Raw genomic sequence first — 69,932 nt, forward strand, 5'->3', positions numbered from 1 at the left:
TTGGCTGCAGACGGACCGGGTTTCCTCTGCTCTCAGTCCCGGGTGAGTGCGCTGATCCGCGGTCGGATTTGTCTGCGGACACCGGGGACGGAGGGGGACGTGTGGAGGAGAGGTGGGCTGGTCTGAGATCTGCGTTTCCAAACGTCTCCTTCTTTTTCCTCTTAATTCCCACCACCACCACCAGAGCTCCCTCCTCCTCCTCCTCCTCCTCCTCCTTTTTCCTCACGTATTTCGATATTTAGAATGAATATGTTAATATATGAATATTTCCTGTAAGACAGACAAATAAATATAAAGCAGGTTGTATACAATAAGGGTGCATTACTCATATGGGTACAGTATGAGTAATGCATGTTAAATGAGTTACATTTATTTTTTAACATCCAAGGCCTGCAATGCAGTTTCATAACATAACATAATAAAATATCCCATGTGTCTTTACATTCAAAATCTCTAAAACTATTTCTAAATTCAATCAAATTTGTAGGCTGTTTGTAAACTTTGGTTATTTTTTGGTAGTTTAAATAAATAACCAACATTTGTACAGGCAGGGAATAAAGAAACAATGTAAAAAAATGTATTAAAAAAAAGCAGCAAGCTGGCTCCTGCAGTCTCTAGATTGCTTATTTTGAGTGAATGAAAAGTCATGTTTGTTAATGTGTTTGCGCCACCTGGTGGGGTTTGTATGACACAGCGTCTGAAGGGAGGGGCATTTTGAAAATATGTTTTAAAAAATCCCTCCTCTCTAGTTAAATTGTTGTCATATAATTCATACAAAAGCAACACTAATCAAATACGTCTGCTGCTGTGTAGATGGTTTATAGTGGAAAGCTGCAATAACTGAGATGGGAGGGGGGGTACATCATGAAGAGAAATACTGTGTTGTTGCTGTCACACACACACACACACACACACACACACACACACACACACACACACACACACACACACACACACACACACACACACACACACTTATGTGATAAAAACCTGCACTGAATCCTCACTTCACCTGCCTGCCTCCGAAAAGATGATTGCTGTCACTTTAGGCCGACCGCCAGTGTGAAAATGTGTGTTTTTGTGTATTTAGTGTAAATGTGTGTTTTGTGTGTGTGTGTGTGTGTGTGTGTGTGTGTGTGTGTGTGTGTGTGTGTGTGTGTGTGTGTGTGTGTGTGTGTGTGCTTTTTTCTCTCCCTCTGAATCACTCACTCTATCAACCTCTGTCTCTCTCCAGCTACCTGTCCCTCCGCCACCCACTGAACCCGCAATGATGGACGGGAGTGAGGTCACATCACTCCACACAGCCGCCTGTTTCACTGACGGAGAAGCCATTACTCTCTTTTACACAGCCACAGACCTCACGGGTCACGAGAAGATATCGGTTGTGAAAAATACACCTCAGTATCTGTAGAAACATCTGTGTTTTAGTGCATCTTTTCCTCAATTCCTGTAGTCTTCACAGAGCACACTTTAACAGTATACTGGTAGCATATGTCCTTTTGTCTCTTTTTGCACAATGAATCAGTGTTTGTTTGTCCACAGCAGTACTCTGTGCAGCAGAGAATAACAGGTTCATTTGTCACACAGGTCAGTTCAACAACTCCACTTTCATAAATGTTTAGATTAGAGCTGAAGGACTTAGTTGTTCGACAGAAAATGCTAAGCTATTTGATGATCTGTTCATAATTTTCAGTCATTTTTTATGTAGAAAAGTCAGGCATCTGATTTCAGCCTCTAAAATTGAATAAACGTATGATCTTTGGGTTTAGACCGATAAAACAAGGAACTTAAAGATGCTACCTGGGCTATGGGAAACTTTGTTGAGCATATTGTTATATAATGTAGAGACACATTCAATTGAGGAAGTAATCATCAGATTAATCTTAAGAGTTGCAGCACTGTTTTGCTGATTTTAGAGACAAATTGGTGTTTTTTAGGCATGTCATTTAACCTCTCACACTTCTTGATTATACAGATTTGTGGAGATCACTGGGTTAGTTTATTTGCTCATTTAATGAAATTGTCTGGTTGACCCCATGACAGTGAAATAGAGGAGTATGTGTCTGAAGACAAAGACCATTTTATGGTCAATTCAGATTATGATGATACTGATTATGAACCATCAGATGAGGAAATTACTTTCAATATAAAATTCTTATGACTCATTTAGCTTGATTTTAAGTGAGCGGGTCAATATGACCCTGAACAGAAGAGGTGTCTCATCTCCATTTATCTACATCACCCAATAAAAAAAAAGAAAGTTTCAAAATGTAAAATTTTTTTTTTATTATGTAAGACTATTGCAATTTATATCTAGGTTTTTCCATGTACCTAAAAAATGGTTGGACATGTATTTTTCATGAAAACGAGTGAATTATCCTCATGGAACTACGATCTGTGAGGGCTGAATAACACCATTCCACTAAATACTGATTGAATTGTTAGTAATGGTGTTAGTAATGAGGTACAAACTATGTTTATTAGGATTTTCTTTGTTTCTGACAACTTTTGGATGATTAAACATGCACCGGGTCACATTGACCCACGAACATCATTGCTGTTCCTGACAAGTTAACATAACAGGAGGCTTAAGACCTACAGAAGATATGTATAGAAGTGATTTTAAACTAAATATATTTCCCCCTGTCTTGGTTGTCAATTCAAAGACGCTTAATTGGCACGAAAATTTCAACAACAAGTTGCTAAACCATGAAAAGTACAATTTATCCAATTATTTGGACAGTACAAATTAACAAATTAATAGTAATGTGAACATTAACAATATTACCATTTCTATGAATACATTTTGTATACAGTATATCCAATGCATGTATTTGTGTGTGTGCCTAGGTCCTTCCCTGTTATTTTAAATTTATTTTGGGATTTTTAATTTTGAAAAGTCTCCTTGTAATCTAATATTGTAGAGTTTGGTTTGGAGTTGTGAGCAGTGAAATTGCCCAACAAGGTGTGTGGATTATCTTGAGCAAACGGGTTATCCATCTTCCGTAACTGCTTAATCGCGGGGGTGACATTGACAGCCGATCTCAGCTGTCAATGGGCGAAGACAGGGTACACCCAGGACAGGTCGCCAGTCTGTCACAGGGCAGACATACAGTGGGTACGGAAAGTATTCAGACCCCTTTAAATTTTTCACTCTTTGTTTCATTGCAGCCAGTTGCATTAGAAATGGACAGCATGTGAGTTAAATATGAGTGTCACAGCAAAGGGTCTGAATACTTATGACCATGTGATATTTCAGTTTTTCTTTTTTAATAAATTTGCAAAAATTTCTACATTTCTGTTTTTTTCTGTCAAGATGGGTTGCTGAGTGTACATTAATGCGAAAAAAATGAACTTTTTCGATTTTAGCAATGAAACAAAGGGTGAAAAATTTAAAGGGGTCTGAATACTTTCCGTACCCACTGTATATAGAGACAGACAACCACTCACGCTCACATCCACACCTACAGGCAATTTAGAGTCTTCAATGAACCTTAGTTGCATGTCTTTGGACTGTGGGAGGAAGCCGGAGAACCCGGAGAGAACCCACGCTGACACGGGGAGAACATGCAAACACCACACAGAAGGTTGTCTAGCCCAGGAATTGAACCCAGGACCCTCTTGCTGTGAGGCGACAGTGCTAACCACTACACCACCGTGCAGCCCTGCAAATGGGTTATGATAACTGGAAAGAACACACTACACAATACACACACACACACACACACACACACACACACACACACACACACACACACACACACACACACACACACACACACAATATACATTCATATATATATATATATATGAATGTATATTAAATGCTTTGGCGCTTTGAGCAACACAAACTGAGTACCATATAGTCCCTTTATTTTGGAAATAAGGCCACTCACACCAGAACAATCTTTGATTTTGTGGTTAACTATCCTTTTGCCTTCTCAAAGGAAACACTCTTTTTCATTGAATGTTTTACTTTCTCTTTCCCTGTCTCTTTAAAAAAAAAAAAAAAAAAAAGAGAAAAGATATGTGTCCTGCATGTATTTTTAGTGTGTCTATGTTCTGTGATCACAAGTATTTTCCCTCTCTCTCTTTCTGTACTGCAGAAACATATGTGTTTATCTGTATATACTATTCATATTTTATTTTACACACAGGATAAATGAGAGGTAATGTTGGTGAGATGACAGCGTGTCTCTGCTTGTCTCTGAGATAAAAGTTGCAGTGCAATGCATCCTGATACATCCTGTTGAATGGTGTACATAGTTTATAATGCGTGTGCGTGTGTGTGTGTGTGTGTGTGTGTGTGTGTGTGTGTGTGTGTGTGTGTGTGAGTCAGTGAGCGAGGTAAATAGACAGAGGGAGGGAGAGACACATTTGTTTCCTTTCTTTCTTCATAGCTGGGTTTAAGTTTCACATTTACGATTATCAAAAATGTACACTACTCTTTTTATATTTTTTTCTTTGCAACGGGCTACAATGTTCTCATTGATATAATATGTGTCTATGTGATAGATTGATTTTATTAGAAAATGTTAAAAAGGTTAACAGGGTAAATTTAGTAGTTACATCTATGCATTCTTGTGATATTTGTACCAGATCATATCAGTTTAAACAGATATTTCGCATAGTTGGGTGACATTATGAAATGAAAGATTCCCTGCTAAAAATATTACTGAAATAAGCGATAAAAAAAACGTTTCATAATAATTAGGGTTTTTGAAATATTTTCTTTAATGATTGCACTATTTGCACTGTAGTGTATTTTATCATATTCTGCTATACCTTACTATAACGAGCCCATGAAGTTATTACATACTGTATGATGTACAATGAACAATGAACTCATGAACAACATACGACATGACAACCTTGTTTATAGTGATGTTTACACAGACGGAAGGTTCTAGGTTTTAAAAAGTGTATGTTTCAAGGTGTCTGCATGATGTTTGTACTGCTCAACCTGTGTTTTGCCTTTGTGCACATTGAAGGGGTGCACAACCCGGATATAAGTCCAGCCTGAAGGTTCTCTGTGTGGGCTCCATTCTGCAGGATGACTTCTGATGCATTGATTCAATAAAGACATTGTTGAAACTGCATCAACGGACCTGGACATCTTCCTTCATCCTTTCATATCAAATTATATACTACACTATTTTTCACCTTTATTTCATAACTACTCCTTTTATTTAATGTTCAACCCTTTAAGTGTGCATGTGCACAGATTGTAAAGCCCTCTGAGGCAAATTTGTAATTTGTGATTCTGGGCTATACAAAATAAACTGAATTGAATTGAATTTAAGTCTCCATATTAATGACGTTAAGTCATTTTGCCCTTAACCTGCCTTCACCCCCTCCTCTGGGTGACCTCGCCGGTAGAGGTCGTCCAACACACCGATTCTTCAACAACAACAACAACAGAAGAACTTTAACAATCTGTAGCTCTCGTTTCCTTAAGTTTCATTCTACCTTCAGCGGTCATCCGGCCCCTCCCCCTTTGGACGTCACCGCCTGCTGATTGGTGCTGGCTCGTTTCCTTCTTCCGCCGCAGCCAATGAAACGCCCGAGCGAGGTCAGAGGGGCGGGGCCTAACTGTAACAGCAGCAGGCAGCAGAGAGGACCTGCAGGTGTGTTCTTCAGACTGCTGGAGGACAGGAACGCATCCAACCGACCAAGGTGAGTATTACACTGAGCTGCTAACGTCGTGTGCAAAACTTAACCACTTATTTAAAAGTTTAAACGTGTTAACTATTGCTTAACACGACGTCTGCATGTGGAATGTTACCTGAAGTGGTTGTAGTATGTAACTCTGTGTACTACACCTTTACAGACTTAACAGGTAAGCAGAACAAGCTGCTCATCATGGCACTGGATGCATGTGGCCTGGTGTGCAAGTATACTCTCTTCATCTTCAACCTCATCTTTGCGGTAAGTTTGTTAAATCATAACATTGTGTTTAAAAAAATCAAATATGTCATATGACTTGGGCTGTGTGTTTAGTTTTTTGTAGGAAAAGGCCGAATCGGTTTGTGTTTTCGTTTCTGTGGAACACCAGCTCGGGTTACCAGTTACTTTCGTTTTCTGATGTTCGTGGTAGACTGCGTCACACCCACCTGATGAAACAAAACCACAGAGATGAAACTTTTCCACACATAACCGGATCAATCCTGCTATTCATCGAGGTTTATTATTCCATCTGAAAGAGGGCTTATTAAACTAAAAAGAAAACTATATTGGTCAAAATCAAGATATTATGATTATGATAATTTGTTTTAGGGTTAGTTCCCTATTTTAACACACTTGTTCTGCTTTTCACATGCTGTCTTGTCAGCATCGGTTCCAGTGTATGTCTGTTGTTTGACGGGTGTTTAATGTAATGTAATGTAATGTGTTTACCTAGCTGTCCCACAGTTGCTCTCATTCTGCACCCAAAGAGTATTGTTTGTCTATTCACCTTCACGCCACCTGTTATTCTACACAACGTGAATAAACACTCATCTTCCTCAGCTGTCCCCGTCAATACCACATCTGACTCAACCGTGTGCAGAACATTACAGATTTGAAGATGTGAAACTACGTAACCAGTCATTTCACTGTATATTGGGGCTGTGGTTTTATTTGATTGTTTTTATTTCTGTGTTTTGGCAGTTGGTGGGGTTTGCCTTTTTGGGTATCGGCCTGTGGCTGAGGTTCAGCGAAAGCACCAGAGGCATCTTCCAAATAGAGGCCCTCAACTCAAGTGTATTTGTGATAGGTCAGTGCCTTTTGTTACCCACATTTGTGTAGTTTCTCCAAGATAACTGCATGAGGATATTTTCCCTCTGTTACATATTCAATCACATATCTGTGTTTCTCTCTTTGTATTGTTATCAGCTGTGACTGTACTGATCGCTCTGGGCTCAGTGATGCTGATCGTGGTGGCGTTCGGAGACTACGGTGCCTGCAATGAGAAAAGATGCGCTCTGCAAGTGGTAAGACATAACCACTTCCTTGTAAGGTGGGGCAACTGCCGTTTTTTTCCCCCCGTTGTGTGACCGCAATTGCCTGCCTTATGCAATGGACATGCTGTAACTAGTGCGGAACTATTGTTGCGTCTATCTGATAAATCTTGAAGATAAAACCTATGATTTTTAAGAAACTGCAGATGTTCATTTTGGTCCATTTCACCTTCAAAAATGAAAGAAACTCCAAATGTTACAAATTACCTCAGGTAAAGTTTTACAGAATCAGAAAAAGAGGACTAGTGCTCTCTCTCAGTTCTATGGTCACTTAATTACTGTAAAGGCAACAAGGCTCAGGCTTTCATTTAAATTTCACACATTTTATATTTGTCATAAGTGCAATGTTGAAAGAGCTATTCAAAGGTTTCTCTGCACAAGAGGGAAATAATTGAAATTCCTCCCACTTAATAGTTGCTGCTATGCTCCTTCTGCCGCCTCATCAACAGAGTGGTTAAATGTCAGACAGCTAAAGATTTATTAGTAGGGGAGACTGGGAGAAATTGTAACATTTTTGACACTTTCCTTTATAACTTACAGACTACTTGAAACACACTTGTCATCTCTACATATAAGAAAGATATATATGTCCACTAATTAAAAATAAAATTGATATATTTTAACGAATTAAGACAACAATATAATATTATATTGATGAATCTAATTGCAATTAATTTAGTTGTGGTAACAGTGGTTAGGGGCAATTGTAACATGGATGTAGAAGCCATGTCAAAAACTATATTACCAGTGGTTGTTCATGTTCATATTTTTAACCATTAAACATAGAGATTATGATTATGTAAATGTATGGGTGCACTTATCTAGATTTAAGACAGCAGAAGAAAAATACTGTATATCAGAAAAATATCTTTCATACCTCAAAACATTTTTTTGGCTGAAATTTTTTGCAGAGGTGAAACTATCTTGCTGCTTTTCCACAGGCAGAGAGAGAATCCTACTGAGTATGTGCAAAGTAAGGGGTCTCCCTCTAGCTTGTTTCTGATTGGAGGTATTGAGTGTGTTACAATTGCCCCAGGTCTCCCCTACACCTGTAAGGCTAATATATATGGGCGGCTGTGGCACATGAGGTAGAGCGCTTGTCCCGTAACCACAAGGTTGGTGGTTCAAACCCCTCTACCGGCAACATGCCGAGGTGTCCTTGAGCAAGACACCCAATCCCAAGTTGCTCCCCAGGCGCTTCATTGCAGCCCACTGCTCCTCCGGGATGGGCCAAATGAAGACAAAGAGAAATAATTTCCCCATTGTGGGACTAATAAAGACTTAATTATATATATATATATATATAGCAGTGATTAATAAACATGAAAGCAGACAGAGCAATGTGAAAAAGATGTCAAGGCTTGTCTTTTAAGTAAACAAGAGGAAAAAAAGCTTGGTTAGTGATGGGCCACTAACTGAGGTGGGGCTCTTTAAAAAAAACTGGAAAACTGCTTTATTTCAGAAACAGGGACCTATTTTTCATTCAGGGAAAAATGTTAAAGAGTTAGCTAGTACATAAGACCAGCTGCACATCTGTTCACACATTTCTGTGTGAACAGTGTATGTGTTGCCCAATGGAGTCACTCCACAAGGTTCAGTGTCTATGCTTTTTGAAATGGCAAAGGGTTAAAGTAATATGGAGGAGTTTTTATTCTTAGTGCCTGATGTCTCTTGGTACCAATTCCTGCTTAAAACAATCTAACTATTTTGCTTCTATATCACCGGTTAAACTTCAATGACTGAAACCTGGTTACTCATATTTTAGCCCCCGGCAGGAAACTAAATTGATGCGTGGGAGAAACGAGGAATGTTCAAAAAGATCCTTTAGTTCCTCATATATCTACCTCTGGTGAGCTCTCAGAATCTGTGGGTTTCTGCACTTTTGACCTTTGTCTTGATTTGGCACTATTAGTTTCATTCATCCTCCTTTCTGGAAGTGACACAACTTTATGCTCATCTATGCGCAAAGATCGATCTTGGTTTGCAACATTATATGCAAGTAAAATAAACTATTCATTTAACTGTAAACAGTGGGGTTAAAATATGTTGCAATAGACATAAATATGTTAAAATATATTGATTACTGCCTTGGTTTTTTCCCTCTGGATTCCAGTTTAATGATATGTGAATGATATGCAGATTTCAGGCTTTAGGCAACTAATAAACAGGAAATTCACTTTTATATGTCTCATATTTATGAAACCGCCTGCTTCTCCGCACAGGTTTTTTGAAGCATATTTTCCTCTCAGAAAAGCTCTAAATCATTACTTACTGCAATTAAAGAGTTTATGAGTTAAATGGCTTAGTTATGAAGAGATTGCTTCAACATTTTTTAAGAGCGCCACCAAACTTTATAGATGCTTTACGGGAAAGTTTATGTTTTCATGAAGTGTAATGTTAAGAGTTCTTCTTACTGGTTTAAACAAAAACATACATACATACATTTTCTTATCCTTGTTTTGCATAGTAGTGAGATAAAATGGTGTGTAAGTTAGTTTTGTTCCTCATCAGTTTATTAACATGAGATTTTCTAATCAGGTTCATTTTACCTCTCCTTCTCCTTTCAGTTCTCCGTCCTTCTGACCATTCTGGCGGTTGCTGTGGTTGCTGTGGGAGTGGTTGGTTATTCCAATAAGACTGAGGTAAGAGGGAAATGGAAAAGAAGGAAAAATAGTAAAAAGATTGTAACCACAAATACTCTAGATTTACTTTCATGATAATGTGTTTTAATTTGTATGATTAGGTTGGACTGAAGATTGCGGAGTTCTACACTAGCATGTATACTCTTTATGTGACCAGTGGAGACCCGGTCATTGGTGCCACACTCACATTCATCCACAAGATTGTGAGCACAAACTCTTATTTCCTTCCTTCCTTCCTTTTTGTTAAAAAAACAAAACACATTTTAACTCAAAACCGTTTTGCTTTAATGTGTTTTGAACTTGATGCTTTTGAAACTTGTGGACTGAACTCTTCATTTCAATTTTTTATTGACATGGCAACATAATGTGTCTAGTTATCAAATAACTAAAAGCGACATAAGGGAATTGATAATTCTATGATTTAAATTGTGTAAAATATATAAATGAACCAACAATTTCTCAAACATTTGATGAAACTATTCATATTCAGCTTATAACTATGACATGCTACTTCGTTGTTCATTTACAAAGCCTAATAACTGAATTAATTGAAAACATTTTTATTACAAAATGCTCTTTTTTGAAAGTTTCTTTTTCATATTGATGTTTTCTCAGACACTCCATATTAATGACGTTAAGTGAAATATCAAAAAATGCTTATTCATTTTGCGTGCCCTTAACCTGCCTTCATCTCCCTCCTCTGTAGCTTCACTGCTGTGGAGTGACCGGGATCCCGCTGGTAGAGGTCGTCCAACACACCTGTCCTGCAGCAAAAGGGTTGTTGGAGCGATTCAAGATGGACGTAAGTTGGTGCCAATGAAAGCTGTTCTGATGAACATGGTGTATGTGTTTAGGATTTGTTTGGTTTTGAGTTCACCTTTGCGTTATCTGCGTTCATATAGCACACTAGTTCAATGTAGTGTGACCGAGGATAAATAAACCCGCCCCTGGAAACCGAACTGCTTTATTGCGTAGACTCTTTGGTGCCAACAGTTTCTCCTGTCTTATTCTTGCTACAGAGTTGTCCTGGGACCATCATAAGTGTCTTTGACAGTAGAGCAACACTGGTGATGGGCATCTTCGTTGGAACTGGAGCTCTTTTGGTAAGCAAATGAGTTGCATGCTGCATATTTTTGACGCAGTAAATCAAGTCAATGTTTTGGCTTAAAAAGGCAGGTGAAGGAACATTTTTACAAGATTATTTACCAAACAAGTTAATTACCTTTAAAAAAACAAAACATTCTGCCCATTTGAATCGCCACCTTGTATTTAGAATCAAATGTTTTGTGTATAACTTACATACAATACAGTTCATTATGAAGTGCAAAAAAAAAAGTAACTACTGTGGGGAGAAGGAGGATACGGGAGACTGGTGTCTTGCTTAATTATGTATTCTGCTCTTGGGTTTCATAAAGTATACTCAGTGTTCTAACCACTCTAAACCCTTCTCTCTCTCTTAACTAATACTCCTCCCCCTTTCTTGCTTTAAAAAAAATATATTTTTCTCCCTTCACTCTCTCATTCTCCCCATCCTTTGTGCCCAAAAGCTCGTTGCTCTGATTTGCAGCACCACCCTCAGTAAAAAGATCCGGGCGTCTGTCTCATCTCCTCAATACATCGTCCTGACTCAGTCCACTTCTGTCCTGGCTAACCCTCAACCACCTCAGCACGGATTTGTCTCCACCTCCTACCCTTACCCCGACCAGGACCCCGTCGTCTTCACCCCTCTCCCTGTGGCCAACCTCCCTTTGGCTCAGTCCTAGTGCGCTCTTGTATGGTTTTCCTCTCTCACGGTCATGTTGTCTTGATTAGATTTCAGCACGCTCTAGCATAGAGAATACGCATGTTTTTATCCCTGGTCTTCACTGCTGAACATGTTCAGCGCCTCTGTGCATGGTCACTGCAGGGTGTCTCCAGCTCGCTTTAAAGGAAAAATCCACCCTAAAAAGGACCTACGGTACAATTATGACAACTACAGGTTATTGGCCAAATGCTGATATTACAAGACTTTTAAAGTTCAGCTACAGTGGGGAATGACAGCAGAGACATTTCTTAAATCGAAGAGCAATGGCTCCTTAAGCTGATACTTTGCACACATTTGAATTATGCACTACTAAGCTACATAAAAAAAAGAAGTTCCTCCCTCCTCCACTAACTTCTCCATTAGTTGGACGTTTGTTTTTCGTTGTCCCACCAGTGATGGTTTTTTAATTACTATTTTAGTATTTAATCTGTATATATACACAGTTAGAGAACATATCAGGGTTGGATTTTTCCTTTAAGTCTCTACTTATTCATCATTTTGCCTTTTTCCTCACACAAGGGGCTGCATGCAAATTGAAAAGCACTTGCTGGTGTTGCTCTCTCACTAACTCATTCGGTGGCTGGTTTAATCCTGGGTAGGAAAAGGAGCAGGAAGCAGCTCCGCCACCCCACAGCTCTTTATCCCATTCCTGCTCTTTACTTCCCCTCCTCCTTCTGTGTCTGCATGACAGATTACTGCCCTGGTCTGCACCGCTATCCTCCTGAAACAGACCAAGAAAGACCAGCAGGGGGTCACTGCGTACTATTCCACTGTGTACTAGCAAGAGGATTCAGTTTTCAACCTCCCCCCCACTCCTCTGCCTGATCGACGACGTCCATCGCTGGAAATTCAGGCTCAACCAACAAATACGTGTTTACAGATTTGTCTCTGTATGTGAACTACTGATGACACTGGTTTTAGAACTGAATTCAATTTTATATCCTAAAACATCACACTGTGCTGATAATTTGACACCTTTTAAACAAAAAAAACAAAAACCTCTGCTTTGTTCAGAGCTGTTGCCAACCATCAATATTTGATAGTGTTTTTTTTTTTTTAAATAATCATGCAGCAACTCTCAGTGAAATGGATGTTGCTTGGTATTAGCCATTATTCATCAGGCTAGAAACTGTCACAGCTAGACAGCAAGTGCGTTCTAGCCTGACAGGCCTCTACATCACTGTTGGCATACGATAAGTAATCGGACACGTCCCTTTAATTACAAGAATAGGAAACTTCCATGTCTGTTACACATTTAAGCGATTATTAATGAGCAGTGTTTTATACCTTAATGAGTTAAATACTCACTGAGCCACTGGCAAGTATCACTGTTTGAATTAATCATGCGTGTTTAAATGCAAAAGGGACCATTTTCTTTAGAATTAATCATGCGTGTTTAAATGCAAAAGGGACCATTTTCTTCAAGTGTTCATATAAGGTTAGATCACATGACAGTGTTGGAATGGGAGTTTCACTTTATCGCAACTTTCTTGTTACGGTCAATTCATTTTCATGCTATAGAAGTGTAATGTCCCATTTGTACACGCGTGATTTATACGTTGCTTTAGTTTTGCAAAAACTGCATTCCGATTCATTTCTTCCAGTCAGGGTTTATAGAAAAATAAAGTAAGGGGAATTCTTGTGTGTGACAGAAATATTCTGCAGGCTTTCCTCAGTCATCCGGTACCGTTTGAGACTACTAAACTGACTGTATGAACATGTTGAGTGCTTTAGAGCTGTGAAGCATCACGTTATGCCTTCCTGTAAACGCTGGGAAACATATTGCCATTAAGTGACATTTTAGTTCAACTTTTTTATTCCTTTATGTTCCTGCCAAAAGCTTTCGGACCAATTAGAAATATATTAAGTGTCCTGTTTAGAAAGAAGACCGCTGAATTGTTTGTGTATTGCTTGTTTTCTTTCCCTTACTATTGCATTGCACTATTTTGTTTTTACGTTCACGCAAGTTTTAATAAATATTCCATCAAGGGCTTTTGCTCTTCTCTTCACTAAGACTTGTGTATCTGTTATTTCCATGAAACAAAACAAGAGTGCAGCTGTGTAAAATTGTTTATTTCATTGCCCACGCGTCACTGTTTGGACCTGTGAGGAAAAAAGAAGTCAATGAGAAAGTCCTCAAGACTGACTGACAAGTTGCTGGCAGGCCAACATGCTTGTAAACCTCAACCTATGGAATTATGCAATGCAAAGTGAAATATATTGTGAACGATGTAGCCGCAATACATTTTGCACATTTAAAAAGAATCCATCTGTGCTGCTATGTGTGGAAAATGCTCAGTGGATTACAGATTTATTGTTGTAGGGACAATAGTTTTTGTTGAGTTACACCTTTCAAGTCTGGAACCCACAAGTCTTCTAATTATAATAAATATATATCTAATTAATGTACAAGAACCTTGTTAGACTACTGGACCCCTCCTCAGTTCCTCTATGTTTCCACTGTGTTAAACTTACTGTTGATGTAGCCCACAGTGCAGTCCCCATCTGCAGCAGAGCACACTTCTGTCAAGCAAAAGAAGTAGATCTGGGGGCAGAAAAAAAATTGAAAAATGTTTTTATGGCCTGATTACCGTGACCCTAGTCTACATGGAGCCGCCATTATGGATGGTCTTTAGGGTAGCCTGAACTTGAAACAGCCACATTAACAGTCACCTCAAAGACAACAATAGAGGTTAACTTGTATGAGCATGTTAAGTGGGAGGTACCTCTGGGTCCTCCAGGTGAGAGTATCCTCCCTCAGCCGTGCATGAGGGACTTTCTGAGTGAAGAGGCAGGAAGCCAGAGATGGCGAACCTCCGGATGTGGTGGGGGCCAGAGTGCAGGGAAGGAAGCAGCTGTGAATCACAGCTGAACAACACACAGTTACAACTGAAAGATCTCTGCTGGAGAAATAACGTCTAAAAGCAGAATTTACCGCTGCAAGATTACTTAAAACCCAACAATGCAATAGCACTTGACAAAACCAAATAGAAAAAGGTGTTAACTTTGTAAACAAAGTTTGACGTGAGGGTGGCTCTTAAGAAGAGGCCATGAGATATTTAAATCAAACGAGTATACGCAGAGATGTACAGAGTCACTTTGATGATCATCTGCCAATTTGATTTAGATTAGATTTCTCCAGAACATCAGATCATCAATGTCCCCGGTCAACTTTTATGAAAACCCAGCGATTAGGTTTTGAGATATTTTGACACAACGACTTGGCGATGGTGATGAATAAAAATGGCGTTCCCTAATTCTATATGAATCATCTCATGAATACTAATCATCATGGTTTCTAATACAGGGATTACGCCTATTATTAGAGGTAACAATGCTTCCAATAATTGTCATATGGCTCCTCAGATTTCCCCAAGAATTCAATGAAATTACAAACCATAGTGGTATCTGAAGGAGAATAGATTATAATGTACTGACATGGCCTATTAACTCCTGCAATGCAATACAATACAAACAATTCATTCCTGTATAACATACCTATCATAGACCAGCATCCAGCTGGCGTATGGAGCTTGAGTGTAAGCCAGGCAGGAGTGGACCAGCAGCACCAGGCCTGGAACTGGAGGGTCCAGCAGACTCACCTCCACGTAAACTGGTCTGCCTCGCATGAGGCTCAGAGGCAGGTGAGCCTCGGGGTGGAAGCTGGTGAAGGACTCATCTACGAGGAAGGGAATATTGGAACGGTATTACTGTGTTGTAAGGCAATATTTAAAAGAGAATACAGAGAAAGCAATCACCTGTGGCAATTCTCAGTAGCACAATGAGAGTGGCTGGTGTAGAGTGAACGGGAGGTGGAGTGGGTTGATCCATCACATGGAGCCTCACTTCACCAGAAGAACCCGGGGAGGAACTACATTCCACCATCAACCTATGGATCAACAGAGTGGATTCAGAGAGTCTCAACATCCCAAAATAAGCGGAGCATCTTTGACACACAGCAGCTATTTCACCTCATGTGTTTCACATCTTGTTTATTTTGGGACAGTGTTTATCATTTATCCACTGATGTTGAATTTTTGGAGTTGGAGATGCGTCTGTTTCTGGTGGAGTTCTACAAGCTGCTGCTTTGAATGATTATAGCTAACACTCAGATTGTGAAGCTGTGATTTTGGGATAATTGCATGCATCTGTTAATTCCTGTAACATTGGACTGTAAAAAAATTGAGGTAACATATTATGCAGGGCCTGATTTTTTGTGTAATTTAATTTTTACTCTATTTTGTTTCTATGCCTATAATCATAAAAAATGAAAGTAAAATTAGCCTGTGCTTAGAAAATTCCTGGGATAAAAAAATTAAACAAATGCTGACTGATTGCATTAACATGCATTTAAAACACCAGCTGACTACAGTCTGTAGATGCTCTGTTGAAGTCCTCGATCAAGGAATTGATTCTAGTCTATAAGCAGTGGAATTTACAACACAAAGCCAAAAATAATGTCAGCCTGTAAAGAAGCCCATGATTAAAGAAGAAAAACAGCCTAAACTCATACAGCTGAGCACTGAACAACGGCCTGTCATTTGTACAATGTTTGAAAAGCAAATTATTGACGTCATAGCCGAACGAAAGAAAACAAACCAGACATGCCCAAACGATAGATGGTGGCAAAAGATGCCATTTTAAATTAAAGTTAATATCTTACTTATTAATTTATATATTTTATTCATTTATTTAATCAGTGATGCCATACCTGACAGGAGATTTCTCTAGCTCAGAGCTGTGGTCTTGTTGAAGAGAGTGGATACCATAGACTTCCAACAGATGAACCACTGTCTGACCAAAAACCTGACAAGGATAGGACATTGGAAAAAGGATTTCAAAAAACAACAATTGCAAGTGTTCAGAAAGTGGTCAGTCAAAGCTTCATGGAAGCATCACTCTATTCAGCCACATTAAAAAGGTGAATAACTTTCACAAAGCGTACCTTTATGGGGTTGTGCATAGAAGTGTTCCTTACATGTTTGCTTACTCCACAGCCGTCCAGGGGTACAGTGTAGATGTCAGAGGTCAGCTTCTGCAGTGTGCAGGACACATTACTGAGCTCAGAGGGAGGGGCCACTGTGGGCTCCATCACAGAGTCCGGCACCGCAAAGATTACATGCTGTCCCACTGTACAGTCTGCACACACACACACACACACACAAAATTCCTGAGCTGTGCTGTTTTGATCTTAACCACAGTAAAAAAAATAACTGATTAAAATCCATTACACATTTTTAAGAGTTGGCAAAAATCACAACCTATTTAATGTTTTAATTGGGTGGTTTGGGCGTCGGCTTCTAGCCTTAAAGCCCACACATCAATCATCAAATTCGCACATTGTCAATTCATTTTTGTCAGTCGTGTATTGATAGGATGTGCTTTGGGAGGGACGCTGCAGTCAATATGTGACGCAGCGCCATGGTCCCAGGACGAGGGAGTGGACAGCTCGGCCTTGAGCTGATCTGAGTGCAGAGTGCAAACAAAGGAGAGGCGAGCCTGTTAGACTTGAATGGCTCTATTCAGCAGCACAAGCGATGGTTCAGAGATTCAGAATTGGTTTTCCATTCAGGTGTCTAGTTACAGCCAGATTCAACTTCTAGCCTGGCAGGGCTCAAAAATAATAATCTGCCCCCTTGTGGCAATATGAAGTCAAGACACCGCCACTGAAAGCTACATCTCAAAAATACAAACTTCTACAAGATGCTGGATTTTCTGTCACCTTTCATTCCATTATCCAGCCTCTCTCCTGATTCTTCTCCACCAGGACGTCCAAAAGCATCATATGGTTGTTGCTTAGTATTATGATGGGAATAATGATAGTAGTAAGGATGTAGGGGCCCATTGTAAACAGCATATGTTGATTTTGTAGGTGGAGTAGTAGTTTGATGATTGGGATAGGATGGAAACTGAGAAAGGGAGGAAGACGCTCGAGCTAGATGCTCTAAAGCTTCTTTGGAGGAAGTTGGAGACACGTGATTGTCAGCGTTGAGTAAACTCTCAGGGCCATAATACATCTGATAGTAGTGATAATAAGGGTGGTAGTAGTATGGGTAAGGAGGATGATTATGGTTGGGTGGTGGAGTGGGGAAGGAGGGTTGTTCAGGAGGAGGAGCTGCAACAACAGCGTTGGGTCGAGGAAGGTAAGTCGGGGGGAGGGGAGGTTGGACTCCTGGGGCCGCTGGGGCAGAGAGTCTCTTTTTGTCATCCAGATCTACTTTTATATCATCATCTTCTTCAGACAAAAGTGGATGCTTGATCCCTTCTGGCATATTGTTTTGAAAGATAATAATTTTATCTGCATTTTGTGACTCAATGTTAGTATTTAAGTTGTATTTGTCATTTACTTGTGATGAGCGAGGAAGTAGATTAACAAAGGCACTAGACTTTGAGCTCTGATCAGACAAATAGTTTTTTCCTGCCGTGTCGGGATTTATAGGAGCCAATCTTCCGGCCTCACCCCTTGCAATATGTGGAAAGAAATAGGAGTAGTGGTATTGGTAGGGCTGTGGAGAATCAGGTGGATATGGTGCAGAGGCTCTGGGAGGGCTAGTTGGAAGGGTGGAAGGATGAGGAGCAGCCTCAGTCTCAGGCTGAAGGAACTGGTGTGTTTTGACCCTGCGGAGAGCCTCAGACTGCTGCTTGTTGGGGGGCAACACCGGATATTCAGGGTTATTAGGATTAGTTAAAGACAGTTCTCCTGGAGCCTCTGGACCTGGATCAGAGTCTTGAGGTGGGCCAGGAAGAGGGATTTTAGGGTGATGGTAGTAGTGATAGTATGGATTGAAGGCATGGCTGGGGGGCTGGAGAGGAGGTGGGGATTCAACTTGAATCGCTAAGCCTGTGTCTGAGGAGAGGGAATGGGCAGCACTGTGCCTCTCAGAGACACCCAACACGGGAGGTCCTTGCAGATCTGGATACACCCGACCTGAATCCTTCGTATCATCTGTAGATGACAGAGAACTGTGGACACTGACAGGAATCAGGTGAGAGTAATAGTTCTGATAGTCTGAGAGGGAATCAACAGCAGGGAGAGGCTGAGGAACAAACATAGGGTCAGGAGTCGAAGATGAGGGAGTAGGAGGGATATCTGCGGTGTGTCTATCAGGACGATGATACTTGTGGTGATATGTGGGGTGTGGATAGTAAGGCGGGGCCAAGTAAAAAGGTGGGGCCCAAGGAAATGGTTCCAGGGCTTCTGGCGTGTGCTCTGCTGGCCCTCTGGTTAGAGGATGAGGGCCGTTGACCACAGGCTGATGGGGGAGTTCTTCAGGGGGAGAGACGGGACAGGCCAGTGTGAAGGTCTTCTCTCCTATCTGAAGAGAAAGTGTGTATTTCCCATCCTGAGGAAAAAGATGAGATTTTCTGTGTGAGACTGTGCAGAAAACAACCACGTTCAGGACTGGATAGTAAATGTCTGAACTCATAAGGTTATATTCAGTTGCAAATATTTTGTAAGAAAGGAAAAAATAGCCATATGCAGTTGAGGTGAGGAATGGTACGGCGGTTAGACATCTGACGAGGGAACCTCTGTCCACTTAGGATGGTTTGAGACAGTGTCCCTTTATCCTTTCTCTGTCCTTCACTTAATGGTAACAAGTAGGTATAGTTTTTTTTGTTTTTTTTAGATGCTAGTTTTGATTTAAGATCCAATGAGTCTTAAAAAAAAAAAAAAAAAAAAAAAAAAAAAGAATATATATATATATATATATCTTTATTCCTCCATCAACATGTTTCTAAATGTTAACATAAATACAAACAAGACTTTTAGATATCATGTGACACAAGTCATCATCCTTCACTGAGAAGTAATTACTGAGTCATTAGTATTAATGAAGAAACTTTTTAACTACCTAAAGATACAAGAATGAATGTGCTATGGAGACATTCAAAAAACACACTTTGTGCTCTTTCACCTACCAAAAAGGTCTCAAAAATGGTGTATTTTCTGAAACTCACCTTTACTTTGATGCCACACGTAAAGAATGCAGCAGCGATTATAATCTCTGCATCTTGTCTGTCAAATGTGTAGCCACACTGCTCGGCTAACTCCACCAGAGGGGTCCATTGTCCTCGGACTGTAGAGAAAAGGAAAACAAAACTACAGTCATATTTATTTTAAAGGTTTGGAAAACCATAGAGAATCAGAAAATCAGAGTGGATGGAGTGCTAAAAGAAAGAAAAGGGAAATTAAGTTTTGATTTTACCATTTACCCTAAGCTCCTCTATAGCATGGAGTCCCTGCACTTTGACGGTCATACCGTGCGGGAGCAGCAGAGGGAGGAAGGGCCCGCGGCCTGAGGCTCGATCTGAGGGGCCAGGCAGGACATCATGACTGGAGTCCCCTTCCACAGCAGAGGCAACGCATAGCCGTCATCCTGAACACATGTTTTGAACAGCATTCTTTTACCCCCAATACTGCCGCTGGCTGAACCATCTCACATCCATTAGACAAGATCTTCTCATTAAATAAGCATTAAAACATGAGTCATCAATCCTTGAAAGTCCCCAACTATCTTGTTAAGATGACATAAAAGTGGTCTGAGTCAGTCCAGTTGAAATGTATGATTCATCTAAACCCTGTCACTAAAAAAAGATTGAGTTCAGTGCAAGGGAATAAAAACTCATTGTGACAAATGATCAACAGAGAGGATTCAGTGGGATTAGAAATTCTCCATAGGAACATCAGAAGCAAAAAAGGTTAAATAACAAACAAAATTTTTCCATTTGATCAGATTTCCCACATTTTTGACCTTCAAAATATAGGGACACACTGAGGGAAAAAAACAGATAATTGGTGTGTCCTGTAAAAAAAACGAATCCGTACATTGGTATCAGACATAAAAATGTATTATATGGATACCGTACCTCCTGTGTGACGTGGCAGGCGTCGTACCGAGCCATCAGACTGAGGTCCCTCCATGTGTTCTGAACAGAGTAGCCACACTGAGGTGGCAGCTGGGACAGGGGCACGGGCGACTCGTCGACTACGGCACAAAAAGACCCCAAAACAAAACCTTTATTAATAAAAAATCTGGTTAAACTACAGTCGACACCAGCTGCTACTACTCTGTGTGGTGTATCCCCCAATTCAAACTTTGTATAACAATGTCACCATCCCAGACATAAAGCTGGAGATGTTTGCAAATGGAGGGGGCTGTTGCCTCACCTCTGTCCAGCTGTAGTTGTACAGCTCGTCTCCTCCTGACAGTGAGGGTCATGCTGTCGTCTCCACACTGCACCTGGGGATGCAGCCTCTGCCAGCTCTCCTCCGAGCCGCTGAGCCGCTGACCTCTGATCTTCTCCAGGCCTCCCTGGGCTCGGACTGGTGAACAAAAACCGACCACCCTCAGAGCTCACAATCAGAGAATACAGCCTACTTTTGGAGAACATAAGGCTTCACAGTGGAGGAATCATTGCCTGCAACTGTTTTTTATACCAGGAAAAAAATAATAGGGTAAAAATTGGTCTTGCATATGTATTTGACATGGAAAAAAATAATAATGTTTAGGAAATACACATTAAGGCACAGCTTCATGAGCCATTATCTCTGTAGATAATAATCTCTGTATGCATTGCATATAAAATGTGGAACTTTGCAAAGCCACAAAAATATTCTTAAATAATACTCTTTTTCAGCAGTTACATTGTACATATTTTTTAATTTACAAAACAATATTATTTATTCTTGGTTTTTTTTTCTTACATCTATATTTATGCACCAATACACCAAAGCAAATTCATGTTATATGAAAACCTAAAGGTACTTCAAAGGGAATAAACAGAATTCCAGCTCCTCTTACCTGCAGCAGCAGAGTCCGCCTGGTGGTCCACACCAGGGTTCATCTCCAGGTGACCCACACCAGGGTTCATCTCCAGGTGACCAGGAATATAAAACTTGCCGGGAGTGACACGCTCAATTTCCCCTTTGCCACAGTCATTTGGAGGGTGGCTTCTCTTCGGTTTGTTACTGGTTTTTAAGCTCTTATCAGTAGCAGTGGACGCCATTGTGGGTTTGGGCCTCAGTCCGGAGGTTTCAGTCTGAGTGAGGCTCCTGTCATGGTGCAGAGACAGGGCAGGTGGATAAGCGGCGGCCTCACACCGGCCCACTGAAGGCACAGTTATGGTCGTTATGGTGAAAACGAGAAGGACACCGAAGCAGTATCCTGTTTGTTTCAAATGCATGTCAGGTAATAGTTTCTCTGTGCACCAAAACACTGGGACAGAGGAAACAACCGCGGTATATTTGTAGACTTCCTGCCAACACACCTGTTCACTAATTGGCGTTAATGAGGTGGCGCATGCGCAGTAAGTAGCGGGTTAATAGTATAACTGTTGCCGATTTCACTAGTTAAAGTGTGTTTCTTTTACAGTGAACGAGTCAAATAGAGACTTAACTTGATTTAGGTGCAGTTACTTGAGTACTACTATTTGCTGCTATTTTATACTTCGACTCCACTAAAATATAAAACTGTTTAACTTCACTACATTTATCTGGCAGATTTTTACATAAAAAAAGAAACAAAGCACAGTTCATTGTTAAAGATTAAATCGATGGTTCCAAACATTTTTGGCCCGAGACTTCTCACAAAAAAGCTGTATATTCTTGAGGCCCCTCGTCTTGGTTTAGATGTGTTTAAGCTGTTAGCAGAGAGATTTCCCCTCTATAATTAAGAATGATTTATTTAAATAGCTGCTAAAACCATACAAAGTTATACATTTGTCAACCCCTCAGATTTACTTTGCGATGTTTCGGAAGGAACGAGCTCCACATAGCTACAACGTATAAGCTCTAATATATCATTTTCCAACTAATATATAATAAATGATCAGTCTCAAGAGGCAGTTTTCTGCATAAAAAGTACATTTACTAAAAAAGGATAAGGATTTTGAAATGTATACTACTGAACTATTAAAAAACTTCGAACACAATCTGTTTCTCTGTCCACTAGAGGGCAGTATAACACTGCACTAATCATTTCCACAGATAAATTCATGTACACTTATCCACACCACACACACATTTTACATAAATAGTTATCTTTAAAAATAGCTTGTTTTCCATCTCTTTAATACTGTTGACCATCATGAATAGTTGAATTCTTCATTAAAAAAATATGTGTTTACTCAAAAACATCTGCGCTTCTGACAGGTCTCATGCCACCCTGACATACAGCCCCTTTGACCTTTGCCCTCTTTTTAAATTATCTTTTTTGTCAAACTGAACACATCATCTGATTGATAGAAATACATAATATATTAAGTCACATTAGAGATGAATTTACCACCTAACTCCTATATATCATTTACATTCATTTGCATTTCATAATTTGGTGTCTTAACTAGAATTAAATCTCTATTGCCAGTGTTTTTTCTCCACTGCCGTCTGGCCTTGAAATAATTGCCTCTAATAAAAGTTTAATAAACTCTAGATGCTCCACCTATTCATGAGAAAAACAGATATTTACTGCATGCTACCGTACGCAACCAAAACCGTCAGGAAACAAGAGCACTGTTATAGTTTAGCTTCCAACTCCACCATCTGATGTTTAGTGACTCTACCAAGCTGAGATCAGTCATCACATTGTGGTCATAATGTTATCAACTGAGGGCAGACTGGTAATGTTTTCACAGTTTGTCACTTCTAAGGGGCTGATCAGTTGATGATGGGCGCGGCAGTGAGATGACTCATATTTGGAGTTGCCTAGCTACAGCCAGGAGTTGTTTTCTTTTGAGTCGGCGCGAGAGTACAGTGTGTGTATGTCTGGATTTCATTGAGGGAACAAGGCTTTGTGGGGGCCGACATAAAGGCAGGGGTGGCACCGAGCAGGAAACAGGAGGAGCCTAAATGTTCTCAAAGAGGAGAAGAAATCATGTGAGGAGGAAACTGGAGTTAAATGTAGTAATGTCCACGAGGGAGGGAAAAAAAACAAGAGCGCTCAGGGTGAGGAAGTGAATCAAGGATTGAAAACCCTTGGCCAGTAACCATGGAAACATGCCGGTTCGACTAAATATGAGGAATTCTTTTTTTATTGAATGTAAACCACAGGTGACACACACACACACACAATATTCACCCCACTGGAAGCTGTACTGCAGCTTTCAGAAAGTACAGTGCAACATGTACCATTCATTACAGACTCTGCTTCTGGATGATTTTTATTCAAACCACAGGCAGGCAGCCAACGGGGCACATGCAAATGCTTTGAGAGAAATTCTCTTAGCTTCATGTTTAGCATATTCTTTGATGTCTTAATTTGATTTTGATTGCCCCTTTCGCTCAAAGTTATCCTCGCCCTGTCTACCTCCTACATGGTTTTTTTTGCCCTGTGCCACATTATGTAGCTTTTCTTCTCTGATTCCAATATTTTACTCTCAGGACAAACACAAGATTGAGTTTTGTACAACAAATAAAACACAATCCAAAAAAACTGAGCAAGGAATTGTATAAAAAAATTAGAATTTTTTGTATAGCACCTTTCATACAAATGCAGCTCAAAGTGCTTGACATTAAATTGTATATATATTTATATTTATATATAAACATTTTACATATTTAAACAGTGTCAAAGTATATGTTCACATACAGGGAATTTTCTCACAACGAACATAGAAATAGACATAATAACAAGGACAACAAAGCTGAACAAAGATGGCTAAAATAAACATTGAGCTATTTACATGCATTTAGGTGACAATAATAGGTGTGTATATACATATGTCTAAATGTTCAAAAGCATACAATGTCTATATACAAGTCAAGTCTTACTGTAAATTGTAAATCAATTTAAACAGTGCAAATAGTGAATGGGTAATGTTATAGATGACTTACAGTATAAGCATGTATACATGTCTATATACAATATATACAGGGTGCAGGTTTTACATTTGCCAATGATGGATGATATATGTTAGACCACACAGTGTGTATTTTAAACTGTCAATATGTAATTTCTAATTTGTGGGTCACTATATGACTATTCATTTAACTATTTATCAAAGATATGGCCTTCCTGCGTCTGGTTGTTTTGCCTTACAGTACTCTGTAGCTCCTACCTCAGGCGCTGGTGATATGTTCAGTCATGTGCTGTCGTATCAAATTATACAGCGTTGTTGTATTATTTGACTGAGCGGAAAGTGTGTATAATTAGTGGACCAAGTATTGAACCCTGTGCAACACCATATGGAATGGAATGGGTATTTGAAACAACCAAATAGTCATGATAAAACTGGGGGTCATAATTATCCTAAATTGCAAATGCACTTTCTGCCCACCCAGTGGTTAGCGTTGCCATTCATCCAACTTTTTGAAAATGCATGTTTTTTTTTAAGGCCTTTATTTCCTGATAGAGGTTGCCTTCAAATAATGAGTCATTATGACACCGAAGGCCACCGCATGGACACACACTGGGGAGGTGACCATGACTGGAAAATGAAACTGATGATCTTCACACTCCTGAGAGGACAGTAGGAAAAGAAGCTCTGTGTGTGTGTGTGTGTGTGTGTGTGTGTGTGTGTGTGTGTGTGTGTGTGTGTGTGTGTGTGTGTGTGTGTGTGTGTGTGTGTGTGTGTGTGTGTGTGTTGTTGTTGTTGTTGTTAGCGTTGTTTCCCCAGTGCCTTCAGCAATGTGTCGCTCCCTTAGAGAATGATGAGTATGCAGTATGTATGTACAATATACATGTGTTAGTTTTCTAGAAACTTTGGCCATGTGTCACTTCCTCTGGCAGATAGATGAGGATGTGTACATGTATGTTAAACGTAGGTATGTGCGTGAGTGTATGTGTGGCCGAGAATGTGTGTGACTGACAAGCCTGTGCAGTAGCTTATCATAAAACACCAGTCCGGTGTGGGGGGGAGGTCGACTTTTCCAATTAGTCAAGGGCCCGGGGTGAGGTGAGAGTTACAACACACCAACCTACTGACACTGGACCTTGTGTTTGCTCGGTCGCATTTAAAAGAACGCTCACATCTAAATTCTTTGAAATAGCTCCTGTAAATTCTGTGAATACTCGCTCAGGGCTGTTTTTATAAGAGGAGTTCAGAAATCTCAAGGCAGGGCGTGACATTGTGTAAGAGGCGAACGAATGAGCACAGTGAGACAGTCGACCACAGACAGAGAGCTTTACTATTGTGTAAAGGCAGCAGTGACTTGGCTGCGGTGAGGATCACTCCCCTGGCATGTAGGCACCGCTCTGCTGGCTTTGTTTCACGCAGTTGTGTTGAAATAGCCCTCGTTGAGAGTCCTCGCAAACACACAATCAAAGGATTCTGATATTACTCAACTAAAGATAGCAACCTGTCTTAGCCTTGTTTAGTCTATTTACAACAAATGCATATTTTTTCGGCATATAGCCGATGACAATTTAATGTGTGTGTGTGTGTGTGTGTTTGTTTATCATTGCCAACATAACAAACAAGAAGTAATTCAAAATGCAATAATGACACAGCTGATGCACTATGATGGACGAGTGCTTGTTGGGGATGTTGGATAAGTTACATTAAATGCCCTCCTGACGGGCCAAATGTTCCATTTTCCGTAACGTAAAATGCCAAAGTGTATTTCAGTCAACTTTCGAATAGCAGCCCTGCATTCAGCTCTGTAATGAACCCGCAGTGTATAGTGAACTGCACACTAATAAAACTACCCTGAGCCAGCAAACCCTGAGAAAGTATTTGAAGGCATTATCATTCATACATTTAACAGATCAGACAATATTGCAACTGTTCCAAGTGATCCTTTAGGACTCTGGTTCTTCCAGTACTGAGCAGCAATGGCAGTGCAACAAAGGGCCGATTGTTGGGCAAGCCACCCCATTGGTCTTCTTCAGTAGCCACACTGGCATGTGATTTGCCAACTTGTGTTTGGATCTTAATAAACGTGTTGTGGCTAAGCTCCTGCCACGCCCCCCCCAAAGAGACACAGTAGACGTTGGCATCAAGTTTTTTCACTCTAAAAAAATGATAGCTGACCCAAATGACTCATAGCATTTCCTCCCCCAAAATAAACCAAGATCTGAGTAAAAAGGCATGTTTTTTTGCACAACTCAAGTGGCGTAACGTTGTTTTTTTTACTCCACAGGCATGTATATTGGTTTCACTCAAGTTCTACTTTGTGGAACAGGCAGAAGGGAGTGCCGTATCACACTTTGCTGTACAATACGTACCTTACCTCACCTGCAAGGTGGGGTCGGCCAGCTCAAAGCAGAATCAGGTCCGACCACATTCTCACTTTTTGACAGTTAGTCCCTCTTGTCTACACAATATATCATCCTCATGTATTTTAATACAAGCACTTCTACTTGGAGATGTTTTATTTAAAAAAAATAATTAAAAAAATAGTGAAGATCCTGAAATGATGACATGCATCATCTTCGCATGCATGGAGTTGTCTGTCAGCCCTGATGGAGCTGTTGGTCTTGTTTTTTTTTGGCTTCGAGTAGAAGATGTAGCGTAGATTTTGACAAGATTAGACAACTTGTAAATCCAAACCCCGAATTGCGAAATTTCAAAGGACTGACATTTTTCTCCCATAGGGATATGGGTGTGGCATGTAGGACGTTAAGTAGTACAATCAAGGTGTGGTGTCTGAAAGACCGTTGACCATGAATGGAGGGATACCCAGTTACGTGACTGCTATATTTAATTTGGTTCCCATGGAGTGTGATAGTGTTGTCATGGAAATCAGCGATGTGCATGCGAGGGCCCAGAAACCTGAAGTGTTACCATGGCAGAGGCATCATGTAGTTCCCCATTTCAGAGCTGCTGATGATTAGCATTCCAGCTCTCTGAGTCCCTTTGTCTACATATGAAAAAGGTTATTTTCCATGACAACCTCATTAAAACACATTTATAGTTGCTTGCGCATAAGGAGAAGAGGATTGGTTTCATTTCTCAAAAAGAGGGGGCGTGCAGTAGTGTGTCTGTGTGCTTGTGTGCGTAAAGCCTCATGACCCCAGCCGTTTAAAGCCACACAAGAAGCCGTGCTACAAACCCAGGCTGGCTCTGCTGCCTTTCAAGGTCACTGTATTGGCAGGTAAATCATTTTACCAAAGCCTGTTATTATCCTGCCGGCTCATACGGCAGAGGCAGCCTGACATGATACTGACCAGGTACTCTGCTGAGCCTTTGTCTCACGACTTCTATTTTGGTGGATCTGCATGTTTCCATACTCACCAGAAGCAAACAAGTGACCTCAGTCTCTCAGTCCACACCCACAGTATTTTTGTCTGTCTCTATCTATTTGTGTGTATCAGATGTTCCTGTGCTCGCGCTCATACATGCGTATATCTTTATTATTATTTATATTTTAACAGGTAGTCTCATTGAGATTATGGTTTCTTTTTCAAGAGAGACTGATGTACGACAGTAAACATGCCTTCCGTGATACGGTTGCATGGTGTCGTTCATAAGGAAGAAAATAGTTCCTACAATGCAACCCACAAACTGAGTGCCATATAGTCCCTTTATATTGGAAGGCAGACATTTATAAGGCTGATATCTCCAAAACTAGGTAGCTCACACCAAAACAATTTAGACTGATAGATAGCACTACAGGTAAGAGAGAAAATATGTATTTTGTTTTTGGGGTGAACTGTCCCTTTAAGTATAGACAAACACACACACACACATCTATCTCTCAAGGTAAGCAAATACAGGTGCAGTTACAAATATTTCAGTGTTTACACTTAAACTGACATTTAACCTTCTTACCTGTCTTCCCTTTGAACTATCATTTTTGTAGGTATTTTTACTCCCACTTTTACTTCACTTATTTCACTATTTTGGCATTTCAAATGTTTCAGCTGCAGGTTTTCAGCAGTGAGCACACCTATGAAGCTTTTTCTAGTTTTTCAAGTATAATTGCTGAATACTGAACAGAACCAGTAACAGTATTTATAGCCTTTCCGCCCAAAACCTTTACAGCAGTTTTAAAATCTTACCACTGTGTAAAACTATAAAAATCTAGTTAAACACTGTTTGGGTGTGCGTTTACTGCTGTGTGAATATGTTGTTTCTTTCTGTACAACATACAAAGATTTCTCTTATTTGAGCCTGATGACACTCTTTAGCCTGGTTCTGTGAGGACAGTGTTTGTTATTTAGTGTGTCTGATACTTTAGGGGGAACTTATTAGATACGGTTGCCCTCTGTCCCATCGATGTCACTGATTTGCCACAGGAACAGCAATTTGCAATCAACGGGCAAACAAGCAAATGTTATTATGTGTTATTATGTGATGTGATATTATCAGATTAAGTCTCAGACAGAGCTGATAGAAGATCCCTCCTCAAAATGAACTTACCCATGTGATCGGCAAAAAGAGCAGATGACTTTCATTAGGATCATTAGGAGCATGTCAATCAACACCAGCCATGAAACAATGATGGAGAGTAATAATTAATGAACTCGCAGCAGTGTGAAATGTCTCCAACTACCCCCCTTAAATTCCTCCCTTGTTGCCTTCATGTCTTCCTCCCTCCCTCGTCTGTTACTCAAGCTATGACTTGCACCCATTTGCCCCCCCCCTCCCCCCCCCTTTATCCCTCGCAACCAACAACATTCCTTCATCCTGAAACTCCTTCCTCTGTAACAAAAGCGGGAAAAGAAGGAGGGCGGCGACCAGGAAGAAACACTGCACTTTTACGCCAGTTCGCCTGTTTGTTTATACATACAACAGCAACGATGTGCCCTGTGACTAGGCCTAGTCTGTTGCCATGGCAGCACACGAGGAATCGTTGTCAATAATGTGAAATGTTATGGGAGTTCCCACCTGAAACTTCAGTGAGTCATCAGTGGGAGAAAAAAAACACCACTAACTGAGTGCCAAAGACATGAGACACCGAACACAAAAGGAAAATATATATATATATAAATATATATCGCCTGCCCGCAAAAGTTGTGGAAATAGTGGCTGGCTTAAACCTTTGAATGTGTGTAGAGTGGACAGAAAAGAAAGAAACGGGGGGGGGGGGGGGCAATGAGCAAAGAGTAGAAGAGACGTAGAGATTATGTGATCAAGCCAGCCCAGAGGCTTGTCTGGGGTGTGGACTTAAAAAGAGGGCTGGGTAAAAGTGGGCGGATGGGTAGCTCCTAGTGTTTGTGCATTTAGACTCCGAGTCTGAAATTAGTGTCCTTGAGAGCAGGAGGATTTAGACTTGAAGAGACGCACAGCCATCAAACAGTAAGTCAAAGATTCTTCTTGAGTCCCTCTGTATGTCTTAACTCTCTATAGATGCTTCAGAATGATAAAACAGTGGTATTTTAATATGAGTTCTGCAGGGTTTTTTGTTTTTTAAATGCTCAGAGTAAAAGCTAGTTTGTGTGAGTGACCTCCTACATACCTGTTCACCTTTAAAGTCAAGTTTTCTATTGAATTACAGTCAATCTTTGCTGGCCAGGTGCAGCTGCCTCCCAGATGTGTTCAGTTCCTGTAGCAGTGACTAGTTTGAATGTAAATTGTTGATTTAAAAGGCACTAATTTTGCTTTGCAGTCTGCTTTTTGGGATTTTTCAGCATTCTCACACCTAGCCTCAGCCACAGGTTTTCCATTTTGCTTGACTGAAATACGCCACAGCTAGGCCAGATGTTAAAAAGTCCCAGCAGCAACAGTTGACAGTTTCAGGTGAAGGAATTTGAAGGAAGTCTGATCAAAGCGGTCCACAAGTGTGTTTTGTATTAAAGCAACTGCTAAGCATTTAACTTTGCTTGTTTTGGTTTTTTTTGTCCAGAAGTTGTTTATTATCTGCAGGAGACAACACACACGTCTGTATTTGAGCTCTCAGCAAAACAAACATGCAGAAATTCAATCTTTCACTTCATTGTAGCCGTTCGGCGGGAATATTTGCGTCAGGCATGATCGTATATTGTAATAGTGTGCAGTTGAGTGTGAGTGATCTGGCGGGCATGCGAGTGTGTGTGTGTGTGTGTGGACCACTCCTTTACCGTGGAGAGAACCAGCACATTCCAAATGTGCCTCTTCCTCTGTTCACACCCAGTGAGGCCTGGGGTGCTGGATCCGACCGTGGATAGTTCACACACGACTAAGAGTGGAGCAAAAAAAAAAATGTGTGTGAAATCACAGGGCGGAGCCACCTGTAGAGGGATCAGTGGAGTAGAACTAATGCAGCTAGAGTAAAGCAGCCTAAGGAACAGTGGAGAGGAGAGGGTTTTTAAATAGTTTTTTGGGGGTTTACGGTGTGTAATGGTGTGTTTGTAATTCAAAGCAGTGGAATCGGGCGTGGGCCAGCCAGGCTGCTGGGATAGCAGGTATTCTCTACAGTTATTTTAAGGAGTGCCGGGGTTCTTGGCAGCACAAGACAAGCCCAAACTCATCAGCCCGCCATCAACTTCCCTCCTGAACACACACTACTCTCTCACTCACTCTGGCTTTACCAACAGTATCTCTTCGCCCGTCTGATTTTGTTCACTGATCTCTGTCTTGACAGATAAACCTCATGTCAACACCTCTGAATCTCGATAGGAACATTATCTCGCTGTCTATTTGCAGGCAATTTAACTGGGAGTGCGTTAGCTGTAACTCAAAGTAATTAGAAGTTGTGAAGCCACACCCTGAGTGAGTGCCAGGTTTGGGCCTTGCGTTGCTGTTCATGAAGATGCATGTGTGTGTGTTTGGGTGTGTGGAGCTGTCATTAATGGCTTCCTTTCTGAAAACAGGCACAAAGTGTGGAGCCTTTGTTATTGGCCACACTTGATTCTTTCTGCTCATAGTAGCTGCCAAACTGCTCTGCGTGCGTGTGTTTTTTATTATGTTGAGTATGAGTAAGCCCTCCAGTTATATTCACCCTGCATCATAAAAGGTGGAAAGTGGTGTAACAAGTTTCCCTCTCTCTCTCTCTCTCTCTCTCTCTCTCCAGCGCAGTCATCATGCTGATTCTCCTCGCTGCCATCTTTGTCCTTCACATCATTGGCATCATCCTCCTCCTGGTGGCCACCATCGACAATGTAAGTACATTTAGCTGTCCTTTGTTTCCACACACCTGCACAGTGCAGCATTACGTAGACCCCTCGCATCCTCGAGGCGTGATCGTCCCCGCGTAATCCCCGACTTCCTCCCTAGCCTGAGTGTTAAAATGGCAGAGCTGAAGAGGTATCTTCATCTCCCATCATGCTGACAGACAGCAAAGAGTCAAGGGCCTGTGAGTGATTGGCTGCTGGAGGCCCTCATTCCTTCTCCGTCAACGGGTTCTTCACAGGGGCCGCATATTTGACATTTCTTGGTGACACAGGGTGCTGGCGATGGTGTTGTCACCCTGAGTGTGACACTGAGTGCGTTTCGACTGCAGGCGAGTTGTCAATCGGGCGCTGCACACTCTTGCCTGTGTTGTAGTGAGTTTTTTGCGCATACCGGAGTGAGACCGAGGGATGCCACAGTGACAGGCGGATGTGCATTCCTCCCTCGAATCGTCGTCCCTTTCTGCCTGCACCTGCCCCCCCAGACATGTCAAATTCTCCGCATTACTTCTCTCTCTCTTGCCTAGTATCGATTTATTAATGTAAGGAAGGTTGTGTCATATTTATGCATGATTTTGAATGTGAAATGATCTCTTCCCATCAGGCCTGGTGGATGACCGAATCCGTGTCCACTGACGTGTGGGCCCGCTGGGTGCAAGAAAGCGGAGTGTGGAACTACACTGATCTTCCCACAATCCCATCCTATCCATCGGGTAAGTCGGTCGCACCATCCATGATGCAAAGAAGCGGAGTAAAGGGGGAACCTGTTTCTGTGCAACACTTTGAATAAAAACAGTTTTTCTCCAAATTGGAAATTTGCATGCCTACATGGATACGATCAAAGCTAAAAAGATACCTATGTGAGTGTGGTTTAGTTTGATTGACGGCTATCATCAGGTTTGGACACAGATGTTGCTCAATCCTGATTGCTGTGTGGAAGTGCTTGACGTCACCTTTTTTTATACACATTAAATACAAACCCTCACACACACCCAGCGTCTTCACTGTTTCACTCTCTCTCTCTGTCTCCCCCTACAGATTACCTCCAGGCAGTGCAGGCCAGCTCAGTGCTAGCTTGTATATTCTCCATCCTTGGCATCTTCGTGTTCGTGGCTCAGCTCTTCACCCTCCCAAAAGGAGAGAGGTTCACAATCTCCGGCTTCTTCCAGCTCCTTGCAAGTGAGTGTCTTTGCCCCTGTTTGATTTCCTTCTCTCCCTCTCTCTCTGTATCCTCAACACTCTCCATCTCTCCTCTTCTCCTTGCCCTCACTCATGTGTCCTTGTCTCCTTCCCTCCAGGCCTGTGCATCATGATCGCAGCCTCCATCTACACAGACCGCTTCCACCTCGACGAAAAGAACGGTTGGTACGGTCACTGCTTCATCCTGGCGTGGATCTCATTCGCCCTCACGTTTATCTCCTCCATAATTTACTTTGTGCTACGCAAAAAGACGGCATGAGAAGGACACTGAAGCTAGCTCCAACCAGCCCAAAGCCTCTGGCTGGATCTACTCTTCCAGCTGAAATCTGGTTTTAGTCGTAGATGGTGTGAACAGTGTTTATATTTGCCCGTTGTGGACATCAGATTTGAGCTGCTAGTGTATATTCAGCTACAGATAAAGCCTGTTGATCCTCTCAAATACATACAGATGTTTAATTGAGCCTGCTGTCAGATCGTCGAGGTTTCACACTTTGTGTTTATTCAGGAGTAAAAAGGCAAGTTCAATCAATCACAGTTGTATTTGAGGGCTGGATTTCTAAGGCATCTACAGATTAAGAATATTTTTCGTTGTTAACTGAACAAAGTTTACCTTACGATTTAAGATGCTATGATAAATTAAGATCTATCAATGTTTCTGGCTTTTAACAAAGGCAGGTTGAAGAGTAATATCTGTGGTCTTTTTTCTTGTTGTAATGTACATTTACGTGTGGATATGAGTGTTGGATAAAAAGGGGTGAGTTTATGATTTAATTGTTTTTTTTTTCCCCTTATCTTATTGTTAGCTCATCAATTCTATTTCATTTATCTGCTGTGGTCTTTTAGTTTAACTACAATATGACCTGCAAAGTCTTAAACGTCTTTAAAAATCCATTCCAATGTCGCATGCTGCAGATTTGTGTGTGATCTGAGGCAGACTGTGATGATGCAAAATGTAAAATCAGTAAAATAATACAGCAGCGTTTGTTTTGTAATTATTTGTGATTAGGAAGACCTCTAACTCGTTGAGGTGTGGGGGTACACTACATTATTGTGTTGATAAAATACATTTTTAAATATAGGACAGAGTAATGAACCCCAAAGAAGCGGGACTTGAAATAATGTTCTATTCGGGCTATTCCAAAAGCAGCAAACAACAATATTTGAGAGATTCTGATTTCCACTAGCCTATTATGTATGAAACCTACATAAATCCACTAATCTTATATCTTTATATTACTGTTAATCCACAGATATACCAGTAATATGTGCTCTGTTTCCACCCAGTGTGACAGAAACTGTGTTGTCTCTTAAAGTGTCAGATATTACTTGTAAATATGTCTTGTTTCCCATAATGCTCTGTATGTCTAATGCTGTTTTATTTTTGCTACTGTTACTGCTCATTATGGATGGCAATGACAATGATTTTTACGACATTAAAACTTGATTTTCAACCAATTATTGATGTTTTTTTGTTATATTCTATAAGCCACTTTGTTAGAATGATTGTTTTTCAGTCTTTCAGTTTTTTTGAGTCTTCCAGACAAAGAGCAGTGAGATGTTTCAAACAGCCAGTCTGTAGATCAAATTTATTAAAATGTTGTGCATTGGCCAAAACAAGACGTCTGTTTAAAATTTGACATCTGCCGATGCTCTCTAGATAAGTAAAACTGTAAGATTGTTTCTACAATACAGTTTATGGAGCATTTCTGGACTAAAATCAGTTTGCAAAACAATGTTGTCTTCTGAGTGAATATGATAAAAGCTGATTATCTGGGTCATAGGGCTACTGACCATGTAAATTCAGACCTTAAAAAACATTTTACTGCATTGCCAAGACTGGAACCGGTCCTGCAGTCATAGAAAAACTACATGCAGTGAGTCAAAGTGGGCTGTAGTCCTCCTCGGGCCCGTAATGGCTCTCCTGGTGTCCTGGCAGCGTCAGGTGGACTGAGACGGACGGTGTGGGGGATGGAGACGGAGATGGGAGGGAGAGGCGGTGGTACGGGGATGCAGGCGCAGGGTGGGAGGGGGGAGGAGGGAAGGATTCGGAGTGAGGGAGAGGCAGGGAGTGGGAGTGCGCGAGCCTCGACGTGGAGGCCCGTAAGGCCGCTGCAGGGGGATCGTAGTAGGGGGACAAGTGGGAGATCCGGGGGGGAGACGGGGGGCAGGCCAGGGCGACGGCTGGGTGCGCAGGGGTGTAATAAGGTGGCAGGAGGCCCACGAAGTTAAAGCTGCAGGCGTTGAGGCTGGGGCTATGCCTGGGTCCCACCATCAGCACCTTCTTGGTGTAGTTGTTCAGAGTGGAGACGCCGGCTGACATGCAGACCGTGAAGGCAAACCAGGCCATACTGATGGAGAAGCAGAGAAACAGGAAGCGGATCACAAGCGGGCATTTTGCTTGTGCTTGTGTGTTGACATACCTGTTTGGAAGGGGATGTAACTAAGTATATATCTGGTAGTTTCAGACTTTGACTAAGGAAAACTGGAAGGGTGTGATTTTCTTCTTTTACAAAAAGCAAAAAAACACCCTCAAACCTCAGAACAGAACTGCAACTTTAGGGAAATTAATTTATCTTGTATTCAGTATAATACAGCCTAAAATTTTAACCCCCCTTGCTCGCTATGTTTTCCCACTGGCTGACTACTCCATATCCTCTTTGCAGTGGCACCATCCCAACTTTTTACTCCCTCTGGTAACATCATTTTGATCTTAACTACACACTACACATTTTTGTGACTGCATCTTGCACGGTTGCTAGGTGACAAAATCTGTCCACAGACAGACATACAAACACCCGGCAGAGTACTAAAAACCACTTCTGTGGTTTTTCCTGCTTTAGCAGGTGTCTCCAGGACCACATATTGCCATGATGACACACACAGACTCACAAGGTGAAAACAATGCTAGCCACAAGCTGTCACGACCTGTAATTACAAAGTTCAAAAATGGTTTTAAGGCACTGGAACTGGTTATACGCAGCCTATGAAAGAAGTTACCTTTCTGCTTTTTTGTACAGACACAAAAACAAAAATGTCAAGAGTTAATTCTATGCAGCTATATAATACATGCTGTTTATAGTTTTAAGTTCTGAGAGTTTATTTCTTATATTATAAGAGCATTTATGAATTTCAATCAAATCAGATCTGAATAAATGGGTGGATGTTATGAGAACTGATTCAAAGACATAGATAAACCATATTCTAATTTCTTTGTCATACCAGGGTCTACATGAATCCTCACTGAGGCAGAAAAGAATACATGAATAATGAGTGTTCAAACATGTTCACACACAGAAAAAGCACCTCAGACCAGCTTGACCATGAGCTTTGTAGCTTTTTAATCACGCCTGCTGAGGCCATGTTCTTGTGACACTGTGGAAGAAAAAGGCTGAGCTGCCCAATGTCAGAATGATGCCTTCAGGGGCAGTTCGACCATGCAAGGTTTCTTATTCACAAACCCTCAGTAGAAGCTGTGGTTGTTAAATTGGGATTTTAGACGGACTGTGGACAGGAGAAAGACCTCATACAGAGCACGCTGTGAAGAACTACATCATACGTGGTCCCACATGAAGAGTTGAAGGGATGCTGGTGTGGGGAAATTAGTCAGGGCAGGGTCCGGAGGGGCCACAAGGAGAGAAAAACGTATTTTCAAGTCATTAAGGACTTTCTGCCATACCTATGGAAATGTCAAATAGGTTCTTTTGCTAGCTTTGGGAGTAAACCCACAAACGAAACACAATGTGGTCCAAGTTCGAAAGGGATCAGCTAAGTGGACTGAGGATCCTAGTATGCCTGGGTCCTTGCGACTCAGTGTAGTTTCCATCAGGCATTATTGTGTATGGGATTTAAGTGCAGTGTGTTTAATTAACTCACTAGAATGCCCAGGAGTAGCCATAGCTGTGAGGCTTGAAGTCTTCTGGACCCATTGAGGCTGTGGTTTGAAACACCTGCATGTACATCATGTGACCAACCATCCCAAGCAGACCTGTGAATACAGTGGGAGGAAATATACCAGACTGGTTACATAATTGAAAGGGAAACCAGTTATAAAGTTATTTATATGTTGTTACTAACTTCTGATTTAATTCAATCCATTTAAAAAAATTTAAAAAAATGAAATAGCTGTACCTCCCAGGACTGTGAAGACGGCAGCGAAAGCGTTGAGCAGCTGGCCCCAGCGCTGCGTTGAGGGGCACCAGGCCCTGATACACAACTGCATGGACAGCAGTGTGCAGCTGATTAACAGCAGACCCACATACATGATCTCCAACGACAGAGACAGCCACATCATAGCTGCGGAGGGAGGAGGAGAAGAGGCTGAGCACAAAGACGGATGAAGGTTCGAATTTAACACAGTCATACACCAAGAGCAAAGCGCCCAAGAAATAAATGCAGGAGAATGGGATGAATCTGTTACCTTTTTCAGATCCTGGAGTCAACGTATGAAACCCTCGACACTTCTCCTCTATGGGAATAAAAGGACAAATGTAAAAAAAGTTAACACATTTATAATAAATCAGTTAAAGCGTAAAAGTAGATATTTGCACTGGAAAGCTTACGGTAAACATTCAAACATCCTTCAGCCTGTGCATATGGGTGTATACTGTACATAAAAATTAACACTGCAATCGTATAACTGTGAATAACCAGATTGAGGTAAAAGTGTTTACATGGCCCGAGGTAACCTGATGGGAGATTATGAGATTTGTTTGGTATGAATTGGGAATGGATGGGGCCCACGGGAAAAATCTTAGTAGCACCACAAAATGAGACTTTGTCGCTGTGTCTTGTCTTTACTTTCACTTATTGATTTCAACATGAAAGTACTTTGTTTTCGCCCCCCCAACATGTGTTCTTTCCACTGCTGCAAAGCTACTAAAAGAGAAAGAGAAAAAAATAGAAGCAACCTGGTTCTGCAGTCTGTTAAGCTTCTTTGTGGCTTGTTTACCAAAGTGTTGACATGACAGCTGCAATAATCAGAGAACCGTATTTAGCTCTAAACTATGGTGGCCCTGACAGCCCAATGCACAAGAAAACAGATGCAAGCAAACAAAGCACGAGGAAATTAAGACAACATTTACAACAACACGTGCAGCATTTAAAGAAAAGGAAAAAACACAGCAAAGTGAGAAAACAAAACCAATGTGAAGATGGTAAAATGTTTTCTTCATTTGCTTTACACTGTATTTGCAGTGTTTTTTTCTTAATGCTGTGCATGTGTTTCTGCAGTCGGTTAAGCTTCTTTGTGGCTTATTTACAAATGTGTTTACATCCAACTGCAATACGGTATTTGGCTCTAAATTACAGTGGCCCATAAACTCAATAAGCTGTGACTTAGAAAACAGATGCAAATGGAAAACACAAAGAAAACCACTTTCTTAATTTGCTTGGATTTGTCTATATGCATTGTATTAGCTTATGTTTCCGTTTTTACAGCATGCTCATATATTTACTAAATGCTGCACATGTGTTGCCTTTCATTTAAGTCTACTTTTAATGTGTCAACCAAAGTTGCAGTGCATTAAGAGCTCAGGGCCACCGTACTCCATCAATCCGTGTCCCTTAAACCTGCCCTAGCAACATTTGGCCCGTTGGGGGCAACAGAATCCCCTTTTAAATTGATAAAGCTAACATTAGCAGACAGTTGCCTACTATAATAACATTTCAAGTAGATATGGGGCACCATATCATTCATTTGTTGTCATGTCTATGTCCACCTGGTGCATGTTAGTCATATATTGATTCTCCTTTTAGCTCTATTTTTTGTCTCCACCAGCTGCGGTTGCGGATATCTGGATCTTTAGCTGCTATGTTTATGTTAGCTAGTCACCAACTTTATCAGCCTGCAGTTTGGCCCCTTTTCACCAAAAACAGCAGGTAGTGAAAGTGAATTAAATCAGTAAAGTTGCACATATTAATTTTGTAACTGTCACGGCTGATGGAAGCCACACAAGCAGGGAGGTCCTCAATGCAGAGTCAGAGACTGGCAGATTCAATGAAGATACTTTAATCAAAACTAAAGTCTTACAGGTTCCCAGAAGGCAGGCAGCTACAGCTGCAAACAGAACTCCATGTAGGAACGTATACGGACAGACAAAGCACAAAGGAACAGAGGCGGTGTAAGTAGTGACTGACCTATTGGGGACGTGAGAGCAGGTGAGAGCAGGACTAATGAGGGACAGGTGAAACCAATCAGGGCGGGGCAGACTATCGAAAAGGCGGGAAAACACACAAAGACAGGAAGTAAAACCGAACATGAGGTGTGAACGTACAAAATAAAACAGTAAACAGACAAAGCACAAACCCAAGAACATGACAGGAACTCTACATCAGGGGTATGTGGCACTATGCCAGGGGGTCTGCGAAACAATTAGCTTTAAATAATTAAATTCTGCTGTATCATTTAAAAGTACATATAGATGGGAAACATCTGCGCCAATAAAACAAGCATGCTTGACTTGGCGTATTAGCAATTAAGCTAGCTGGCAAGCATGGAGAAATATATGAGTCAGTCACCCCAAATATCAGGGCAAAAAAAGTTATGAACGTGATTCAACTTAAAATGGGTTTTAATTTATCACTTTGAAACAGGTCTGTAGTATTAAGGTTGAACGTTTTTAGAATAAACAATAGTTCCAATCACATCTAGAGTACAGATTGGTGTTATTAACTATTCATTTCAAAGTGCAGACTGATTTATAGAATTGACCACCTAAGTCAGTTGAATATTTTGGCTGAACTTGAGTATCATTCAGAATCAAATTCACCTTCATTGGCCAAGGCTGCGTGCATAAATTTAATAGTTTTTTTGCATCTCTCTATGTGCTTACACAAAAATAGAAATAACAGCTAGGGACAAGGGCAAGGACTAAAATAGACAGGACAAGTAGTGAAAACATAGGTTTAAAGACAAATACTATAAAATATATATATAAAAAGCACCAATGACCAAACTCAATCTTTATAATCAGTTGCAAATCAGCCGCAAATGAGACGTAGATAACCCGGCCGATGTTTGTGAATCCTATTAACCTTTCCCTCTCTGGGTTTCTAATCCATAATTGAGTCATGCTGTTAAAGTCTAAATCTCTGTGAGCAGAACACACACTGATGATAATCCTCTTTGGGCCAAGCACGCACCCTAACACACACACACACACACACACACACACACACACACACACACACACACACACACACACACACACACACACACACACACACACACACACACACACACACACACACACACTCACACGCACATACACAAATACAAATTAACACACCCGAGGCCTCACTTCATCCCACCACCTTGGACAGCCTCTCCTCCTCTGACCTAATTCATTGTCTGTCACACTAGTGCCACAGTTTTGCTTTCCTGCTTCTGTGCCAATCCTCATCTCACTTTGGGAATATCCTGTACTACACAGGACCCCAGCAGCGCAAATGCCCAGGGGCATGCATATGAAATCCCTTGCATTGATACTGATTGTTTACTATAAGCATGTCCGGATGCATAACTGAGGTTTGTCAGTGATTCTGGATATATTTCTTCTTACAAATCCTGTGTTCTGTCAAGAATAAATTTCCTCTAACTGCTTAATCCTTTCACGGTCACTAGTGGCACATCTGGGCTTATTTTTTCATTTAAAAAATCTTGAGCTACTTTAGTTTTTGACCTTCCTTTGTAATCGACAGGGGTCACATCACCTTTTCAGACACATTTCCTCCTTTTAGCCGTGACTGAACAGTCCTACAGTAATCAACACGGTCCAAATATTTCAAATCTGTGTCCTCTCTTACCCGAATCGTCTTCGTAGATGTCTTCCTCGCAGATGAGGAACAGGCCCGTGTGAAAGGCGGGGAAGACAAAGCGGTCGTCCCCGGTCTCCCAGGAGAACTGGACGGTGGAGGAGTTGGAGAGGCCCGGAACGGGGATGCAGTTGCTGTGCTTGTTGGGCGAACAGAGGGGCTTGGGCACCTTCTGTTTACCCGTGCACCAGTAGGAGGACATGAGGGCGAGGCCGCCCGTGAAGAGGGACACGACGGTCTGGATGAAGGAGAGGCGGGGGGAGCGCATCTGCTGCAGGAACGCCATCGTACAGGGATTAAATGAGGGCTCGGGCTGGTTGAGGAACATGAGGGATGGAGACAGAGAAAAAAACATTTTCAAAAAGTAGCAGGGAATAACTCAATATAAGTTTCTCATTGTTAATCAACTTGACTTTAGGTACACCTCCACTCTTGCATGTCACTAAAAATATCACCAGCATGTTCCTAGTTTCCAAGGAGAAGCAGCTCGAGGTGTTTGAAAAGGGTACGGTGCGGGGGAGCCAGAGGTTTTTACATGACTAATCACATTAAGAATAAAAGGACTGTGACAGAAAAATCTGCACACTTGGTAATTGGCGGGAAGACAGACGGCTGAATCAGAGGAAAATAGGTGAAAATTGCTGTCACCATGGAACCCCTCCAGGAGACAGATGCTCAAACCAATACCTCTGTGCACTTGACGTCAAGCGGTGAATTAAATTTGAACGAAAGGAGAGAGAGAAAAAGGAAAAAGAAGCACTCACCTACTTCAGCCTCTCTTGCTTCGTACTTTGTCCTCAGTTCCCTCATGGAGTTGAGCGTGGAAGATGAAAGAAACTCCTCTACCCGCCTGCTCTCCCTTTCACTCCTCATCAGATAGTGAGAGTCACGCTGACCTCTGTGAGCAGAGTGACTATCAGTCTGTATGATCCGACCCCAGCAGTCGGACACAACTGTGAGCATAGCACACACACACACACACACACACCCTCCTCTTCTTTAATCCATCCGTATAAATCCAAACCAGACAACTCTGCTCCATCTGTCTTCATTATGATTCCTAGACTCATATTTGATCTATTTCATTCATCTTATCTGCCCCCTCTTCCAATGCTATCCTGTAAAAGCATCCAGCACTCACTTTTTTTTCATGTGGAAATAAACATGATCTTGAAATGAATAAAAATGTCAAATACACACTATTACTTGGATAATATTGCTTTGCAGTACCACAGAGGTGGTGACCCCACAAGAGGGGGCTCTAAGGGTGGGTTATTTAATACATGCAGTCAACCGCAATCACTTCACTGCAAAGGTTTAATGTTGCTGCAAGGGGATTATGTGTCACTTTCTAAAATATACATCATTTACTAAACTGGTTGCTTTTTAACACTGTTAATTATGTAAATTTGTATATTGTTACATCATTTTCCATACGATTAAACTGTTCATTTTTAGGTAGGTTTGGTCAAGTTCCCATTCGTTTTGCCTACTACTTTGAGGAGCTGAACGTTTTAACCATGTATCCATTCATTTTGGTTCACTTTTTAAATTCTGTATGCTTTGACGTTTCCCATTTCTTTAAACTATTTCACTATTTATCAATCATTTTTAGTTTATCCATTACTTTTAGCTATTTCAATTGTTTATCCATTGGTTTTGACTATTTAATTTATCCATTGCTTTTCGCTAACTATTTTCATTGTTTATCCATTACTTTCAACTAAGTATTTTAATTGTTTATCCATTACTTTCAACTAAGTATTTTAATTGTTTATCCATTACTTTCAACTAAGTATTTTAATTGGTTATCCATTACTTAAGTTAAGTATTTTCATTGTTTATCCATTACCTTTAACCATTACTTTTAACTATTTTAATTGCTTTTCCATTACTTTTAAATGACTATTTCAATTGTTTATCCATTGCTTTTAGCTTTTTCAATTGTTTATTGAATAGTTTTAGCTAACAATTTCAACCATTTTATTAATTTTAAATATATTTTCTTGTATAAACCGATATCACGCTTTTCTACTCTTCCAGCCTACCCTGTAGCAAAGTCTGCAGAAGTGCCCGTGGTTGGCAGGAATCACTGTTCTCTAAGCCATGCAGAATTCATTACATTTACAATTCATAAAAAATACATTTGGTCCATTATATGAAGCTAACCATAGCTCCAATTGGACAAAGAAAACCTTGGCTAACACCCGATCATATAAATGCCACTATGATGTTTAAAATGTCTGCTTTCATCTTTCATGGCCATTGCATTTCAACACCTATTTCAACTTTTACCAAAGCTTAATCAGATATTTTGGTTTCCATTTTTACATCTAAGCTGCTCTAGTTTCTTTAAGAAAAATTCTTCACTGTATGAAAAAAGTTTTCCAGACACAGATTGACAGAAACAGAATTGACCTGGTAGACCAGTTTCTACACTCAATAAGTTGCATTCTTAACCCTTCTTCTAAGACAGTCTGACAGAGTCAGAATGGGGTTATGCACTCCACTCAAACTGAAAAGGCAGAAAGAAGAAAAAAGAGAGACAGAAATAGGGACAGAGATAGCTTATGTGCATATGTGCTACAGAAAGACGATTGAGATTACATGTGTAAGAAAAAATGTAGAGTGCGGCAGTGAATTTGGAAAAGGTGTGAAAGAAAAAGGGGCAAAAATAAGGTTGGATAAAAATGAAACAGTGCAACAAAATTGACAAAATAAATCCCAGAAATAATTAGAGGAGCTTACTTGAAGCATTTTTTTTTTTAAGTGTATTCATAATTCATATACATATTGACAGGTTTCTAATACAGCATGGTTCTGATAGTGTAACTGTCTTCTTCTCAGTTTGACTTTTTTTTTTTTTTTTTTTTTACAAGAATAACAATAAAAAATGATAAAGACAACACCATGTACGACTCACTTTTAAAATTTTATGGCAATGCTTCTTTAGAATGGATTTTGCATCTCCCGATCGAAACGCTGCTGTGTCACGCATAACGAAACCATTCAGAAGTACTTGGTAAGGCTAACTCCTCATTGGCCAGTACGGTTGGCCAATCACAGCCGTTCATATGACACCTTCTCCGAAGTTTCTAGTTCACCAAAAATGTTTTTCATCACTGTACGGCGTGTCAGTCAAATGTAAATTCCCATGTAGATCGTGTTAACTTGTGCACCCAGTACACAGCTCCATGACGATGAAAACTCCTCTGTGTCCTCGTGTTCATCTTCCTCCTGTCAGCACGTTCAAAGATGGCGGACACGCATTAGTCCATAGTGTTATCCCCTCCTCTGTCCTTCTCTTTGCACATTAGGAACATTTGTACTTGAAAAATAAGATTGTGTCCATCGGAATTTTTTTTTCATGAATACTATCTGTACCGTAAAAACCCCAGTGATGAAAAATAAGAACACTTTTCAAAAGGACCAAAATGGAATCAAAGACCCAGATATCGGCATTTTTTTCAGTTTCTCTCTCTCTCTCTCACTCTCACACCCACACACACACACACACACACACACACACACACACACATGACTTTTGAAAGGCAACAGATGTCCGTTCTCCAAGGCAATAATGTCTTTGTGGCAAACTCGACCCTGACATTCCAGACATCACTCTGGCTCCTCCCTCTCCAGGAATGAAAAAAAAAAAAAGGAAATCGAATTCATGTGTTGACAGAATATAAAGTGAAATACATCCATTTCATTTCATGAGTAAATACTGACAAGGATACAAAATGATAATGAGGACTAAAATAATAATCGTGGTCATCCTAATATCATAAGATAAAATACTACTTGTGAGAGGATATTTAAATTCTCTCCGTTTCTTTTCTGGATTTGACACCCAGCTTGCTCCCAAAACACCTCTGCAAAGCAACCAAAAAAATACCGTAAAAAAAAAAGATAATGATAATACAGATGATGATAAACAAGAGTTTTACACTTTGAGGGTGTCTGAGGAAAATCAAAGTAAGCCTAGAGAGGAAGTTTGTTTCTTTTGTTCTCTACAAAAAAAGTTCCTTTAGTTCCATCATCAGTCTTGACGTCTCATTTTTTCATCTTTTACTTGTAGCTCCACTCCGCTCTGTTGCATGTTCATGTTTTTTTCTTTTTCTGCTTTGAAGTAAAGAGCAACAGTTCTCTTAGAAAAAAAGAAAAAAAAAAGTTTTCTTTTTCTCCATTGTCTTACATGTAAATAATGCTGATTCCCGTTGAGAAATTGTACATTCCCTTTTGTTGATCTCTGTCACGGATGCCAGTCCTGTCCTTTCACATTTCGGACTGCTTCACAAACAAGTCCAGCTTCTCAGTCTTCTATTGACCAAACTAACCTTGGAAAGGGAACACAAACAAACTGAGGTTAGTATGATCAACAAGGACCCACAGATTTTGTTTCAAAGAATGAACTGCTTTCACAATTAGCACAATTTCTTTAATGGGGATGAACTCTTTTAGAAATCTTTTGAAGTGAACCATTAGGCAGATAAGCACAGGTTGTGTTACTATTGCTAGACAGTCCTTTATTGAACATCTGAAGCACTGACAGACTCCACATTATTTAAATGTGTTTGCGCAGGTTGAGGCATAAAACCCAAATCTCTCTGAAACTGAAAAAAATATATATTTCAATAGAACATATCAATGCCTAATTGAGCAAAAGGAATATATTTGCACAAAATGTGATGACGTAAGCTGGAAAAGTTACTTAAATCTTAGCAAACCATTAGCAATGGAAGAAAAAAGAAAAAGAAAAGGGGAGATACATGTGTCTTTAGTTACCATGAGGACAGGCTGATTGGAAGTGAGGGGGAGGAAGTGAGAGGGAGTGACAGGCAGCAGTAGAGCCACTGAGGTGAGGTGAGGAGGAGTGTGAGAGCAGGAGGATTTTTTTTTCTTCTAATAAGCAGCCAACAAAGAGAAGAGTAAGTATTGCATTTACTGTGTGAAATTAAATTGTCGGACTAGAAAAGGTATAAACAGCCCTGAGGCGATAAATTGGTGCCCATTCACTGAAGGTCCATTAATGAGAAACCAGTCTCCAGACAAATAATGTATCTGTGGGGATGTGGGGTTTTATACTAGCGAGTTGGCTGCAGAACAGCATTACATTACATGTTAACACCCAATAAGAGAAGTTTGTTTTCCAGTCTATACAATTTTATATGAATTAAGGTTGGGCAATGTAGAAATTCCCCCACTATTGCTTTAAGAAACACAAAGATCTATGAAATTATCATCCAAAAAAAAAAGATGAAAAGAGAGACGCACTTGGGTTAGATATAAATACATGTATCCATGAACTGGAGACGCATATGTTACGAAATAAACACACAAAGTGGCCACAATGTATAGGATGTAAGCGCTATTATATTTAAGGCCATGCTGTGATAAATAAATTATTTAAATTATTGCAAAAGAAGATGTTTTTCCTGCTTAGTTAAGTTAACATTTTCATTGTTGTCCAAAACTGTTTAATCTCCTGCATGCTCCGATATTAACTGGGTGGTCTAGCAGCAATCTAGCAGTTCCAGTTTACAAAACCACTTTAAAACAAATCAGAAATATGCCAGCATGTTATTTCTTTTTCATATGCTACAACAATGCCGTGAAGCAAAGAGAAAAAAAGAGATAAACTGAACATAGCGCAAAAACAGTCGATGCATAATTAAATATCGCTCTGTTATTGTAGACATATGAATGCACCAGGTTCACACAAGTATTTCCATTCAATTTTTTGAAAGGAAGAAATAATGATAATAAAGCATTTTCCTTGTAGTCTGGTGTTCCAATGACTCAATGATCTTCGTCGCAGAATTTCATTTAGAGGTGCTGAAACTTTAATGTTTTGTGTTGTAAATAACTTCCCTACTATTATTTTTTCTGTTGGCCCTTTCTGAAGTTTATTTCTGCTATTTTTGATCAGGTCCTCGTAAAGGGTGCTCCTACTTCAGCCACTTATCCTAGTCATCGGTTATTTGTTCTCAATATTATGACCAGTGCTCTCTATGAATGCAGGTCAGAGGAGCTGATCAGATGAGACGTTGGTTCTGAATTGAAATGGTTTCAATACTCATTTGTCTGCTTTCTTGCCTGCTCTGTAATTCACTCTGAGAGCAACACACTTGGACACATAGACACACACACATATGTAACATGCTGCAGACACACGCACAAATACAGGTACACAAACACACATAACCAAGTCTTAACTTACAGCTCCCAGACTCCTGTGTCTCTTCTTCTTCTGCGGTTCTCTCAGCCTCTCTCTGACTGCTCCAGGTACACTGACTTGGCTGGCCGGATGCTCTGGGTAAACTGAGTGGAGGAGGGAGGAGGGGTGAGAGAGAGAGAAAGAGAGAGAGAGAAAAACAGAAAGATTGTCGGGGTTAGAGGAAGAGATGTGTGACTGGGTGGTGAGGATGTAGAATGACCATGAAAAAAATAAGAGTGAATCACACAAAACGAGGACCAACCTCTCCTTCTTTACCTTGTGCTTCGGACACCGCAGTGAGAAGTTGTCTTCGTTCAGAGAGCAATCTGGAAGAGGGACATGGACTATTAGTATAATACAGATATCACCACACAAAGCTCTTGGATTAAAAAACAATATTAGGGTTTTAAACATGCACAAACATCCATTATTGGGAAACTGTATTTTAGGTGAACTCACTTCCTAGAGCCTGTAATTAAAGCATCCACTCACCTGCTTCAATAGCGCACAGGTAATGGTAGCGGAGTGTACAGCCTTTGCTGTAGCAGCCCAGGGTTGAGCCAACCATCTCACAGTACGAGCAGCACTGAGCAGAGACGGATAGAAACAGTAACAGTCAACATCAGAAATAAATTACAAAGCGGACATATCCCAAAACAAAACAGATTGGACATATAAAGAGGACACTTACTGTTTCTCTGGCGCCATCTAGTGCCTCCTGCAGGCCATACAGTCTCCCGTTGACAAGATACACCCCACTGGTCCACACTATGCATCCTTCATGGACCCACAGCTCCTCTGGGTCCATGGGCATCTGAGGGAGCTGGGCGAGTTGGGCCAAGGGTCCCAGGGAGTCCAGGGCGGGCGGAGGGGGCTGGAAGGGCAAGGAGGCCTTACTGTTGGATGGCACCATTCTGGGGGAATCCTCACTGGATTTGTGCCTCCTTTTGAAGCGGGGGTGTGAGGTCAGCTTTCTGTGCTGGGGTCGCTGTTGAGCTTCGTCTGTTGGCTGCTGCAGCTGCTGCTGGATTTGCGGCTGTTGCTTGTCCATATCAAGGTCTGGCTCTCTCTTAAGCGTCGGGATAGGCCGGATGTCTAGATTCATGTCCCAGGTCAGAGACGTTGTTTTACTGGTGTAGTACGAGGAGGACGAAGAGGACGAAGAGGAGGAGGAAAATGAGGCGGGGTTACTGAACTTGCCGGTCATTTGCATCATCATTTCCTCTCCACCAGCTGTTGGTGCCGCTCTGACTCTAGTGGTGAGAGGTACTGGGTTTGAATCTAGGCTGATGGCATAGTCGGGCTCAGGTGGGGGCTTGATAAACTGAGCATCTTGTGTTTGTGTGTCTTGGTTGGTGCACAGAGCATTTGAGCTCATGTCTGAGGTTGGTCCCGTTTTGTTTGTGCCTGTGGTCGTTTGACATTGTCGGACCTGGGGCTGGTTCTTGGGGAGCTTTGCGGCATATTCAGCTGGATAGAAAGGCCCATAGAGATCTCCGAGATGTTTGTAATTTGCCCATTTCTGACACAGGCAGCAGAGCAGGCGGCCAGAGTGATTGGTCTCTGTAATCACGGGGCCTGAAACAATAAAGCCAGATGAAGGGAGTGCTTTTCCCGACTGAAGTGTAGTCTCCACCTCGTCGGTGTCCCTTTTCTCCGATTCTCTGTCTCTCCTAGATAACTGGGAGGTCAGAGCTGAGGTCAGGGGAGAATCAATCTCACCGTTAACAATGGTGCACACTGCCCCGATCTCTGGTACTTTGTTCTCCACATGTATGTGCGGAAAAAACGGGCCCTTTCTATTTGGATCCACAATTACTCTATTTGTGCCCTGGCTCCCTCCTCCCCCTAAAGGTGTATCTGGGTCGTCTTTGTCCATCGATGGTGCCGTCGGTGCTGCTCCTCTCCTTCTCCTCCTCTGTCGTCCTCTTGCCTCCAGCGACACATCCGCATCTTTTCCACCTCTGCGTCTCCTTCGCACCGGTTTGACTTCAACCTCTGGCTGTGTGTCCTCGCTCTCAACATCCACTTTCACTATCTGGGTTAAAATGGGCGGGGTCAGTGGGGGAGTGTTTTTATTGTCGGTCAGAGGGTCTGATGCAGGGGGTGGTGTGCTGCTCGTTGTCTGCACCAACGGCGGGGTTGTGGCACCAGCTGTAGTTGGCTCTAGTGGGGCTGGGGGTTCGCTCTGAGTTGTGCCCTGGGCCTGTTCTTGGGGCTGACCCTGCCCCGGTGTTTGGGCTTGGTTCTGGGCCCTTTTTTGTTTATTCACACTTCCTACTGGCCTCCCCTTCTTTTTGCCAGATGGGAAATAGCCTTTAGGCACTGAACTGTCTTGTAGCTTAGAATCTTGTGGCGACATGCTGGACCTACTAGAGGACATCTGATGTTGCCTATTCAGCATGTGTCCTTGACCCTGGTTATGGTGGGGTGGGGTGCCATAGTAGTCACTGCCAGGATAATCATCAAATCCAATGCCAGACTCTTGAAGTTTCTGCCGAAGAAGGTTAGCCGCCGACTGCTCTCCTCTTCTTGTCTCAAGCTGCTGGTAAGTGTTGGTGAAATGTTGAATGTCGGACAGGGCTGATGAAGATGGAGGTGGGGAACCCTGGACTGGGCGAGGAAGCGGTGGAGGAGGGGGTAAAGGTCCAAGCAAAGCAAAATCCTCCTTGTCACCAGATGCCGATGAAACAGTGGATCCTAATCCAAAGTCAAAGTCTTGTTTTAGGGTTTGGGACGTCTGATGAGGATCACATGGGTAGGCAGACGGAGGTAAAGGCCCGGTCTCATCAACTCCTCTGAAGGAAATCAAGTCGTTTAATGAATGACTGTCATCCATGTAACTATCATCCCCTCCTGCAACCCTACGGAAATGTGCCAAGTCTTGGTCCTGTGAATCATTAAACGGTGGTATTTCTGAGTGGGAGAAGCCTGGGTAATGATTTGACTCATCATCAACATGGCCTGGTGGCTTTTTTAGATTTGGTGTGATTTTCTGGACTATTGCCTCCAGTTTCAAACCTCGTCCTTTCCTGGGAGGCACAGCCCTGGCATTACCACTTGATGGAGATAGAGGTTGTAAATAGGTATTATCTCCAGGAAGAGGGGAAGAGAGCCTGGGACATGGGATATCTGAACTGGATGAGTCATCTTCATTGTGATGGCTAGACTCAGACTGAGCCCCAGGGGAGTGATGTGAATTTGTGGCAGCTCTCTGCTGAGACGCATCCTGGAGTTGCCTTTTGGCGGGAATAGGAGAGATAAAAGAACGAACCCTCCTTCGCAATATGAGCGGATTTGTGTCTCCAGAACCCCCGGCTTTAGTCTGACGCTGCACCTGTGGCTGTGTGGAGTTCATCTCAGCAGAGGGCTTAGTGATGCTGGGTGGAGGAGGTGGGCAGGGATGTTTGACTTCCTCTGCGACTCCTCTTGGGACCTCAGGTTCAGCAGCATTCAGGCCATGAGTCATTTGTGGTGGAATGGGGACGTGTGAAGCTAGAGGAGCAGAAAGAGGGAGCGGAGGAGGCGGTTGTGTTCTGTAGAAGGAGTCTCCCTCTATCATCCTAGCGCCTTCTCTTCCAGAGTGTGTCGACTCCCACATTTTCAAATCAAAGAAAGCGCTTTGATGATGGAGTGAAGTTTTGGTTGCGTGTAGCTCACCAGGCATTTCAGTTTGTGAGATAATCCTCTGCCTCGGCTCTGATTGGCTGACCTTATGTCTTCCTGGAGAAGAACCAGGATGCATCATCATCTCCTTTGATGGCCTGTTCATTGCTTTTACCCAGTCATTCATGTCATGAGGGACATGAGGGGGCCCACGAGGGTGAGGATACATTTGAAGCTTATTGGTGGACTGTGCCTGGGGGGATAAATTGTGGTACGGATGGTGGGAGGGAAAATGGGGGTTACTGCGTGGTATCATATTCCCATCTCTTGTATCTCCAAATCGATATCCAGGAAAACTGCTGCCACTGCCAGTTGACAAATCAACACCATGAAGATAGGACTGATGCCTTGAAGGTGAAGATAAAGGGTTGGAGCTCAAAGAATGAGAAGGCAAGGGTGTAATATCAACATTCCCTCGCCTATAGGGGTCAGCATTCATCACAGCAGATGAGTGAACAGACTTGGAATGATACTCCATATCAGCATCACTGCCATGGTTATCAGTCTGTAAATTTGCGTTCTCTGAGCCAGCCTCTCTTGATGCCGTTTCCATTTTCACCACTTGTTTCTCTCCAATATCCTTTTTACTCAGATCACTGGCTGCTGCTGGAGAGGAAAATGGCTGTTGAATCACAGAGGCTCCAGTCTGACTTTTCTCCCGCTCTCTCTCTCTGTCACTTTCCCTGTCCCTCTCTGGTGTGCCGCGTTGGTTTGGCGACACATCACATATGACAGAGCGCCGCTCTGATGGGGCTAATATGGAGCCTGATGATTTTTGAGACTCAGTTTGACTATTGCCGCCTGTTAGCGGCTCTGGCTCTTGCAAAAGGAGCTCCTGCACAGCAGAGGACGGGGTGGACACATTAGCTAAGGCTTTTCTCTGTGGTAGGGAATAATCAGCTAAGTTTATATGTTTTGTTGGGGGTTGCTGAGTCCCCGCCGCCTGTGTTAAATGGCTCTGGGACATGCCCATGTCATTTTTCTCAGCATTTTGCATTATCTTAGTAATAGACATTTCTGATTTGGACTGAGCATCTGTGGGGAAACTAGGCTCCGTTCCATGCCTCTGGTTTGGATGTGGAGGCTTTCCAGTGCTCCCCATTTGTCCAGAATGAGCCGAAGCCTCAGATATGCCGTACGGGTGTCTGGTTTGAAACTGTTGTTGTACTTGGAGATGGGCCGGAAAGGCCTGCTCTGGTCTGCTATAACGTCTATCTAAATTGTAACCTTGAAGAACCTCTTGTAAAAGGCTTGGGAATTGCTGCAAATTATCCTCATGACCTTTAGCCCCTGCTCCTTGCCCTCTCTTTACCAAAGCCTCTGCTACAGAACCAGCATCTTTTGGATGAACAGGGCTGTAACCAGCCTGTGATTGTTGATACCCTAAGTATCTGGAATTTGATTCCATTACACTCGCCGGGCCAGCCCTCCCTCTGCTTTTCATTGTCAAATCTGAGCCATATGTTGATTCTGGGTAGACATATTTATGCGGTCCAGACTGGGGAGGATTTTGAGGCCGTCCAAAATTAGATTTTTGGTGAAGGGAGGAATATAAACTCAGATCTACACCTTCCTCCCCATTATGGCTGCTCGACTCTCTTAAGAAAGAGTGTTTCTCTTCTATGCAGTTGCCTTGGGGATGCTTGCTTTTTTCAGTGTGACTTCCCTCAGACCGAGCTGAAACAATCACACCAACACTGCTGGCACTCTGGTGCTCCTCAGATTCTTGCTTTTCTCCCCTCTCATTATTGTGTAATCTGGATGCAGTGTGCAACCGGTTTTCTTTGTCCTGACAATTTTGTGAATTGACTTCTCCAACTCGCTGCGTTTGGCTACGGACTTTCTCTGTTTTGTCAGCTGAGCCTTCACTTTCCTTTTTGATGACCTCATTTTTTATTTCTGTCGTCCTCCTATGGCCACCTCTGTGGTCATTGTATGTGAGACCAGGCTCTGACACACAATTTGGCTGCAGAGGAGGATTACTGGAGGAGGTGGATGATGGGGATGAGGAAACTGGAGGTGTTGAATGTGAAATTGGGCCAGTCTCTGATGACTGACATCCAAAGGATGGAGATAATGAAGAGGGAATGCGTGCTTCATTTGCTTTTGTTTCTGAAACATTTGGTTCTTTTGACGGTGAATGTGAGGCAATTCTTTTAACAGCTGATGCTTGCCCAGTCTGTGTTTGACTCTGAGAGGGAGGGTGATAGCCAGTTGGTTCAGAGCCACTACTAGCACCACTCATCTGCCTCACTCTCCCATGTTCCCCTTCAGAAAACTGCTCTTCACGCTCCACCTTGGTCCCTGATGAGCCTCCAACTGACATCAGTGAGGAGTCTTCATCAGCACCAGCATCTAAACTGGCGCCATCACCAATCCCTGGTGCACTTCCATCTTTAACGGTGCTAGTGCTTGAGGCTGCACTTGCATTTCGACTTCTTGGTTGTGATGGGGGCGCCCCATGCGTTGCCTGTTGCATCTGCCCCACATCCTTTCCCTTCTTCTGTGAAAGCACTGAGTCGGTGAGGAGCATGTGCTGAATTGTGTTTGGCAAATTGGCTACTTGCGAGCTCAAGGCATTAAGACTATTCAGGCCAGCATCCTGCATTTTGTCAAGTGGAGAGCATGAATAAATAGAGGAGCTTTCCTCTCGAGATCCTACTCCTGTGCCTAAACCCAATTTGTTTCGGCCCGTCGGAGGATGACTGCTCCCTCCAACTGCACTCATGCTGTGAGCTTTATGACTGCCACTGCTACCACAACTACTGATGCTGCTATTTGAGTTGGGTGTGGGACTTAATTGTGGCATGGTCTGCAGTAATCTACCTTGACCATGGCTGCTACGGGGGTTTGACGAAGGAGGATGCGAAGGACCATGACCTGAGGGGTTTGCATGTACCTCTGAGACGCCCATCAAAGGTGAAGGAGAGGAGCTACAACTGGGGGAATGCACTGCAGAGGCAGCAGGTGAGGGGTTGGATATCGGGCTAAAGTTTTGGTTAATTTGGGTTTGTTGAGCATTGGGATGCATTGGGGATTTGGCTATTTCATGAGATGCTGTTTGAGGTATACTGGGATTGGAGGCTTGATGATGTTTAGCATATACAGAGCCTGGAGGCGGGCCCTGGTGCTGCATCTTGAGAGAGTTGTCATAGCCTACCCCTAAATTGTGCTGCGAGTTGCGGTGCTGGAGGGCGGCTTGCTTGTGAAGTGAAAGTGTCTGTTGGGAATATCCAGGATAATTTGAAGCATGGTAGCTTTGCTGAACATTCTCCATTGGCCCAACATTGTTAGCAGCAACTGAACTGGAGAGAGAGTTTGAACTAGCGTTGACACTGGGAGAACTGTTGACTTTGGGATCGAACCCCACGCTAGCAGCCCCGTCGAGATATCTCTGTGGAGGAGGGCTGTACATTCCCGATGACCCTGTGGATGCTCCACCCTGTGGGGAGTAGTGTGGGTACTGAGGGGTCATTCTGTGCCCAGAGTGTGGATAGTTCCTATGCTGCTGTCCATGGTGGACAGCTGGGAAGGTTTGTCCAAGCTGGCGGTGCTGCATCTGAGAACCAGGCACTGACTGCATTGCAGCATTCTGACTCATATTGTACTGATGAGAAGGAGAGAACGCTCCAGCACCGGCACCTCCACCCGAACCAGCACCGGAGCCATAGTCTACTGGATATGGTGACATCAGGCCAGAGGCTGGGGCAGAACCAGATCCAGAATGCCGGTACTGGTGAGGTATATGTCCATCAATGTTAGGGTACCCAAACCCTGCCCCATAAGCCATGCCCCCCCTTCTGTGCCTGTCCTTTCCACCCATTGAGAAATAATAATCCATGGCGTCCTTCCTGTAGGGGTTGTTAGTGTTGGCGCTGTGAATGTTACCCTGTGTCGGCGATGCCTCCACAGCACCTCTGTTTCTAGCACTGTAAGCAAGCATGTGGCTGGCTTGACTGGGGTGGTGATGGCCTCTGTGCAGGCTCTGCTGTTGCATCCCTGCGTAATCATCTGTCATCCTTGGGGAAATCTGGGGGTCTGCTGGCTGAGGGGGATAGGGAGTTCCCCCTCCACCCCTCCCACTAAACCCCGGGGGGAGCGAAGAGGGAACCGGACTATTGGAAAAATTCTGCATTGTTTTTTCCAAGTCTGGATTAAAAACGGAAATAACTGTCAGTATCTATACCAGGGAATGCTTCTGATCACAAACTGGAAGGCTTACGGCAGTAACCATAAATGACAAAGAAAAGACAGTCTAGGGCTTGGTAGTAAATCAAGGAAATGCTTTGAAAAACCCAAATAGTTCAAGCTGAGGAATATATATCGCAGATGTTATGATCACTTTTTTGTAACAGAAAGTAGGTAGTGAGGTTGAACAGACAATGGTTGTATAAATTTATGAAAAAGGCCAAATGGTAAAAGTCTTACTTCTTCAATGCGATGATGATATGGTTATTTTCACATTTGTGTTAAAAAAAAGGTTCACTTTATAGCTGGGTCTTAAAAAATTGAACTTTCAAAGAAAAAGAAAAAAGAAATATGTAGTGAAGCAGGATCTACTGCAGAAAAATCCAAGATTAAAACTGTGCAGTCACTCTCATGAAGCTGAAGCAGTTTGGCACCGAGCAGGCAATGATATCACGTCTGACACACCACCATGTGAGATGTTCAACCTCAAATGTCTTTACATGTATACTCTCTGCTATTATAACAGCTCAAGCAAACAGAGCTATGTTGGGATTGAATTGTGGTCCAAAAGCATCTTGTGCAAATAAACAAAAAAAAATCTCAATAAAACTATTGAGAACGTGTTCCGTCACGACAATCCTTCAGTCCGTCAATATGTTTGCCAGGACCTGACTCACACCTGCGTGAGAGCGAAATGGCAGAAACTTGAATCAAGAGGTCTGAATACAGACCCTCACTTAACACTCCCAGAGGCAAACACTCCATTGATATTTTCACCAGCTCGTGGATGCAGAGTGTAATACTTTTTGAGAAGTTCTTTTTCTTGGTCATTCCCTTTCAAATACTGTTTTTTTAGTTTTTTGCTACGGCATGCATTCATTCGGACTGTAGAAGTCTTTGGTCCCTATTCAGTGATCGTTCTTTCCTTGACTGTGTTCAGATTCTTCTCGGTGCTCTCTTGTATCTTCAGCATGTAGCTGTCTTACCTTTGTTTCATTATGTCAACCATCATTTAACTCTACCTAGTTCCATGGCAACAATTTTCCAAAAGGAGGGTAATCCATTTATTCCGCCTCAAGTTCAGTTAAATCCAGGACCTGTTTTTCTGTTTTCTCTTCAGTATTTCCATGCAGATAAGTTCTGTTTCCAGGAGTTGCTCACCAGAAGCCTTTGCAACTCTGCAAACACAAAAGATGAATCAAAATAGTTAGCACACAAAAATGAAAATGTATCATTTATATACTATACCTTTTGCTACATGTCTGTAATTAAATAGTTATAAAGAAGAATATACTGCGCTCATTTGATAGCAATAAAAAGCCTCTTTGGGTTAGTTTAATATTCTGTTTGAGTATTCTTTTTAACAATCTCATTTGAACAAATCAGTAGTAAATTACGACATATTTATCAATGCAACTACAAACTAAATTAATTTAATTAGTTTTGAGCCCGTGCACTGAAAAAGTCAGTGTTGCTCTAGGATCATAAATTGTGGATTAAATCAGCATTTCCAATAAGTGGACTTATTTTTTAGCATTAAAATCACCCACTTCAATCAGAAATGTTTTAACCAAACCAACAATAATGTTAGCATTGCTTCCTTGTTGCACACGCTGTCCACTCAACTTACAAAGGCTTGCTGGCCTCATATCAACACTCCCATTTTAATATGCACCGGGAGTACAGCCTTTACTGTTGTTTAAGCTTTAACAAAACATGCCTAAGCTGTCTCTTCTGACTGATAACAAACAGGGTTGCTGAAGAGAAAAATGGGTGAGCGGCAGCATGCAATTAAGGCAACAAAGTAACACGGACAAGGTCACAAACACTACTTCACATGTAAACAAACAAGCCTGTGTAGCCAAGACAGAGGCAGCCTCTGTAAAATGCGACTAAAGACCATTAACAGTATTGTATTTAACAGGCTTTAATGATTAAGGGTGATAATTAAAGGCATGACGACATCTTTATAGGTCAGCACCCGCAATTGCAGCGGGTGACACAAGCCTCTATTGTACACTGTAAAATGGTTAATGGGCCCCAACACAAGTTTGGGCGACTTTATTCAAGTGTCGACTTACACTGAGCCACACAATAACAATGCCTTGCTGTTGATGATTACAACTATTAGTCTATGGGTAGCTGGTGTTACTTGTTGGTCAATCTCATCATTGGTGTGAATATATAATACTTGCTATTTTCACCCTTGTAATGTTTTTTTTGCACAGAGAAAGTGATGAGCAGTTGGATGGAGATGGGGGGGAAACAGAACCAGGAGGTTTACAAAAAACAAATGAGTCCTTCCTTGTAGCACTTATTGCACTCGTATTAGTTGCTGCACTTATTGAATTTGTATTTGTTTACTGCACTTATCCTATTCGTAGTAGTTTGTAGCACTTAATATATTCGGATTAGTCTGTTGCAATTATTGTTTTCGTAGTAATTTGCCTCTGCACTATACTTTTGCTCTGGTTTATGCTTTAAGATGCTTGTTTAAGAAAGGAGATGCACTTATGACTTCTGGTGACTAGTAGTTCTCTTGAATACCTATGTTGAATACACTTCCTGTAAGTCGCTTTGGATAAAAGCGTCTGCTAAATGACTGTAATGTAATGTAATGTAATGTAATGTAATGTATTTGAGTGAAACATATTGCATGCAGGTCTCTGTCCAGGTGACACATCTAAGGGTCTGAGCTGGTGGGTTGATGCAGTTTAAAAAATTGGACAGGTTAGCACACCATCCGTCTATAAGCCCTTACCTTGATTACTAATTAATCACAGCAGCTCACTGGGCACAGCATCAATCACAACAGAACAGTTAATTAATACATTAACACAAACTGGCTCGATGCAGTCTGTCAGCCAGTCGATCAGTTGCATAGCAGTCTAATTGTTAAGAGCATACGCAATGTTATCTCCAGACTGTGTGTTTTATATCCTAATGGTTTTATCGTCTGTGACGCTGGCTTTTGCACGATTACCTTAGTAGCTACATTAGCCAGTAGCAAAGGTATACGCATTACAATTAGCCTGTTAGCTTAGCTTTAGCTAGGATGCCGATTTAATAAGCGTTCCAGCCGCATACGTCGGGCTGCTAGCTAACATACAACCAGCAAGTTAGCTTTCCTAGCAAGCCAGCTAATTTGCGTTGATTACATTATCACAGAACGATAGTTGCAGCGGGCTAACAGCAGCTAGGTAGCTACAACAGAGATGATTAGGTGCAGATGTTTCCCTCCTCAGACATCCAGAGGGAGGAAACGGGCTAGCTAGCATAAATAACGAACACTGGCAACAGCCCCGGTGTGGGTACCGCATCAGAGACCCAGGCTGCCGTTAAACACAGCTAATGAGCTAGCTAACACTGTGATGCATACCTGGAGCAACACAAGGCCCCTCGGAGGGTGAAAGGCTGTTTCTGTCCCCGGTCTTGAGTCGACCGCTCCGCCGCTTTTCCCCTCACCCGTTACAGTCCAGACAACCCCGACCAGCGGCGGCGAAGTCGGGGTGGAGGGGTGGGGTGGGGGCCCCGTCACGACGCTCCGATCCCGGGCCTTTATGTCCGATTTCCTCCGTTTTTCCGTTTCTTTTGTCCTCACCTCCACAAAAAAAAAAAAAAAAAAAAAAGATGCGAGTGGAGCACAGTCGGGGTGTCTGTGGGTCCCGTTCTCCCCCCACCCTCCCCTCTTGTTCCCTCTTCCACCTATCTGACACTCAAATCAAACACCTCGCCGTCTCAGCAGCCTCCACTAACGCATGCAGATCTCCCACAACGTCAGTTTCCGTCACTGAGTCGCATTCGCATGCCTGAACCAGGAGCTCGACCTATTCGTTTCCCTGTTAGACTACTGTTTTTTTTCTTCTTCTTCTTGCAACAGAAAGACCGCCTTGAAAATGCATACACACTCATATTCCTCCACCACCACCCACCCCCTCCTCCCTCATCTCTCTCCATCACATCCCTCCACCTCCCCTCCCTCTCTGAAGCCTTTGGCTTTTCCTACTGCTTTTTCCACCTATTTCTACCATAACATCTAAGATTATAGTGGTATTGCAAATGCAGTTTTTATTTTATTTTTTTTGCATGCAAGTGCTCAGGGATTCAGAACAGACTCCTTTGTTCTTGTTTCATCTCCAGTGGAAAAATGAATTAGGGTAGCCTAATGAAGGCACCAGGGTACAAAGGCAATATGGAGAGGAGACAGGGCTGAATGGAACGGTAGGTTATGTCTGAAATGAATAAGTCAATAACAGATAAAAGACAATTTGGGAGCAAATAGGTATGCCTGCGTTGGAGGGAGATGCCAATGCAATGGTTGGAGCTTGTTCAGTTCATTGTGGTCTCTTACTGCTGAAGCGCAGACCCATTGTACACACAGTGCAGCTGTATTGTTGTTATTCCACAAAGAGAAAAAGCCACTTAAATCATTATTACAATATCCAGCCGTTGGTTAATGTTTGACTCGACACGCTCAGAACATCATCATGATGGGATGACAATGGAGGTGCTACAAAACGGAATCCTTTTCCCATTAAATTTATTGTGTTGTCTCTGCCTGAGCTTATCTGCTCTCACACAGGGCCAGCGAGTGCAGCGCAGAACCCGCTCACACTCTGCTACCATCATAATGATGTGCCCTATGCCCCCCATCCATGGTGCTGCACTTTTAATGTACTGCAGAGTGTCATACATGCACACACACACACACACACACACACACACACACACACACACACACACACACACACACACACACACACACACACATACAATGAAACCACACAAGTACGTACAAAGACAACACACTGCAACATCACAAACAAACAGTCAGCAGGCACATCCGTATGAGGTCTCTCACTTAGCCTGTCGATCACAAGAGTAAAATCTCAGTTTCTAAACAACAGTTCAATACATTTCATCCCCTTGCAGATGCACGTCTATTTCTATCATAGTTGCCATAGCAACTGCATCACAGAGCCTTAACTGTGGATAATTTTTTTAGGCTACGTATCTACACTTGCTTTTCTCACATGTGCGATTTCATGCAGACCCTCTTGTTTGTCGGCACAAATGCTCAGCCCTGAATCAAGCAGTTGTGTTCTTGTATTGCCACTGAGTTGATGGAGAGAGCTGAGAGGCGAGATAAAGGGCATTGATACTCTGGGCCAGCAAGTCAGCCAGCCAGGCCTATCCAATCAACAGAAGCGCCTGCTGGGATACACACAGACTCTCTCCATCACCGACAAGGGCACAAAATCTTCTACAGAGGAGGCTCAAAGCACACGGCTGTAAAGAAAGCGAAAGGTTTTGAACACCCTTAACGCCATCCACATGTTTCTTACGCATACACATATAAAACATGCACACACAGTCCTACAGATCCGTCCATGTTTCAATCTGCAGATATGTTTTGAAAATGTGTACAAATAGGGACGGATTTTGAAAATTCAAAACAAGGCACTAGAAGATGTATTTAAATCGTCCATGTATATATTTATATTAATGTCAGTATATATGTTTCATGCCTCAAAAAGCTTCCTTTTTAGGTGAAGTTGAATAGCGCCTGTGTTGGTTTTGTTGCCTAATTTTCATTGGCATTGGTTTTCAATTTAAAATGATGATTAATGTGACATGCATTTCATGTCACTGTATTGTCATTACAGGGAACATCTCAAGGCTGTAATGCTAACGGTTAATAATGTCACAACTTGTCCCCCAGCACTGTATCTGCTCAAAGGAACAGTTGAATTGTTACAGATCCTTGAATAAATATGAGTCCTAAACAATATGTCCACTACATTATGTATAAGACCTTCACATTTACAAAGTCCAACATAACCCAGCTAGGTGAATATATCGCACTGCTTTTCAATTTTGACAACATCTACTTGTGCACTGAGCAGCTAAAGCGAATATGAAAGCCTTCACAGATAAATGAAACACATTGCCCTTGTTCCATGAGAACTAAGTGAGGACATTTTGCATCAATGTGCAAACATCTACATAGAATTAATTTCAACGCGTTCAATGTGTCTGCTTTTTCTACGCAGGCTATTTGGACGTTTCTTGTGCAAGTGAACGGGCAGTTGGAACTCAGCTGGAGCATCCCTCTGTAACCTGAGCGCATGGGGAGAGGAACGGAGGATAAGTGCCTGCATTGCTTGATCACCGCTTTCCCCGTGAATACAATCCACTCTCAGGTGTCATTTTGATGTGAAGGTGTGAGGCTAGTTAGAGGGTTCTTTCTTTCTGCCGCTGGATACCGCCTGCGGATATAATCACCAATAATGACTCAGTTTTCAGTGCTGAAGTTTTGCTTACATTTGTAACAATCACTTATTTCAAATGAAGACGGTCACTATGGCAAATGGCCATTTAAAAAAAGGTGGTATATTATGTTAGGTCTTTCTGAGTTTTATTTTTGCAATATATATATATATTTATAAATATAACCATATATAGATTATGGATTACACCAGCAATCACAACAGCAGTGATTTGTAGTTTCCTTGATGACCACATGGAGTCAGAGTCATACAACAAACATGCGGCTGGGCTCTGATGCTCAGAAACTGGCCTTGCGTTACAGCAGCAGACTGAATAAGATGGGAAAAAAACTCTTATTACTTACTTATTTTGTCTGAAATCCCAGTTCATCAATCCCCTTTGAAGTGTATGCTTCTAAAGTTGCGCTTTGGTACAATTTCACAGTCTTTGATCATTTTCCATCTGGAGTGTCCCACAATACCACAATTAGTGTCCCACAGACATTAGGTATTATATCAGCAGAGAGGCACAGCTTTGATAGTACGTTGGTTGAAAACATGATTTTGAAGACACGGACGGATGAGATCGTGAACTTTGATTTCTGCTCGGTGTGGTGCCTCTTTTACGATCTGGCTGAAACTCTCCTAGATCAAAGAGCATGACGCAGAACAGTTGAAATAGACTTCCAACAGCTCCGAATCTAAATCTGTGACCTTAACAGAGGCCGATGATGCAAAGATGGATTTTCTCAAAGGGAAATGAGAGGTACCTTATCATTATTCCCTCTGTCCACCGCTCTAAAAGTGACTGTTCCCATCGAACAAGGGATGTTTACAAAATCTAGAAATAAATAGCATAAAAAAGTACACAGCAGGGCTCCTACAGAGACATTAATACTCACTTCTGTGTGAGATTTTTGCTTCTTCACCAAACACTGAACTCCAGCAGGGGGCGCTCTCTCCCCTAATGTCCTTCTCGCAGCTCTTCTCACATAACCCTCTCCCACACTGAGGCTGGCTGCCACACTCTCCTCGTCTCCTAGCAACCGCAGAAACCCTGCCTCCAATCACTACGGATACCGGGAGGGTTGGAGGGAGGGAGGGTGTGAAAGAGGCAGAGGGATGGAGAAGAGGAAGAGGAGGAGGAGGAGGATGAGAGACTGGTTAGGCTTCAGAATCCCGAACAGCAAAAAACTGAAAGTATGCAGAGGTAAAAATAAAAGGGCGATGCAAGGGTTCCAGAGGTGGAGCATGTTGGGTGGGGGGGGAGAGGTGAAGTACAGAGCCAAGGTTCTCAGGGACACATTGAGATCATAATTCAAATCAGGCGTAGTGCAGAATGTGACGCGGAGGAGAGTGATGCACCAATTAAGCCTGTTTGTCTTGAGGGTCCCCTCTCCGTAGCCTCCACAGCTCACGGTCCTTCCTCCCCCCCCTGTCCTCCCCACTCTCACCCACCTTCTCCCGCAGACCCCATTCAACTTGATGGCGCCATCATCATCTCTGCCCTGTCCTTGCGACTCGCGGTGGGGCCCCTGTGCTTTATCACTCCACTCCTCCTCCGGGGGGTCCGTCCTCTTCTCCCCGGTGATCTATGTTTCCCCTAACACGCATGTACACATGGAGACACATGCAGAGACTACAACGTGCCTACATTGCATCATACAGTTTATGATTGCATCACACACAAGTAACATATCATGTACAGCCAGAGATGCCACATAAAAGCCCATGCGACATTCTGTGTACATGTCACGCAGGCAGACCACAAAGAAAACGCACTTCTCTCACACACACACACACATACACACACACACACACCTACACATGCTCGTTACTCCCAGTCACACAACCCAGTCCCCCCCCCACGTGGACAGGGTTTAGTCAGAAAGACATTTGAGCCAAAGCTGTAACAGTTAATAGGGTACTTTAAAAAACAAAATGACATGAAACTGTAAATTTAAACAGATCATACGCAGCAGCTTGTAATATGATTGCACGTTTATGTTTCTTTCTCTGCTGGCAAGATTATGTATGTGCGGTGCAGTGTGGGCTTGTAGAAATATAAATATTTAACATTGCCAGCCTGTTGCTTCTTGTGATTACTGTACATTTAATGCAACATTTAATTCAACCTCAGCTGGAGAACCTCTGTGCAGCAATAATACGTTTTTGCATATGTGATCTAAAGTACAAAATAGTACTGAAATACATTTATCACATCCATAAATCTCAATAACAACAATATGAAGAAGTAACGATACGCTATATGATATAATGTTGATATGAACTCGTACAACACCATTCATTTCTAAGCACATCCTGTGCCTCCACAGCATCAGACAAATACATCGTCCTTTGAAGAGATCTGTTCCATGAAGAGCGGCGTGTTAATATAATACGTTGCAAAACTTTAACTCTGAAGAGACGAAGGATGGAGAGGGAGGAGGGAAGGAGAGAGAGCGGGAGGGGGAGAACATGTGTATGTACGCCTCTGTATGTGTGTTGGTGTGTGTGTGTGTGTGCGAGAGGGATTGATAAAGAAAGAGAGAAAACGCTGGCTGCTGTTGCCTGGGCAACCATCTCTCTTTCTCTCTCTCTCTCTCTCTCCCTCTCCTCTTTAACCCTTTCTCCTCAGCACTTCCTTTTCACCTTCTGTCTTTTACCATCGCAGCGATCTCTCACTTGTTGATGTCCTATCACTCCATCTGTCCCTCGCTTTATCTCCATGCAGCTCTCTGCTCTCCGTCTCTCTCCATCTCTCTCTTTCTCTCAAACACACAATGATTGATTCGTGAGCTGCTCGGTCTCATCTTCATCCTGATTACTCACCCTCACGTCGGGACACACCTGTCGTTTTGTCTGCACACATATGCTTTGTTAACACTGAATCATTGTGTGCTCGAGAACAGTAACGATTTGTGCTGAACTGTGTTAAGTATCAGGAAGTCATTGCTTCACCGCAGGTGTTATTGACGACTTGAAAACTTTAACACATGGGGGCAACAACACGACAGTAAAGCTGTTAACTAGCCTGAAGGAGTAAATGCTTTTATATTTGAAACATTGAGCAAATGTTTAGTTTCAATGGTCTGTATGGCACATCATTATCTGTAAAACTGTCATGTTTAAACTCTTCTTTTTGTAGGGATTAAATAAACACAGACAGGCTTGCTGTGTCCACCTGTTTCCAGTCGTTATGCTAAGCTAAGCTAACCGGATGCAGCTTCATATTAAGCGTTAACCAGTGGACTTGATCTTCTCATCTAACTTCAAAACAAGAAAGCGAGTAAGTGTATTTCACAAAATGTAAGTATTCCTTTAGAGTCAGCCTTCCCTTATCCCCACCCAGTCAAAAACTAACCAAACAAAAATCCACAAATGAATTAAAGCGGGGGTTTGGGTTAGGGCAACTTTGGAGAAATGTGCAAGAGTAAGCTACATTTTGAAAGTATCTGACCCCCAAAGTTCCCAGCCCCTCCCTTCAGGCCTCCCTCCAAAGCCACTCCCTAAAAAGAATGAACTATCGCTGATAGTATCCAACTACCTCAATGAGTGCATGGGCATTCTGGACGTATGAAATGATTGGACGGGTTTATTACAGTCCTGCGACAGCCAAGAAACAGATTTTTTCTCTTTTTTTGTGAGAGCATTTGATTTATTGATTTGAGGGCTAGGCAATATATTCATTTTTTGTTGATATCGTTAAATGAGATAAGATTTTAGATATTGTAATACGGAATTAGTGTTGTCATTTCCTGGTTTTAAAGGCTGGGTTCCTCTAAGGGGATGTAACTTTAGCAGACTATTCTATTATTTGCCTTTACCCTCTTGGTAATTATATCCACATTACTGATAATTTATCAAAAAGGCTCTTTGTGTAATTATTTTGTAAAATCACAACACTAGGTCAACACTAAAATATGGCCCAATATCGATATCCAGGTATTTGGTCAAAAATATTGTGAAATTTAATTTTCTCCATATTGCCTAGCCCTAATGGATTGCTGTCAGAATGTAACAACAGATATACAAAAAAAAAAAACATTTCTAAACTAAATTGCCTACGCTAGCTTAAAAGTTCACTCATGTGTCATATGATATGACCGGCGTCTACTGGTGCAAAACAGGACATTTAGAGGTCAGGAAAAGAAAGCGCAGTGCCAACCTCAACTCTTGCCAAATTCAAGGATTTACTGTGTCGGTTTTTCGAATGCTGCATCATGAAAAAAGCTTCCACTACTATGAGCCACGATTCTATACGCCTCGTGTGTTGATCACATGCAGTCTCATTACACTGCATACATCATGAATGCTGGTGCGCTGACTGTCCAGCTGCTGTGTGAAATCAGTGGCTGATGTTCCTCCACAAGGAGCTCAATGTCTACACCCACACACACAAACACACACACACATACACAATCACATAAAGTGTCCAGCCAAATCAAATATCAAGGAACAGTTTGTTCACAGTGTGCGGAGCTGAGCGTAATCAGCACGCGCCAAGTGCCTTCCATTGTACCAAATGTGCGAATGAAGTCGAAATGCATTAATGGTACGTAACAATATTACTATAAATAATATACTTTATATTTCATCGCTGCCTCAGACACTTCTCCCCTCTGGTTTTGGACATAATATATCCTGTTGCTAGGTAACTGTTAATTGTTAAAATGCAGGTACTTCATAAAGAGGCAGAAAGAGAAGGGACAGGGATGGAAGAAAAGGAGAGAGCAGGAGAGTGACAGAGCAGTGCTGCATACTGGTGTGACACAAACACACACACACTCACACACACACACGCACACACACACACACACACACACACACACACACACACACACACACACACACACACTAACACATAAAAAGCTGTGAAATATTCTGCAAACAAATGAGTCTTCTAAGGTCACAAGTTTCAAGGATAAAGTGAGTTGAATCATTGAAGGTGACGCTTGCTTTATTGGACTTAAGAAGTGGAAGTACTGTAGCCCCTCTGTCATCTGTCCTTTTCTACCCCTCTGCTTCTCCCTCCATCCTGCTTCCCTCTCTCATTCTCCATAATCCAGTGAACTCTCCTCCATAACTCACAGGCCCCTCTTTCTTTTATTACCGCGATGCCCCACCACCTCTCCCTCTCCATCCTAATAACTCAAGCTGACGCACAATATAAGGGGGCACTGGAGAGAGTAAAAGTGGGATAAAGAGAGTGAAAGAGAGAAGGGGGGGAGAGCGAAGTAGGGTTGCAAAAAAGGACAGAAGGAAGGGAGACAGTCTCAGTGTTATAGAGTAAGGTGGGAGACAGGAGAATAGGGAGGAGTGACAGGCAGTGAGAGGGTGAGAGGCAGATAGAGAGCATGGTTGATCCTCTGGCTGGCTGCTGAATTAGAGGTTTCCATGGTTCCAGCCTTCAGATACACTCATGTCGGACTTCTGTTCAGACTGTCCAGCTCTATGAACCAGAAAAAAACAAACTGTATTTCATTCAGCCAAACAGCGACAGCGGCAAAATAACAAAACACACTGTAGTGCAGTTATCGATATTTCCCATTAAAGGTGGTGTGCAAACCCACATGTGCATCTCTTACTAATATATCTTGTCCTTTCCCCCCCACTCGCACCTCCCTCCCTCCATCAATAATTGAATAAGTCTCGCCCGCCAGTGTGACTGAAAAATTAATGTGAGCTAGGAGTGAGGGGATGATGGATGAGGAGGTGGGTGTCACCATAGCTGGGTGGGGGACAGGGTGGGCGGCTGGGTGCTGGTATGGAGGTGAGAGCAGGTCGGATATTTAGCATACAGAGTGGAAGCTAAGCTAGTTAGCTGTAGTGTTGTAGCCTCGCTCCCAGCGTGTATTACATTGATCAACACTGCAGAGCCGGACTGTGTTTTGCTAGTTTTCTCTTGTCGGCAAGTCGACCATCATGTCACTGAACTTCCAGGTTCATGGCGGACAACTATTTCCTAACTATGGTCTTTTTAAAGATCTTTATGTTCCCCAGAGGATGAATTTGGTGATCACCGGAAATTTCCTCTAGTGCCATCACCAGGTCAAAGTCTTCACATATCCTATGAAACATCTCAACAACTACTAGACTGTTTGGGTCAAAACGTTCTGCAGACATTCATGGTTCCCATGAGGATGCACCTTAAGTACTTTTGTTGATCCTCTGAGTTTTTTTCTTCTGCCAATAATAATGAATTACATTCCCGCCAGGCTTAGCTGAACTTAGTGTTAAGTGTTAGTAAATGTAACACACTGAACTCAGACAGTGAACTTGGTAAATATTACCTTCTAAACATTTGTATGGTAGTATCGTCATTGTGAGCATGTTAGCATGCTGACATTAGCATTTAGCTCATAAACTGTGCCTCAACCTCACAGAGCCGCCAGCATGGCTAGTTATTTATTCTCACTCACTGTCACATCACTCCAATTGGCTTAAGAAGCTGACTTTTCTTAGAAGGCAACTTTGTTACTTTTATCTGGTGACCAGGGCATTGTAAAAATCGTTGACAGGCATGTAGCAGAGTTTAGGTTCTCCCTGACAGAACGTCACCTCATTCTTACACTTGAAAGACAGAAAGCTACTTAATGAGAGCTGAAACGCATCCAAATGCAGTGCAGAGATGAAGTGTCACAAAGACTGTATAAAAGCAGTAAATATTTCCACCGTGGAATATTTGGCCGTCGCTGAACATTTTAAAGCAACCTAAATGTTGTCGTTCCCTTCCATGAACTGAAAACACACTGTTAAAGGGTTATTGGAAATATTTGAAACACTTCGTTAGTTGCTTTCCTTCTCAGACTTGGAGGTCGCCCTTTTGGCCCCAAATCAAATTAAACTTCCTCTGCCTTTTGGTGTTGAGCACAAAACATGTTTGTGGTGCCGGTTTACTCACGTGTAGCGCCGGTCCTCCACCTTCGACCGGCTGAGAATGCGAGAGGTAGGGAGACTCTGAAAGTACCTGACAAAGTAATCAACAGCCCTATCAAATCATTTTGTACTATGGGGCGGTAAAAACTCTTACTGCATCTTTAAGTCACTGTGGATAAGATCTGCTTGTTAAAATGTCAAAATGTAAAATTTACACACTACACAGCCCAGCTGTTTAAACATGGAAAAGAAACCCGTGTTGCTTTTGGATGTGAGAGGTAATCACAGCAAATCACACACACCTTCATATTGAATATGGCTATCCATTTCAATGAAGCATCATAATTTAAACTTGAGGTGTGTACAACGTAGATATGACATGCATTGTTTTTAAATGCACACTGCTGAAAAAGAGCTTAGGACATTAGTGGCCGAGCTAAATGCACACGATTTCAGCTTTGATTTATTTTCTGGGATGTTTTGCCTGTTCCCTCCCGCTTATGATTCATATATTTAGATACATTTGCACAGGGGACCTGCTCAGTACAAGAACAATATTACACTATTGGCAGCTGAACAGCGTTGGAGACTGCTGCTGGAAGATAAATGCCCTTCTCAATGTCAGTTTGAAGGCAACTGCTGAGACAGGGGAGTGTTTTTTTCATTTACTTCCATCAACCAGATTTTTCAATCTGTCCCGCTTCCCCGACCTCAGAAAATTCTTATGCATTTTTGAAAAACATCCTCAAACCCAGTGTTGATCTCTCCTGGATAAATACGTGTAAAATCATTACAGTGGGAACACAAATGGGTGCCGGAACAGTGTTTTAAATCACACAACAGGTCTCAGGCAGGTATGTTGCTTTGCTGCAAAGTCCAGCAGGAGCAGTGATGAGTGTGTGTGTGTGTGTGTGTGTGTGTGTGTGTGTGTGTGTGTGTGTGTGTGTGTGTGTGTGTGTGTGTGTGTGTGTGTGTGTGTGTGTGGGGAGGGAGGGAGAGCAGCCTGAGAGAGCAGCCTGAGAGAACCCTGAGGGGGCTGGACGGCATCAGACGAGGCTGTGCGGAGCGCCAGCAGCAGTGTGGGTTTGTTTAGGGGGCAGACCCAGACCCGAGCACTCCACCATACAGTCACCATATGGCCCTGCTCTCCCAGGAATTCCTGCCTGAGAGAGAGAGAGAGAGAGAGAGAGAGAGAGAGAGAGAGAGAGAGAGAGAGAGAGAGAGAGAGAGCAAGCCAGCTTGTGTGTGACAGTAAGATCATGCATTTGAGTCTGTGAAAGGGAGAGGTGAAGGACTCAGCGAAGGGTTCTAGAATATGTGTGTCTGTGTGTGCGTTCTGGGAGAGGAAGGAGATACAGAGCAAGACAGACGTGAGGGCCGTGCACAAGAGATAAAAGAGGAAGGGGGCGGGGCTTCTCTGACACATAAATACACCTGTATAGTGAAATGAATCAACAGCATGTGTCAAGTGTCACGGAGGTCAGAGGGAAACACAGAAAAGCTTAAAAAGACTCGGTGCCATATGCGTGAAACTTAGTTTTTTATTATTAATACTCAACACTTCATTTTGTTCATCATGTACAAAGAGAAAGAATAGTCTTATTTGAGCACTTATAATCGTAGATATCAGTATTATCCTTATTAGAAGTACCTTAATGTTTTTGTTTGTTTTTTTGCAATTTTTTGTCGTGACGTGGTTAATTTTGTTATTGAGATTACTTTGATCGTTTCCATACAAAAAAAAATAACAAGGTAAATGTTTCCCCCGATATTCAATATTTACACAACCTGTACAATTATTTGTTTTTGTGTCGTTTTTCTGTTCGTATGGTGTAAAAATTTGGGGGATTATTTCAAAGAAAAGGGCCACAAAAAGAGTAAAAGAATGGCCAAGAATAATATTATGTATATCATTATGTATACAATTGATACTATTCATATGTTACAGCGTTGTTAACCCACAGTAAACCTAATCAATGTGTGTTCACCTTGTGAAATACATTTAGTAGCAACCCCTGATGCCTTTTTCATTCTTGACTGTATGAATGATGACGATGGAAAATAGCAATATTAAACAAACAAAACTGTACACGATTTAATAGAAAATTTTTGTATGCATCAATATAAAGCAATATCAATACATATTAATACACGCACACACAGATAGATCTTTAAAATATGAGTGAACAGCTTCTGCAAATGAATTAGAGTGAACTGGAAAATTATAAGCAGCTAAATTACATGGAGCTTCACAACAAATCAATCGCATAATATCACAGTATAA

The 69,932-nt window shown here is 42.0% G+C and overlaps 5 protein-coding genes across 13 annotated transcripts; 2 read left to right on the top strand and 3 right to left on the bottom strand.

The window, feature by feature from the left end:
• Nucleotides 1-5,593: 5,593 nt before the first annotated feature.
• Nucleotides 5,594-13,453, top strand: zgc:65811 (uncharacterized protein LOC393524 homolog). Of its 3 annotated transcripts, XM_054607034.1 has the most exons (10): nt 5,594-5,676; nt 5,831-5,928; nt 6,649-6,754; nt 6,874-6,971; nt 9,566-9,640; nt 9,742-9,843; nt 10,347-10,442; nt 10,660-10,743; nt 11,188-11,412; nt 12,136-12,228. In XM_054607034.1, exons 2-9 carry the CDS (start codon nt 5,863-5,865, stop codon nt 11,401-11,403), a joined length of 843 nt encoding a protein of 280 aa, XP_054463009.1. In that variant the 5' UTR covers nt 5,594-5,676; nt 5,831-5,862; the 3' UTR covers nt 11,404-11,412; nt 12,136-12,228. The 3 variants fall into 3 exon arrangements, with proteins under 3 accessions (XP_054463009.1, XP_054463008.1, XP_054463010.1); XM_054607033.1 differs by having other exon boundaries at nt 11,188-13,453; XM_054607035.1 differs by lacking the exon at nt 11,188-11,412 and having other exon boundaries at nt 12,136-13,453.
• On the bottom strand, nt 12,135-19,795 carry LOC129098077 (uncharacterized). Its single transcript, XM_054607032.1, has 10 exons — nt 19,652-19,795; nt 19,404-19,522; nt 17,167-18,787; nt 16,390-16,583; nt 16,156-16,250; nt 15,203-15,333; nt 14,943-15,123; nt 14,171-14,312; nt 13,920-13,989; nt 12,135-13,547 (listed from the first exon to the last, which is right to left on the bottom strand). Exons 1-10 carry the CDS (start codon nt 19,701-19,703, stop codon nt 13,516-13,518), a joined length of 2,637 nt encoding a protein of 878 aa, XP_054463007.1. The 5' UTR covers nt 19,704-19,795; the 3' UTR covers nt 12,135-13,515.
• A 3,578-nt stretch (nt 19,796-23,373) lies between these two features.
• On the top strand, nt 23,374-34,063 carry LOC129098517 (peripheral myelin protein 22-like). Of its 5 annotated transcripts, none has more exons than XM_054607529.1 (5): nt 23,374-23,388; nt 31,318-31,405; nt 32,019-32,127; nt 32,453-32,593; nt 32,713-34,063. In XM_054607529.1, the coding sequence occupies exons 2-5, from the start codon at nt 31,328-31,330 to the stop codon at nt 32,871-32,873; spliced, it is 489 nt and encodes a 162-aa protein (XP_054463504.1). In that variant the 5' UTR covers nt 23,374-23,388; nt 31,318-31,327; the 3' UTR covers nt 32,874-34,063. The 5 variants fall into 5 exon arrangements, with proteins under 5 accessions (XP_054463504.1, XP_054463503.1, XP_054463502.1 ...); XM_054607528.1 differs by lacking the exon at nt 23,374-23,388 and adding an exon at nt 23,412-23,482; XM_054607527.1 differs by lacking the exon at nt 23,374-23,388 and adding an exon at nt 23,416-23,493.
• Nucleotides 34,064-34,493: 430 nt separating this feature from the next.
• Nucleotides 34,494-40,712, bottom strand: LOC129099103 (germ cell-specific gene 1-like protein). The gene is made up of 5 exons (XM_054608271.1): nt 40,418-40,712; nt 37,032-37,079; nt 36,743-36,907; nt 36,488-36,599; nt 34,494-34,962 (listed from the first exon to the last, which is right to left on the bottom strand). Exons 1-5 carry the CDS (start codon nt 40,710-40,712, stop codon nt 34,494-34,496), a joined length of 1,089 nt encoding a protein of 362 aa, XP_054464246.1.
• A 2,473-nt stretch (nt 40,713-43,185) lies between these two features.
• tcf20 (transcription factor 20) lies at nt 43,186-54,748 on the bottom strand. 3 transcript variants are annotated; one of them, XM_054607488.1, is made up of 5 exons: nt 47,338-54,748; nt 47,139-47,232; nt 46,923-46,972; nt 46,650-46,750; nt 43,186-44,766 (listed from the first exon to the last, which is right to left on the bottom strand). In XM_054607488.1, the coding sequence occupies exons 1-4, from the start codon at nt 54,445-54,447 to the stop codon at nt 46,691-46,693; spliced, it is 7,314 nt and encodes a 2,437-aa protein (XP_054463463.1). In that variant the 5' UTR covers nt 54,448-54,748; the 3' UTR covers nt 43,186-44,766; nt 46,650-46,690. The 3 variants fall into 3 exon arrangements, with proteins under 3 accessions (XP_054463463.1, XP_054463461.1, XP_054463462.1); XM_054607486.1 differs by having other exon boundaries at nt 43,186-44,761; nt 46,909-46,972; XM_054607487.1 differs by having other exon boundaries at nt 46,909-46,972.
• Nucleotides 54,749-69,932: the final 15,184 nt, after the last annotated feature.

Source organism: Anoplopoma fimbria, chromosome 11 (genome assembly GCF_027596085.1).
Source record: "Anoplopoma fimbria isolate UVic2021 breed Golden Eagle Sablefish chromosome 11, Afim_UVic_2022, whole genome shotgun sequence".
NCBI classification, from domain to species: Eukaryota; Metazoa; Chordata; class Actinopteri; order Perciformes; family Anoplopomatidae; genus Anoplopoma; species Anoplopoma fimbria.

Coding starts and splice junctions, on each gene's coding strand:
- zgc:65811 (XM_054607033.1), top strand. CDS start 5,863: ATGGCACTGGATGCATGTGGCCTGGTGTGCAAGTATACTCTCTTCATC. Junction 6,755..6,873: donor CTCAAGTGTATTTGTGATAG/GTCAGTGCCTTT, acceptor TATTGTTATCAG/CTGTGACTGTACTGATCGCT. Junction 10,744..11,187: donor TTGGAACTGGAGCTCTTTTG/GTAAGCAAATGA, acceptor TGTGCCCAAAAG/CTCGTTGCTCTGATTTGCAG.
- LOC129098077 (XM_054607032.1), bottom strand. CDS start 19,703: ATGACCGTCAAAGTGCAGGGACTCCATGCTATAGAGGAGCTTAGGGTA. Junction 16,584..17,166: donor GCTGGATAATGGAATGAAAG/GTGACAGAAAAT, acceptor GTGTGTGTGCAG/ACTGTACAGTGGGACAGCAT. Junction 13,990..14,170: donor CTCACCTGGAGGACCCAGAG/GTACCTCCCACT, acceptor TTCTGCCCCCAG/ATCTACTTCTTTTGCTTGAC.
- LOC129098517 (XM_054607529.1), top strand. CDS start 31,328: ATGCTGATTCTCCTCGCTGCCATCTTTGTCCTTCACATCATTGGCATC. Junction 31,406..32,018: donor TGGTGGCCACCATCGACAAT/GTAAGTACATTT, acceptor TCTTCCCATCAG/GCCTGGTGGATGACCGAATC. Junction 32,594..32,712: donor CTTCTTCCAGCTCCTTGCAA/GTGAGTGTCTTT, acceptor CCTTCCCTCCAG/GCCTGTGCATCATGATCGCA.
- LOC129099103 (XM_054608271.1), bottom strand. CDS start 40,712: ATGGCGTTCCTGCAGCAGATGCGCTCCCCCCGCCTCTCCTTCATCCAG. Junction 37,080..40,417: donor CATCTACGAAGACGATTCGG/GTAAGAGAGGAC, acceptor TTATTCCCATAG/AGGAGAAGTGTCGAGGGTTT. Junction 34,963..36,487: donor GGCTACTCCTGGGCATTCTA/GTGAGTTAATTA, acceptor CTTCTCCATCAG/TATGGCCTGGTTTGCCTTCA.
- tcf20 (XM_054607486.1), bottom strand. CDS start 54,447: ATGCAGAATTTTTCCAATAGTCCGGTTCCCTCTTCGCTCCCCCCGGGG. Junction 47,233..47,337: donor TAGATGGCGCCAGAGAAACA/GTAAGTGTCCTC, acceptor GTCTCTGCTCAG/TGCTGCTCGTACTGTGAGAT. Junction 44,762..46,649: donor GACACAGGAGTCTGGGAGCT/GTAAGTTAAGAC, acceptor TTCCAAGGTTAG/TTTGGTCAATAGAAGACTGA.